Raw genomic sequence first — 72,089 nt, forward strand, 5'->3', positions numbered from 1 at the left:
CTGCCAGTCTCGCTAGCGGGATGAAAGCAGAGCTCACCATCTGCAGCATCGTCGACAGGACTGACTGTGGACCTTTGGTACAGAGCCGAGTGGAGGGTCTGAGTCAGAGGCTGAGACGGTTCTGCGACCGTGTGGGCTGCAGATTCCTCGACTTGCGCCATAGGGCAGTGGGGTTTCGGGTTCCGCTGGATAGGTCAGGAGTCGACTACACGCAACAAGCGGCTACACGGGTAGCAGGGGTTGTGTGGCGTGGGCTGGGCGGTTTTTTAGGTTAGATGGCCTTGGGCAAGTACAGAAAGGGCAACAGCCTCAACGGGTGCGGGGCAAAGTCAGGACATGCGGGGACCAAGCAGCAATCGGTATTGTAATTGTAAACTGACGAAGCTGCGTTGGTAAAGAACCGGAACTTCAAGCGCTGATAGAAAGCACCGAAGCTGAAATCGTTATAGGTACAGAAAGCTGGCTGAAGCCAGAGATAAATTCTGCCGAAATTTTTACAAAGGTACAGACGGTGTTTAGAAAGGATAGATTGCATGCAACCGGTGGTGGAGTGTTCGTCGCTGGCTCTCTGGCTCTGAGCACTATGGGACTTAACATCTGTGGTCATCAGTCCCCTAGAACTTAGAGCTACTTAAACCTAACTAACCTATGGACATCACACACATCCATGCCCGAGGCAGGATTCGAACCTGCGACCGTAGCAGTCGCGCGGTTCCGGACTGAGCGCCTAGAACCGCTAGACCACCGCGGCCGTGTTCGTCGCTGTTAGTAGTAGTTTATCCTGTAGTGAAGTAGAAGTGGATAGTTCCTGTGAATTATTATGGGTAGAGGTTACACTCAACAACCGAGCTAGGTTAATAATTGGCTCCTTTTACCGACCTCCCGACTCAGCAGCATTAGTGGCAGAACAACTGAGAGAAAATTTGGAATACATTTCACATAAATTTTCTCAGCATGTTATAGTCTTAGGTGGAGATTTCAATTTACCAGATATAGACTGGGACACTCAGATGTTTAGGACGAGTGGTAGGGACAGAGCACCGAGTGACATTATACTGAGTGCACTATCCGAAAATTACCTCGAGCAATTAAACAGAGAACCGACTCGTGGAGATAACATCTTGGACCTACTGATAACAAACAGACCCGAACTTTTCGACTCTGTATGTGCAGAACAGGGAATCAGTGATCATAAGGCCGTTGCAGCATCCCTGAATATGGAAGTTAACAGGAATATAAAAAAAGGGGGGAAGGTTTATCTGTTTAGCAAGAGTAATAGAAGGCAGATTTCAGACTACCTAACAGATCAAAACGAAAATTTCTGTTCCGACACAGACAATGTTGAGTGTTTATGGAAAAAGTTCAAGGCATTCGTAAAATGCGTTTTAGACAGGTACGTGCCGAGTAAAACTGTGAGGGACGGGAAAAACCCACCGTGGTACAACAACAAAGTTAGGAAACTACTACGAAAGCAAAGAGAGCTTCATTCCAAGTTTAAACGCAGCCAAAACCTCTCAGACAAACAGAAGCTAAACGATGTCAAAGTTAGCGTAAGGAGGGCTATGCGTGAAGCGTTCAGTGAATTGGAAAGTAAAATTCTATGTACCGACTTGACAGAAAATCCTAGGAAGTTCTGGTCTTATGTTAAATCAGTAAGTAGCTCGAAACAGCATATCCAGACACTCCGGGATGATGATGGCATTGAAACAGAAAATGACACGCGTAAAGCTGAAATACTAAACACCTTTTTCCAAAGCTGTTTCACAGAGGAAGACCGCACTGCAGTTCCTTCTCTAAATCCTCGCACAAACGAAAAAATGGCTGACATCGAAATAAGTGTCCAAGGAATAGAAAAGCAACTGGAATCACTCAACAGAGGAAAGTCCACTGGACCTGACGGGATACCAATTCGATTCTACACAGAGTACGCGAAAGAACTTGCCCCCCTTCTAACAGCCGTGTACCGCAAGTCTCTAGAGGAACGGAACGTTCCAAATGATTGGAAAAGAGCACAGGTAGTCCCAGTCTTCAAGAAAGGTCGTCGAGCAGATGCGCAAAACTATAGGCCTATATCTCTGCCGTCGATCTGTGGTAGAATTTTAGAACATGTTTTTTGCTCGCGTATCATGTCGTTTTTGGAAACCCAGAATCTACTATGTAGGAATCAACATGGATTCCGGAAACAGCGATCGTGTGAGACCCAACTCGCTTTATTTGTTCATGAGACCCAGAAAATATTAGATACAGGCTCCCAGGTAGATGCTATTTTCCTTGACTTCCGGAAGGCGTTCGATACAGTTCCGCACTGTCGCCTGATAAACAAAGTAAGAGCCTACGGAATATCAGACCAGCTGTGTGGCTGGATTGAAGAGTTTTTAGCAAACAGAACACAGCATGTTGTTGTCAATGGAGAGACGTCTACAGACGTTAAAGTAACCTCTGGCGTGCCACAAGGGAGTGTTGTGGGACCATTGCTTTTCACAATATATATAAATGACCTAGTAGATAGTGTCGGAAGTTCCATGCGGCTTTTCGCGGATGATGCTGTAGTATACAGAGAAGCTGCAGCATTTGAAAATTGTAGCGAAATGCAGGAAGATCTGCAGCGGATAGGCACTTGGTGCAGGGAGTAGCAACTGACCCTTAACGTAGACAAATGTAATGTATTGCGAATACATAGAAAGAAGGATCCTTTATTGTATGATTATATGATAGTGGAACAAACACTGGTAGCAGTTACTTCTGTAAAATATCTGGGAGAGTGCGTGCGGAACGATTTGAAGTGGAATGATCATATAAAATTAATTGTTGGTAAGGCGGGTACCAGGTTGAGATTCATTGGGAGAGTCCTTAGAAAATGTAGTCCATCAACAAAGGAGGTGGCTTACAAAACACTCGTTCGACCTATACTTGAGTATTGCTCATCAGTGTGGGATCCGTACCAGATCGGGTTGACGGAGGAGATAGAGAAGATCCAAAGAAGAGCGGCGCGTTTCGTCACAGGGTTATTTGGTAACCGTGATAGCGTTACGCAGATGTTTAACAAACTCAAGTGGCAGACTCTGCAAGAGAGGCGCTCTGCATCGCGGTGTAGCTTGCTGGCCAGGTTTCGAGAGGGTGCGTTTCTGGATGAGGTATCGAATATATTGCTTCCCCCTACTTATACCTCCCGAGGAGATCACGAATGTAAAATTAGAGAGATTAGAGCGCGCACGGAGGCTTTCAGACAGTCGTTCTTCCCGCGAAACATACGCGACTGGAACAGGAAAGGGAGGTAATGACAGTGGCACGTAAAGTGCCCTCCGCCACACACCGCTGGGTGGCTTGCGGAGTATAAATGTAGATGTAGATGTAGAAGTCACAGCTCCAGTTTGCTGGGTTCTGGTGACGAGCCTCTTCCAATTTTTTCTGTCCTTGTACAGCTCTTCCTCATGGAGCGTATTCTAAAGAAATCCGCTGTAGTCGATGCCTTTCTTAACCATGTAGACAAATATGCTGTTTGGACGTCCAACATGCCTTTTCCCATTTACAGTAATTTCAAGGAATTTCTTGGCTACCCTGGTTTCCTCCACCTGTTTCACATGACCATACTACCTTCATCTAGACTGGAAGAATTTTTACGGTGTACTTAGCTTCGCACCCGCATCCATACTGATCCTTTTATTCCTTGTCTCATCATTCTCAGTTCACCTCAGCGTAGAAGAAATAAATTTCACTTCAGCTGCTTGGATTTAGTTATTCTCTCTCTATCTCCCTGTGTGTGTGTGTGTGTGTGTGTGTGTGTGTGTGTCTGTGTGTCTGTCAGAGTACAGATCCCCAGTGAGTAGGTCACAATGGGAATATAATAGGTACTGAGGATGCTTAGTTTTACCTTCTGTGATAACTGTCCCAAAGGAAGCACCTTACATTATTGTAAAACTGTGCAAATTAAAGTGTGCGTAGCTGTAGCTCGGGCTGTCCTTGTCTCTGTTTCCTGCTCGAACACAGTTGACACATCTTGTGTAGAGAATCTTCACATCATCAGTCTGTTCTTAAGGCTCATTTGTTGTCTCTACGCATTCATAGCTTTTGGATACTGGTACACTGCCATGTCTACGAATGAGACGAACATAACTGACATTTTTATTCTAGGATAATAATTACACTCAAGTCACTACGACTCATGATGGTTCCATGGACACTACAAACGGCGGGACATGGTTTCCAATAGAGTTTGTGATCAGTGCGGGTGGCGATTTATGTTCTGTAACGTGTTTGCTTGCTGGGAACAAGTGTGGTAAGCAGTTCTTGTAGTTGGGCGTTCCGTTTCTCCACCAGCGCGGTTGACAATTGCTGCATGTGGACGTGCTACTGTGCCTCTCCCCATCGCATCCCACACACGCTAGATGGGATTTAAGTCGATGCAACGGGCAAACCAGTCCGTTCACCGTATATCTTCTCGTTTCAACAGCTACTCCACCTGCCCTTTTCGATGCGTTCACGCATTGCCATTCGTAAGAATGAAGTCAGGGCCAAATTGACCCCGGCAAAAGACGCACGTGGGGAAGGAGTACAGTGTCACAATAACGTGTTCAAAGTTTTGGAGCTCTGTACATCCATACTACATTATGCCTCCCAACACCTTAATATCTGGACCATCAAAAACGATCATGCTCGACAATTCTGGACGTGCCCTCACATGACGAGAGGAGGGAACACATAAGGCACCCAGGAATACTGTCGAACATGATGGTTATTTCCATCTGGATACACACCGAGTGAGGTGGTTGAGCGACTGAGACGATGAAGACACATTCGGGAGGAACGTTGTTCAAATCTACGTTTGGTCATTCAGATTAAGGTCATAAATGTCCTCTCTAGGATGAGGGCATTGCCCATTGAAATCTACATGGCTGATGTGCATTGCCATTTTTGTCCAGTTCAAGGTTTTGCGCCACCCCTCGTCGTCGACGGGGCGATATAATCTAATTTTCCTTCCATCCACCCAACTACTTTCTAGTAAACTAACCTACTAGTAAGTATTCCACTGCAAATCAGCATTAGCGTTGCACAGCTGCAAATTTCTCCAATTACTTCTCACTACTCAGTTTAAATATTCTATTTCTAAGCGGCTGTTTTGTTATACAGCTTGTTCGGAAATTCCCTTTACAAACTTTTAAGACTTGCTGAGGGAAGTAACTGCATAATTTTTTGAGTGGGAACACATTTCCAGAAACGACAGTTTCAATTCAGGTATTTGAATCATCCTCTTCTGCTTGAGGAATTGTGTTAGGCGTGACGCAGTAAAATTATTAGGTAACAATTCGAAAGGAAACATAACGAAATATCCATTTATCACGTAACCGCAGTTTTTTTGTATTAACACTTAAACATGACGTGTTTCCATTATTCCGAAACAAAAAAGAACCCAACATAGTGTATGTACAGAAGAGTACTGATACTTTACAACAGCAGCTCGATGTGGTGACCATCAACGGTGTTACAGACATTGTGCCTACCGAGCTTGTTCTAGTAAACACGCTCCGTCCCAGCTGGTGTCTCTTCAATTTCTAGTGCACCGACCAGGTCTTCCTCTGTCTCGCAGCATGGCAGACGTTATGTGACATCAGGTGATCGACTGACGTAGTACATGTCGCTCTGTCTGCCGTTTTGCATACCAGGACAACCAGTTGTGACAAGGAACCCCATGAGTGCGAGGTCGCAAAAGGCCAAATATGTTTACGGCATTCGGAGGCCCACATATTGTCTACTATGCAACCACAATATTGGTCCCATGGTAACTTACCACAAAGTTCCAAAATTTTCCAGCTCGCGCATTGCGGTTGACCCCTCATCCATGGACGAGTCGTAGGTCGCCTCGGGGCGCGGGAGGCTGCAAAAGACTTCACAGAGGCCGAACGTAAAGCTTCCCTGGTTAGTCTGACAAGCAGGTTCCTGGTGTTATCTGTGGCTGACAAAGTCCCTCAGCCAGATACAGTCGCTTGTCGCTACTCAGCTTTCAAGATCCGGGGAGTCCCAGAGGGTGTGATTAATGGTAGCTGGGAGTCCCAATGTTAGGCGCGTTATGGGGCCTTTTAGGGACATGGCTACCAAGGATGGGATTAAAGCCAGTGTGCGTTCTGTGTGCACACCGGGTGGAGACATTCCAGATGTGGAATGGGTCTTCCCCGAAGCCATGCACAGTACAGGGTGCAGCCAACTGCAGGCAGTGGCTCATGTTGATACCAATGATGTGAGCCTCTCGTTTCGAGCTGCTATCAGAAATGATAAGGCTGCCAGCCTTACTTGCGAGATGAAAGCAGAGCTCACCATTTGCAGCGTAGTCGACAGGACCGATTGTGGACCTCTGGTACAGAGCCGAGTGGAGGGTCTGAATCAGAGGCTCCGACGGTTCTGCGACCGTGCAGGCTGCACATTCATCGACTTGCGCCATAGGGTCGTTGGGTTTCGGGTTCCGCTGAGTCGTCAGGAGGCCCCTACACGCAGGAGGCAGCTACTCGGGTAGCGGCTGCTGTGTGGCGTGGACTGGGTGGTGTTTTAGGTTAGAGGATCTCTATACAATTGCTGAGAGGTTCAAAAAAAACCTGAGTCTAATTACAAACACCTACCTGATTCATATAATTACAGTTGGTGGTGACTTCAGTTTACCCTCGATATGTTGGCGAAAATACATATTGAAATCCAGAGGTACGCATTGAACATCATCCAAATTGTGCTGAACCCATTTTCTGAAAATTATTTCGAGGAATTATTTCATGAGCCCTCTCGTATAGTAAACAGTTGTGGTTCAAAAATAGTTGAAATGGCTCTGAGCACTATGGGACTCAACTTCTGAGGTCATTAGTCCCCTAGAACTTAGAACTAGTTAAACCGAACTAACCTAAGGACATCACACATATCCATGCCCGAGGCAGGATTCGAACCTGCGGCCGTAGCGGTCTCGCGGTTCCAGACTGTAGCGCCTAGAACCGCACGGCCACTTCGGCCGGCAGTAAACAGTTGTGAAAGACCGCCTGCTTAGCTGGGTGGTAACGTGCTTACCTCCCGTGCAGCGGGCCCGGGTTCGATTCCCGCCCGGATTAGAGATTTTCTCCGCTCGTGGACTGGGTGTTGTGTTGTCCTTCTCATCATTTCATCTTCATCACCGGCACGCACTTCGCCCAATGTGGCCTCAACTCAATAAGACTTGTTCGTGGCGGCCGAATTCCCCAGATGGGGCCTCCCGACGAACAATGCCATACTCTCATTTCCACTGCATTTCATTTCCATTTGTGAAAATACACTTGACCTCTTAGCAACATACACTCCTGGAAATGGAAAAAAGAACACATTGACACCGGTGTGTCAGACCCACCATACTTGCTCCGGACACTGCGAGAGGGCTGTACAAGCAATGATCACACGCACGGCACAGCGGACACACCAGGAACCGCGGTGTTGGCCGTCGAATGGCGCTAGCTACGCAGCATTTGTGCACCGCCGCCGTCAGTGTCAGCCAGTTTGCCGTGGCATACGGAGCTCCATCGCAGTCTTTAACACTGGTAGCATGCCGCGACAGCGTGGACGTGAACCGTATGTGCAGTTGACGGACTTTGAGCGAGGGCGTATAGTGGGCATGCGGCAGGCCGGGTGGACGTACTGCCGAATTGCTCAACACGTGGGGCGTGAGGTCTCCACAGTACATCGATGTTGTCGTCAGTGGTCGGCGGAAGGTGCACGTGCCCGTCATCCTGGGACCGGACCGCAGCGACGCACGGATGCACGCCAAGACCGTAGGATCCTACGCAGTGCCGTAGGGGACCGCACCGCCACTTCCCAGCAAATTAGGGACACTGTTGCTCCTGGGGTATCGGCGAGGACCATTCGCAACCGTCTCCATGAAGCTGGGCTACGGTCCCGCACACCGTTAGGCCGTCATCCGCTCACGCCCCAACATCGTGCAGCCCGCCTCCAGTGGTGTCGCGACAGGCGTGAATGGAGGGACGAATGGAGACGTGTCGTCTTCAGCGATGAGAGTCGCTTCTGCCTTGGTGCCAATGATGGTCGTATGCATGTTTGGCGCCGTGCAGGTGAGCACCACAATCAGGACTGCATACGACCGAGGCACACAGGGCCAACACCCGGCATCATGGTGTGGGGAGCGATCTCCTACACTGGCCGTACACCACTGGTGATCGTCGAGGGGACACTGAATAGTGCACGGTACATCCAAACCGTCATCGAACCCATCGTTCTACCATTCCTAGACCGGCAAGGGAACTTGCTGTTCCAACAGGACAATGCACGTCCGCATGTATCCCGTGCCACCCAACGTGCTCTAGAAGGTGTAAGTCAACTACCCTGGCCAGCAAGATCTCCGGATCTGTCCCCCATTGAGCATGTTTGGGACTGGATGAAGCGTCGTCTCACGCGGTCTGCACGTCCAGCACGAACGCTGGTCCAACTGAGGCGCCAGGTGGAAATGGCATGGCAAGCCGTTCCACAGAACTACATCCAGCATCTCTACGATCGTCTCCATGGGAGAATAGCAGCCTGCATTGCTGCGAAAGGTGGATATACACTGTACTAGTGCCGACATTGTGCATGCTCTGTTGCCTGTGTCTATGTGCCTGTGGTTCTGTCAGTGTGATCATGTGATGTATCTGACCCCAGGAATGTGTCAATAAAGTTTCCCCTTCCTGGGACAATGAATTCACGGTGTTCTTATTTCAATTTCCAGGAGTGTATAATCCTGACATAATAACGAGCATAAAAACGGATACATGGATTAGTGTACGCAGGATTGTCGTAGCTGAATTGAATATCGTAACTCCCAAATCCACCCAAAATAAACGAAAAACATGTTTATTAAAAAATCAAATACAAATTCCCTTGACGCCTTCCTGAGAGACAATCTCCATCCCCTTTCAAACTAACAACGTAAGTGGGGTTTGAATTCAGAGAAATAGTATCGACAGCAGTTGAGTGGGGCTGATCCTCCGTGGTACATAAAACAAGTGAGAACACTGTCGCAACAAGCATGCCAAATTTAAAGGAACGTAAAACACCCAAGACTGACGATCTATTACGGGAGCTCGAAATTGAGCGCGAACTTCAATGCGAGATGCTTACAGCAGTTTCCACAACGACACTTTATCTCGAAACCTGGCAGAAAATCCAAAGAGAAACCGGCCGTATGTAAAGTATCCTAGTGGCAAGACACAATAAATGCCTTAACTGCGCTGCAGCAGTGGAAGTACTATCGATGACAATGCTGCTAAAGCAGAGTTACTAAACACGTCCTTCCGAAATTCCTTCACCAAAGAAGACAAAGTAAATATTCCAGAATTCGAGCCAAGAACAGCTGCCAGCATGAGGAACTTAGAAGTAGATATCCTAGGAGTAGTGAAGCAACTTAAATCACTTAATAAAAGCAAGTCTTTCGATCCAGATTGTATACCAGTTAGGTTTCTTTCAGAGTATGCTGATGCAATAACTCTATACTTAACAATCATATGCAACCGTTCGCTCGACAGAAGATCCGTACCCGATGATTAGAAAGCTACACAGGCCACACCAATGTTCAAAAAAGGAAGTAGGAGTAATCCACTAAATTACAGGCCCATGTCATTAAGTCAATATGCAGCAGTATTTTGGAACATTTTCTATATTAGAACATTATAACTCCGAAGAGATCGGTCTGTTCACACATAGTCAATATGGATTTAGAAAACATTGTTCTTGTGAAACACAACTAACTCTTTACTCACAGGAAGTGCTGGGTGCTATCGACAAAGGATTTCAAATTGATTCCGTATTCCTAGATTTCCAGAAAGCTTTTGGCACCGTACCGCACGACCAGATTGCCATCAAAATGCGTGCTTATGAAATATCGTCTCAGTTATGCGACTGAATTCGTGGCTTCCTGACAGAGAGATCACAGTTCGTAGTAACTGATGGAAAGTCATCGAGTTAAACAGAAGTGATTTCTGGCGGTTCCCAAGGTAGTGTTATACACCTTCTGTTGTCCAAAAAAAAAAAAAAAAAAAAAAAAATGTTCAAATGTGTGTGAAATCTTACGGGACTTAACTGCTAAGGTCATCAGTCCCTAAGCTTACACACTACTTAACCTAAATTATCCTAATGACAAACACACACACCCATGCACGAGGGAGGACTCGAACCTCCGCCGGGACCAGCCGCACAGTCCATGACTGCAGCGCCTGAGACCTCTGTTGTCCCTTATCTATATAAATGATTTAGGAGACAACCTGAGCACCTGTCTTAGGTTGTTTGCAGATGATGCTTTCGTTTATTGTCTAGTAAAGTCATCAGAAAGATCAAAACCAACTGCAAAACGATTTAGATAAGATATCTGTATGGTGTGAGAATTGGATTGACCCTACACAATGAAACTTATGAAATTGCCCGCATGAAAACTAAATGGCTCTGAGCACTATGGGACTTAACATCTGTGGTCATCAGACCCCTAGAAGTAAGGACATCACACACATCCATGCCCGAGGCAGGATTCGAACCTGCGAGCGTAGCGGTCACGCGGTTCCAGACTGCAGCGCCTAGAACCGCATGACCACACCGGCCGGCGCATGAATACTAAAAGGAAAATGTTTAACTTCGGTTACAAGATAAATCAAGTCGTAAATTCATCTAAATACCTGGGAATCACAATTATGAACAACCTAAATTGGAAAGAACACTTAGAAAACTTTGTGGAGTAGACGAACCAAAGACTGTGCATTATTTTCACAACACTTAGAAGATGCAACAGATCTATTACAGAGACTACCTATACTACGCTTATCATCCTCATTTGGAGAACTACGGCGCAGTATGGGATCATTACGTGATAGGATTAACGGAGTACATCGAGAACGTTCAAAGGAGGGCAGCACGTTTTGTATTATCGAGGAATAGGGGAGAGAGTGTCACGGATATGATACAGGATTTGGGGTGGACATCATTAAAACAAAGGCGTTTCTCGTTGCGGTGGGATCTTCTAACGAAATCTCGATCGCCAACTTTCTCCTCCGAATGCGAAAATATTTTGTTGACGTCGACCTACATAGGGAGAAACGATCATCATAAAATAAGGAAAAGCAGAGCTCTCATGAAAAGATACAGAAGTTCGTTTTTTCCGTGTACTGTTCGAGAATGGAGTAACAGAATTATTGTGAAGTTGGTTCGATGAATCATCTGTCAGGCACTAAAGTGTGACTTGCACAGTAGCCATGGGGACGTAGGTGTACATGAATGTGTGGTGTCGTATACGCTCGACTGTGCGGACAGTGTACGTGAGGAGTACAGTGATGACGATACGTGCTTAACAAGTGAAAGTGATAATGAAATAGATGTCGAGACATATAGTTGATCATCCATGTCGGAAAGGGAACCAGAAATACCGTCTCAGTGAAACGTAGTAAAGGACACTTTTTGTCCAAGGAGCGGTTACTAAAAATAATTACTTGGAAGATCATCCACAACATAGAAAAAAATATCGAACAATTATGAACAGACTTCGAATAAGTCTGCGACAATAAGGCCGTGTAGTGCGTACGGAAAACTACGGATATTCAAGGAGGACAAGGCGCACTTCTTACAAAAACTGGTGTTCACGCGTTTCAAGGATGCTCGACACAATTTACAGGATGTGCATGATAGCTACCTACTACGATATGCACATCAGATAGCGCGCAAAATAGATTACAATGTTTTCAAGGGAAGCAGTGGATGGTTGCGTAACTTCAAACAGTGCTACAGAACTGGAAGACGTAGGATAACGAATTTTCAAATATAGAGTCAACTTGACGACGCACAGCAAACCACGGAAGCGGCACGAAAATGTATAGGTGAGATAAACAAACTGCCCCATCATTCAGCAAGGAATTTATTTCAGCTGCGACCAGTCGGGGTTTGAAGAAGAAATACATATGAAAGGAGCGCTGGAAATTAGACTTACCGAGAGAGTTGTATCACGATCAAGTGACATCAATGCCTTAACGCATCCGTATATAATAATGATGATTATTAATCTGGACGGTAAATTGGCTGGAAATTTATTTATTGTGCTGCGAGAAGTTGGATGTGCCATACCCCATACGATTCTTTCTCGTGTGTGTGATCTTGCAAGCGCAGTAGGGAATATTTACGCCACGTCAAGCAAGAGTGGAAAAATGGACGTAAGAGAACCACAACTATGGTATGAGCGCTGCTTTTGATCAATAACTGGTGAAAATAATTTGCTTTTGGTTGATAGCTGGTCGGGGTATAAAAATCATAGAGCAAACTATCTCTCCTGAAAAGTGTGAGGCATTGCAGTTCATACCACCTATAACCAATGGACAAATGTAGCCTCTGGATGTTTGTTTTTTCCGAGCCTATAAACCATATTATCGCTCTAACAGTAACTACGCCTTAAAGGATAATCAGCTTCACGTTAAGCCCCACGACCGAATGTTTCGCATTCGGCTGATTGCCATCAGATTCCACCAGTTCACATTGGCCCGTTGCATCAATATGATTCTATATGCTTTCTTGAAGAGTGTATACCTAGCGGGACGTCCTGCACGTTTTGCAATTGCCAATGAGTTCATCTTCGATCTTAACGCTGGGAACCTTTTTGATAACTCTGGCGCGCCATTTTTCATTCAGTGTTCTTGGTGCAAGTTAATAGTTTATTGTGAACATTTTTTTTAATGTCGACGATGTCTATTTTGTGAAGTGTAATAGCTACATCCCACACAAGGCTGATGTCTCCTCTTCCCGGACACTCATTTTCTGCCGCCCTCCTGAAGCGCGTGGTGAGTCATTAGCAGCTAATATATTTCCTGTCGTAACTGTTAAGACAACACTTCCAAATGAACCTTACTGAAGATTGAACTAGTGACCTCGTACTCAAGAGGTTCCTAGTTGAATTTTTCTCTTTCCCTCAGCAGACGTAGACACATTACACATCTGAATTAAAACCTTCGTAGAATGGGAACGGTATGTTTCCGGACATGGGTTCCTATTTAAAGTATTATATACTGTCTCCTCTTTACAAGTCCCAGAAGTTTGGGAATTTCCGAACACCCTTATTTTAGTGTTTGTCGCACAGATTTAGTCGAGAACATGTAGTCCTTTCCCAACAGCTGAACAAGTAAGCTAAACTGCTGAGGTTTGCAGTGGAATTGTGAAACGTTTGGCCAACTAATGCCACAAATAGATTCTGGGGATGTGATATCACAAATGCAGTTAATAATCTGCGACGGAAGTTTAACATAAGAACTGCTCAAAATTTGTAAACATGGGAAAGTAGCAAACGTGACTGTTAAGTATCTTATTGCCAACAAGATTTTAAAGCCTTCACATGTCGTAAGTACGTGTAAAAATTATTCGAAAGATTCCCTCTAAAATGTTGCTGCGGTCTTAAATAAGCGTACACCTTGCGAAGAGTAATCGTTGCTACAAAATGATGGTAACTGTTTACATTTGCCGTAATGTCAATTTTTTTCAGATTTTATCTCCACACAGCTCATTAGCACACGATTTGTCTATACATACCAAACGTGGGGCACAGGCAGCATTCGGCGGTTCTCATGGTGGCTTCCAGATACTTTTCATCTGCTCACGCCACCTCGATTCTCAAGTGGACTAACTTTTGCTTTATGAACATGGATTTAAGCAAGCATGTGTATTGTATGACCTGATTGTTGCATGTAGCCCAATGGGGAAAGAAAAGAAGAACAAAGTAATCCTCGCAAGCAATCGTCCCTCCTCTCTCTCGTTCCCTTATCTTGCAATGTCTAAACCTCTAAAACTGTACAAAAATATGAACGCAGTATTAAAAGAATTAGTGTTACTATCTTGGAATAGTAGATTGGACTAGATATTTGGTTTGGTTTTTCTCCTTATATATCTGCATTGTTCTTAACATTCTGTTTCTTTGTGTGCGGTATACATGGTTACATTTCTAAGCAATTAAAATGTTTTCTAGACATCACATTAATGTAATTGTTCGAGTGATCTACTTTATAACTGAACTTTGCTTAGAAGTTGTTCATTTATTATTCAAAGTTCAAATCAAAATGTCATACTGGGACAGCAATCGCCTACATTTCATTTTCTGTTCACAGCAGACGTAAAATGTGTAAGATAAATAGATATTGAACTGATTTTTCTGGCTGTTGGATAGATATCCCTTAAACTTCACTGCTGAGTTTTTGCTCACATTAGCCCCAAGTGCTAATACTGACGCCAGTTGAATTTATGCACACACTCCGTAATTAATTATTATGCGAAGCTGGTCAGGTTACTCTACACAGTACCCTTTGGATGAGTAGCATCAAAATTTTTACCTATCGCCATTTTAGCCTATGTGTCGTATATATGTGAAATATAATTTTAGAATCTTTTAGTGAAGTTCATTTTTGGATATCTGTTACTGACTCACAGGACTCACATTGTGGAGGAGTTGGGTTTGAAATCCCGTCCATCCTCCGGATGTAGGTTAATAGACAACTTTCTTAAATCACATGAGACAAATACTAGGATGGATACTGAAATACAGTCGAAAACAAATATCCTCGTCTCCTCTCTCCAGTTTTTATAGTGCTGCCAGGATAATTGAGTCGTCATCCGTTCTGGGGACCACAGCCTCGAACGGGATTCTTACATCCAGCACCGCAGCATAGTGATTCCTCCCAAACCAACGGAGCTGCAGATGGTGTTCTTGCAATTACCACCGCACGCCCCATGAACTGAATTCAGAATAGGTTTTGAAGATGGTGATGACGCAGGATACGAAACACTTGCTTCGAACCGAACAACTCACGTACATCCCGACTAATACATTTAACGACATGTATAATGTACAGTCTCAAAATATGAGTAGCTGTCATTAGCGAAGAGATAAATGCGTACACGTGGAGAATGAGCCGTAGTATCCTGTAGGAAGCTCATCAGCAAAACACAGTTTTTATGGGGAACCAATCGATTTTATGAAAGAATGAATGAGTTGGAACGAAAGCCTATTTGCCGTTGACTGAAGGTATCATGACCAATGGCCAATTTCCCACGCGAATTCAAGGAATTATCCCTTTAAACAGCAGCACAATACATAAAATAATTAATTAATTATCGCAAAAATAGCTGACATATTTCGTGATCTTCACTACATTCCTCCATTCGCTAGACGTGTGTCATATACCGAGTATGTAAGACACGCCTCCGTTTAAGTCGTAAGTGAATCAAGGCGGGTAATTTATTTCAGGGAACGGCTGTGTTTGCAAACATAAAAAGGCCAAGCAAAGCAGCTTATGATGCTATGGAAGTTGCGCTGCTACTGGGGAAGTCCTTAATCGTACACAATTCCCCAGAACCATCTTACAGTCACTTTCTTTTATTCTATTGAAATTCCATGTTGAGGCAGGGTTATACTTCTCAAATAACCGCAATGACCAATTTCTACGAATGGTGCATGATCAAGGACGCCATCCATTTGGAGGTTACGCTCCACCCCTAAAGACATCGACATCGACGAGACTTTAAATTCTAACGTTCTAATTTTCTTTTCTATGCACTTAACACGGTACAAATAATTAATTAAGATTATATTTAAGTACTGTTTCGTTACTACTCAATAGGAAACACCATATCTTAAATTTATATTTTTATTTTTTGTTTCATCTACTGATTTGACACATTTAAAAACAGCTATATATACGGGGTGCTACAAAGTCTTGGCATCAAACGTATATGAGTTACAGGTCATGTCATGGGGCACGGGTGACCACTTCTGTTAGAGACAAAATGTTTGTTAATGCTTCGCGGCTACACTAAGCGTCCTTTTATGTTCGCTGACGCTTAGACGACGAGATTTCACTGAACTAGCAGGGTCCACTAATTAGATTTACTGCGTGAGAGAGTGATTTCCAACAATAAGGTCTTAAGAACGAGTGTCTCTAAATGGAGAGAGATATTGTAGAAGCGAATGTGGAACTTGTATTTTGCTCAGCCTGACCCCTTTCATATGGAGCATATGACTAGATTATAGGCAACACGCAAGGTAAATGCAAGCTTCAGCGTGCCGTCTCTCAGGACCATGGCCAACTCAACAGGATACCTAGCTTCGCTAGGAAGCGTCAGCAAACATTTTGTCTCTAACGAATGTTTTGCCCCATGAAGTGATCTATCACCCGTAGACGTCTGAGTCAAAGACTTTTAAACACCCTGTATATCCTGGGTATCTCTCCTAAGCGTCATCAGGCGCATATTTTCTGGAGTTTCGGCAGATATTTTGAGTTCCGTTTTTGCAAGGTCTAGCTTTAATGAGCCGAAACGGATACTACTTATCATGTCATTCATACGACACCCGTTGTCGACGGGATGTGTTGGTTTGATTCCCGCTATAAACAAAATGATTTTTAAAGCAAAATTTTACGTATCCATTCGATAGTGCGGTCCTAATTCAGTATGTTGTGATATCTGTTTTGTTGATATGTATTAACAGTGACACTAAAACGTTACGAATAGCTAGTACTCCAGCAGCGACTCAACAGCGCTGTGTACGGCGGTAGTAGTCAGCGCGGACCAGGACAGTGATGTTAGTGCTGCAGTACTGGTTATTCTTCATGTTTTACTGTCTCTGTTATTACATATTGATAAAACGATTATCACAGTACAAATGTGGGACCGGGACCGCTCTATCAAATGGGCATGCAAAATCCCACTTTGATAGTAGTTTTGTTTGGGACAGGGAACAAACTGACGCTTTCCATCTATAACAGGCGTCACAGGAAAGACGCAATGAGCAGTATTTGCATGGGCTGACTCTAGCTACACAGTGTGAAAACGAAATTTCAAATCTCTGCCGGAACACAAGAGCAAATGCGTTTCACAGATCTACGCTGTCATCATCGGATCTTGTAACATTATTAGACCCGTATATGGTTTCCACAACACTGAAAGTCACATAGTGATATTCCGTCAAACTGTAATAAAAGCTGCCAGGGAACATCAGAATGTCACAAATAAAATACCACGCAATTAAAACATACAACATAATGTGCTAATGTCCCAGCATACACTAATTACATGATACCACAATGGCGACTTTGTGGTGTCAAACGATTAGTGTATGCTGGGATATCAACAGAACATATTATAAATTTTGATTGTGTGGTATTTCATTCGTGACATGTTAATGTTATCTGTCAGTTTTTATTAAAGTTTGATACAACATCACTGTGTGACTTTCAGTATAGTAAAAAAATCTATATCTAATAATATTATAAGATTCAACGATGACAGCGTAGATCAGTCGAAACCGGTAATAGTAATAAAAAGAATTACTAGCGATCTTGACAAACTTGATTCTTCAAGAATAATATCATAATTAATAGGCTAACACTCTACAAGGAGTTACACTAATCTTTCCAAGATTTCAACAATTTTTTTTATACTTAGTCACACTCTTCCTGATGAGTGCCATGTTATGACTCTCATTCGAGTACAGTGATATTTCGAATAGTTTCTTCCTTCCATCGATTGCGGTCTTATTTTCAGCTAACTATTAGTTCGCTCATATCAACTATTTGGAAAGTGGATTCGATGCCTAATTAGAACGTGTTGGTCCAATAGCATCAGCTATAATTTTTATTATGCTTCACACAAATCATACTGCGCATGTACTGTCGGCATGTACTTGTCGGCTACATCACCAATGTTATCCCCTCTATTCTACAGAAAATACTCTTTATGAATTTCAGCTATGATTCCATCTCCTTATGGGGTAAATGCATTTTGAGCAACCTTAGTGTTTGTGAAGCTCGGATATAAATGAAATTTCTAAGCCGAACCACAACGCAATCACATGAAAACATAATTTTTTTAAAGTGCGGAGCAACGACTTTTGCTGGTTATCTTCTCTCGTTACATGTCTTAATTTTTTTACTTCAGAGGCTGTAATAAATGTGTATATGAAAATTCTAAGTCCTATTTCCGCTTTCTGTTTCCATTTCTTCGACTAGAGGAGCACGAAACCCGTCGCTGACTTCGTCGTTCTGAAAGAGACATAAATATTTTCACTTAAGAAGCAGATGCATGAATATTACCATGAGTTAATATTTGTTCTACTTTCCCTAATACTCTTTTGAGAACTGTGTTATTAGAGACAAAACTTCACATTTGAAATTGTAACGATTAGTTGGCCTATTTGTAATCTGGGCTGGCATTTTTACACAAACAGTTCCTCCGTCCCGAAGCTTACGAGACATTCAAGAGATCTTCAGAAAACGCTTCCTCTGATCTGAACCCGGATCATCCTGAATAACAGCCAAGTGCTTTGCAATTTTACCGACGGTATCAATATATACTAAATGTGTGTAAACTAAGTTCACTTTTGCGCATAGGTTTGGGATGTGTAAGCAGAATAACATAAGGTGCCATGGCACTGAGACTTTTTTGGCCGATGTGCGAAACATACGGCTGCGATAAAAAGTTATACTGTTTTGTGTTGCAAATATAGCATTGCTCTCTTTCTAGACTCTTTGCTTCGTACTGCCACAGCGGTTAGAACAAATTAAATTATAGTCCGAAAAATGCAGTGTACGTTTCTTTCTTCTTTCTTGCTTCGAATTTGGTTAATATTTGATCTATTGATGTATTGTATATTACATGCGGATGCTAAAGTACTGATTACTAACATCGCTGTTCAATATATCGGAATACGAGTTCCAATGGGGCTTACGTTTAACGTTAGAGTGAGCATCAAGCCGGCTTTTACACGGATACTACATACGACGTTCGAGGCATTTGGCGTGACTGTGCAACATCTTTCCTGCCCCCTCCGAAGAACCGCCGGGGGCGGTAGCCGAGCGGTCTAGGGCGCCTTGTCACGGTCCGCGCGGCTCCCCCCGTCGGAGGTTCGAGTCCTCCCTCGGGCATGAGTGTGTGTGTTGTCCTTAGCGTAAGTTAGTTTAAGTTAGATTAACTAGCGTGTAAGCTTAGGGACCTCAGCAATTTGGTCCCATAAGACCTTAACACAAATTTCTAAATTGGACAGAATACGAAATGTAAAATGAGGATCAAGCAATACATGAGAAAGTCTGTGAACATGAATTTTAATTTGCTGCTCTATTATGCCGCAAGCACGTTTCACATTGCATTTTCGACTAATTAGTGAGTCAAATGCTAAGTAATAATAACATTATCGTTCACAATCATTGTCTCCAAATACCTCCGTTACAAATAACCTTAATTGTGCCGTTTTCGAAGCTGAGCGTGAGTCAGTAATTCAGTTAGTTCACTCTGAAACTACGTATTCTGAGACCCAGGAATTTTCTTCTGACGCACTCTGGCAATATTTCCGTGTGTGATACATAACAAATTTTCCTACTTAAAACAGACTGGGTGAGTGAGTTCTTGTTTCTTAGGAGGGAAAATAACATTCTATCTCCAATAGGAGCTTGACTAGTAAGGCAGTGTCATATTAAAAGCAATCGTTCCCTTCACTAAAGGTTTATTTTGTTCTTATGTTATCTATATTTGGAAGCTTGATAAACGAACAACAGAAACCAAAGAAGAGTACTCACGAAAATGTTACAAGGGATTGATTGGAATGCTGTAACCGTCTGAAGTGTCTTGGTGGAAATTCCATTTTCATCACAAGCCATTTTTTGAGAAATGAATGAAAAACTTCTAAAGACGACGTTCTACACTGAATCTATCAACTACTACTTAGCTAGCTGTAGGAAAAATAGTTCACAAAGTTGCAACATTTGCACAATGACAATATCGTATTTTATGTAAATATATGATTTATTTTGCAAATTTTCCATTCACGGATGGACCGTCAGAAAACAGACTGCTTGTGTGTTCCTGTGCGAATTTTTTGCAGTCTTATTTTATTTTCATGCTCTCTTCGGAAAAAAAATATGTTGAAAGGATCCAGGTGATGTGCATAGATAGATTCTGTTTTCTTGACCAGTTCTTAGAGTTTTCGAAATAAGTTTTCACGCTGTACGAGTATTAAATTTCTTTCTTCAAGCGCCTGAACTTCCAGAATTTTGAAGCGCTTCTGGGAGCCAAAGATGCTACACGATCTATAGCTCTGTTAATCTAACATTGTATGGATTTCACACACCTAAGTAGGTGCTACAATGTATAGCCTATAAAGCCAGTTTTCTCCTTTGCGTAGTGAGTAAGCTATATTGTGTAACTAAGTCTACATTGTAACATTAAGTAAGCAATTCAAATCAAAAAACGTAAACTGAACAGTATTTGAATTTGTTTCACTGACTTTTAATTTTTAAGTATTTTGGCTATACCTCTTTGGTTCATTTCACTACCTACATACCAAAACAATGACGTTGTATATTAACACAGTATTTTATGTCACTTGATTGAAAATGGTAACACTTACAGTGAACTGAAAAAAACTATTTTCGTGGAGCCAAGCTAACGCTGATAACCGAATTACTGAAGCCAAATACTGCTATCTGCCGTCTAACCAATAAACAAGTAAAAATATGACCTTATTATCACAGACTCAGTTTTTTGCTATTATGTGGTTCCGGTTGGTAGACGAAAATATTAGAACAGAAACTCATGTGCAGAAGGAAATAATAAAGCCACTGCCAGTATACACTACTTTCCTTTGAAAAAAAAAAAAAAAAAAAAAAAAAGGAAAAGCTCTGTTGTATTACCTAAGGGAAAGTAAACTCTGCACGAGCAGTAAAAAGCTGTCAGGCAGGATAAAGATTCGTCTCAAGGTTTGTCGAGTGCCTCCAAATTTCGTTTGGTAACTACAGCGCCGCTGGCAGCGCGGGATGCAGTGGTAACAGCTTTAATATCTCGACAACCAATTCGTACCCATCTGTTAGTCTTCCGTTTCCCCGCGCCTGTGGATCATTCCAGCAATATGAAACGAACATCCATTATTCATCTATCGCGTCGTTGCATACAGCACCGATAACGAGGGAAAGATGAGGACGAAACCCTTTTCAGACTTTTGTTTGATCTTTTTTCATTCCTTTTTAGTCTGGGTCTCCACCACCATACGTGAGAGATATTCCGACAACGCTCTCGAGAGAATCTAACGAGAAAAAGGACTAATCGAGGCCTAAGAGTAACAATGATCACAAAATTTTAATAGCGCGTGTCTCCTTTAGCCAGATAATCGTCGCAATAAACATATTACGGTTACCGAAGAGGTACAAATAAATAACAGTAACTAAAGGCTGAGGAGCGCGCTGGAGAGATCATATAAATCCGGGCCGTTATAATAAGAGAGGCCGTCGTTTTATTTGAGGAGGTGTGGCTGCGGCTGCAGCCGCGGCCGCGCTGTGTGTGGTCCGCAGAGAGAGACAGAGCGAGTCCACAAGCCGCAGCCCGGAGCACGGCTCCACCGCCTTCTTTTTGCGTCCGCGCCTCGCCTGGCGGCCGCGATAAAAATCGCGGAAATCCTCTGCGAAAGGCGTGCACCGCCGCCCGTAGCTTATTCCCGGCCTCGCAGCTGGCTTTTTTCGCTCCCGCCCCAATACCGGGCGGGAGCTTTACAACAGGGTGTACCTTTCATAACGCGCTCGCCTTATAGAATTTCGCTACGTCGCGGGCAAGATCTCCACTTAATCGTTGACAGCGCGCGCCACAAAGACACCCACGACTGTCACCTCCGCTCTGCTCTCAGTAAATCACCTATCTGATAACGTGAGTCCACCGCCCGTCGACACAACTGTATTTATACGAAGACCTTCCCAGTGAGAATACATTTCAGATCAGGGGATGCGCATCTTCCGTTTCTGGTTCAACATGTACTTCGGCACTTACACTCGATCATTTAAAATACGCTACTGGCCATTAAAATTGCTACACCAAGAAGAAATGCTGATGATAAACGGGTATTCATTGGACAAATATATTATACTAGAACTGACACATGATTACATTTTCACGCAATTTGGGTGCATAGATCCTGAGAAATCAGTACCCAGAACGACCACCTCTGGCCATAATAACGGCCTTGATTCGTCTGAGCATTGAGTAAAACAGAGCTTGGATGGTGTGTACAGGTACAGCTGCCCATGTAGCTTCAACACAATACCACAGTTCATGAAGAGTAGTGACTGACGTATTGTGAGGAGCCAGTTGCTCGGTCACCATTGAGCAGACGTTTTCTATTCGCGAGAGATCTGGAGAATGTGTTGGCCAGGGCAGCAGTCGAACATTTTCTGTATCCAGAAAGGCCCGTACAGGACCTGCAACACGTGGCCGTGCATTATCCTGCTGAAATGTAGGGTTTCGCTGGGATCGAATGAAGGGTAGAGCCACGGGTCGTAACACATCTGAAATGTAACGTCCACTGTTCAAAGTGCCGTCAATGCGGACAAGAGGTGACCTAGGCGTGTAACCAATGGCACCCCATACCATCACGTCGGCTGATACACCAGTATGGCGATCACGAATACACGCTTCCAATGTGCGTTCACCGCGATGTCGCCAAACACGGATGCGACCATGATGATACTGTAAACAGAACCTGGATTCATCCGACGTTTAGCCATTCGTGCACCCAGGTTCGTCGTTGAGTACACCATCGCAGGTGCTCCTGTCTGTGACGCAGCGTGAAGGGTAACCGCAGCCACGGTCTCCGAGCTGATAGTTCATGCTGCTGCAAACGTCGTCGAACTGCACGTGCAGATGGTTGTTGTCTTGCAAACGAGCTGATAGTCCATGTTGTCTTGCAAACGTCCCCATCTGTTGACTCAGGGATCGAGACTTGGCTGCACGATCTGTTACAGCCATGCGGATAAGAGGCCTGTCGTCTCGACAGCCGGTGGGATCCGGCACGGAGTTCCATATTACCCTCCTGAACACACCGATTCCATATTCTGCTAACAGTCATTGGATCTCGAAAAACGCGAGCAGCAATGTCGCGATACGATAAACAGCAATCGCGATAGGCTACAATCCGACCTTTATCAAAGTTGAAAACGTGATAGTACGCATTTCTCTCTTTACACGAGGCATCACAACAACGTTTCACCAGGCAACGCCGGTCAACTGGTGTTTGTGTATGAGAAATCGGCTGGAAACTTTCCTCATGTCAGCACGTTGTATGTGTCGCCACCGGCGCCACCCTTGTGTGAATGCTGTGAAAAGCTAATCATTTGCATATCACAGTATCTTCTTCCTGTCGGTTAAATTTCGCATCTGTAGCACGTCATCTTCGTGGTGTAGCAATTTTAATGGCAAGTAGTGTACTACAGCCGTGGATTTCCCAGCGACGTAACGAGCGAGACAATGGACTTCGATAAAAGTGCGTTTTGGAGAACAAATGTTCAAATTCCCTTATGTTAATCGAAATTTGTGTTTTCCGTGAATTTGCTGAATCACTTCAGGTTAATGCTGGGAATGTTCCTTCATCAAAGTCATGGCGATTTCTCCTTCGGTAGCGTTCTAACTGAGGCAACGCATTGTCTGTAATGACCTCGACGTCAGCCAGACTGTGATCTTACTGCCCAAAGATGTACATGTTACCGAAGACAATGTATTTCAAACATTTATTCGCTTTTATTAATTCATTTATTAATTTTTTAGGATCGGCTTAAGGATCCGTGAGAACGTCCTGATCACAGTACTATGTGCAAAATATTTCTGGTCCTTGACAAATGGTTTCCTTAATTTCATTGAGACTGAAATTATCTATTAAAAATGTCGAATGACTACAGAAATCACCTTCCTTCAGAAGATTTATCAAACACTGATTGGTCTGACCATATATTACAGAAACAAGCGGATCTTGAAAAATGTTGCTACATTGGAAATAGGGTGTTGACAATGTCTGCTGAGATTATCTCCTGAAGCCCGAATGGGTAAAAAGATAATATATTTCGGTGCAAACATTTTCCTGAAGGCGAACTAATGAGATAATAGCTCTTAATTTACCTACAGCATAAGAAATTCCCTTCTGAATGCAAGTGAGAGGAAAGAAACGATTGGTGCCAAAAGAGACAGGGAACGATAAAGTTGGTTAAAGAACAACAAAGGCAGAAAAAAGAAAACTAATTGTCATCCGCATCCAAAAAGGGAGCGTTCGATCGTTGCCCGTTGCCCCAGCCTTGCCCCCCTGATGGTCTCCAGTGAACTCGACGTTAATTAGTTACGCTATCTACGGCTCATTTCTGTGCTATATCGTGAAGACGTGACGAGAGTTAGTTTACAAAATGTTTAACTTGATTAAAAGTAAGATTCGACCGTGCTAACAACGTACAGGTGTGTTTGCAGAACAATAAAAATGTTTGTTTGCTAACAGGTACAGTATGTATGTACATTTCATAGAATTTTTGAAGATTTTGTTTTTATGTCTGTCAGGCATTTTATACTAACGGCGTCCAATTCTTTTAACAGCATCATTTACCACATTCTGATTACAGTTACTGTTAATTACAAGGAGTGAGGCAATTATTTTACAATTTTTGTTAGTGTGGACACAGGAATCCCTTCTGCTAACCAATTTCAAATTCCATGAAAGAATATACATACACTGCCGGAAAAAAATTTAACACTGTCAGGGAGTAGGTCATTTTACTGACAAGTATGGTCATAAGTAGTTCATCATTGTAAGAGTATATGCGCATAACAAATTCGGACCGAATGAAACACACATGTCTCAGTACAGGATGCCCAAACAGTCGCATCAATACACAGTGTACCTCTTTCTGGAGGGAACACAGGCTTGTATTCTCTCATGGAAACGTTTATAAAGGTGTCAAAGGATATCCTGCGATAGGATGTCCCAAGCATCTTGCGCCTTTGGTTGCAATGTCGCAGTGGTTCTTGCAGGCCTGGGAGAATGGGTAAGTTCCTGCTGCATCATGTCCCATACATGTTCAGTTGGTGAGAACTCTGATGATCTTGGTAGCAAGGAAAGTTTCTCACCACAAAGAGCACTTTGCGTTGCAGCCGAATGTGGACGCGCATTGTCCTGCTGAAAAGGTGCATCCCCTTCCCGTCCAAGAAATTAAAGTAGAGCGGGGATAATAGCCTGTGCATTTTAACAGTGCGCCTTAGTTTGTCCAGCAGGTACACCAAATGTGCCATGAGTTGTAATTGATTGCCCCCCACACCATAAAGCCTATGATGGGACATGTGTGCCACAGACGAATGCACTCCGGAATAGGCAGCTCACTAGGTCTATATTCATCGCTAGCATACAGGCAGAACCTATTCTCATCAATGAAGACAACAGAGCGCTATTCCATTCTCCAGCCAACTCTTCCACAACATTAGGGTCGCCATGCTTGGCGGAGTCATGGTGTCAGTGGCAGCCTGCCAGAGGCACTCGATCGTAATTGTACTGCAGTTAGACGGTTCTCAATGTTACCTGAGACACAGAAAATGCAACATATGCCCGTATTTCGTTCCTGGATGATGTTTGGTCGGCTTGCGCTGTTCGCACAATTCGTCGAATCTTGACTTGCCGCTGTACTAAGCGGATGTCCAGAACCTGGTCTACAGATGTGTCAATATTCCACAGACTACTGCTGCAAGCAGCGATTCACCGACGACATATTGTGCCCAACATGTGGAGCAATCGACACATCCCGCCAGCTTCCCGCAGGCTCACAATGTGACCGCAATTAAATGACTGAAGCTGTTGAATAGGAGTACGTACTCGTTGGTGGGGCATGGTTGTACTCTAAACTGAATGTTGCAAACACTATTCACCTCTAATTCAGAACAGTTACTGCTTGTTAAGTCAAAGCAGAGGGTGCACAGAAAAGCCTCCTGAGCACCATACGATCGCCGATGACTGTGGCAAATATCACTAAAACTAGAACCCCTGATTATACGCATATTTTTCCCTGGTACCGCTGAACATAGCCCTTGAGGTGTTGTATTTTTTTCCTGGAGGTGTAACTTGTAACTGTGGTTAAAATACCAAACTCATGAAAGAAGTATTTAGAAGATATCGCTGCTGAGTACCACATAATACTTTACCGCATGTTATCGCTTACAGAAAATTTGTTTATGTAGTAATCTTCAATTCAGAGCCTATATCTTTCTTTAAATGTTACATGTACCATCTAAATGAAATGAGACATGCAGATACTTTCTGTCTGTCGTTACTAGCACCTTCTTCTATCTATTTAGTTTGGGTGAAGAATATTTAATCGTAATGGAAGAGGAGTTATATTTAAGTCATGCCAGTTGCCTGCTGTAATAAGACTGCCCTTGGTCATATGCACAATGGAAGTAACAAAGGCAAAGAAAAAAGAAAATCGTGTCGCTCTGTTCCAGTAGCAAATGGGTGCTACACGTTTGCCAGCGAGGAGTTGTAACGTTAGGCGTATATGTGCGAGAAATTTGGCCTCCTGGATTTGGTTGGTTAGTTGGCTGATTTGGGGGAGCGGTCCAAATAGCAAGATCATCGGTCCCCTGGCTTTGGTATAAGGGGAAGTGAATATGTACGTGCGGCTGAGGACTAGCTGTGAGGCCCCAGCACCGAGGGCGCTTCGCGGATGGTCCGGCTAGGTGAGCCAGGTACAAAGACCAGCAGCGTGGCCGGATGTGGGTGAATCCCAGTACGGGGACTTCTGAGGGCTTTGTTCAGGAGATGCACCAAACATGACAGAGTATGATATAAGCTGAAAGATGGCTAAATTACAACTCTTATATATGTTGTTGTTGTGGTCTTCAGTCCTGAGACTGGTTTGATGCAGCTCTCCATGCTAATCTATCCTGTGCAAGCTCCTTCATCTGCCAGTACCTACTGCAACCTACATCCTTCTGAATCTGCTTAGTGTATTCATCTCTTGGTCTCCCTCTACGATTTTTACCCTCCACGCTACCCTCCAATGCTAAATTTGTGATCCCTTGATGCCTCAGGACATGTCCTACCAACCGATCCCTTCTTCTAGTCAAGTTGTGCCACAAACTTCTCTTCTCCCCAATCCTATTCAATACCTCCTCATTAGTTACGTGATCTACCCATCCAATCTTCAGCATTCTTCTGTAGCACCACATTTCGAAAGGTTCTATTCTCTTTTTGTCCAAACTATTTATCGTCCATGTTTCACTTCCATACATGGCTACACTCCATACAAATACTTTCAGAAACGACTTCTTGACACTTAAATCTATACTGGATGTTAACAAATTTCTCTTCTTCAGAAACGCTTTCCTTGCCATTTCCAGCCTACATTTTATATCCTCTCTACTTCGACCATCATTAGTTATTTTGCTCCCCAAATAGCAAAACTCCTTTACTACTTTAAGTGTCTCATTTCCTAATCTAATTCCCTCAGCATCACCCGACTTAATTCGACTACATTCCATTATCCTCGTTTTGCTTTTGTTGATGTTCATCTTATATCCTCCTTTCAAGACACTATCCATTCCGTTCAACTGCTCTTCCAAGTCCTTTACTGTCTCTGACAGAATCACAATGTCATCGGCGAACCTCAAAGTTTTTATTTCTTCTCCATGGACTTTAATACCTACTCCGAATTTTTCTTTTGTTTCCTTTACTGCTTGCTCAACATACAGATTGAATAACATCGGGGATAGGCTACAACCCTGCCTCACTCCCTTCCCAACCACTGCTTCCCTTTCATGCCCCTCGACTCTTATAACTGCCATCTGGTTTCTGTACAAATTGTAAATAGCCTTTCGCTCCCTGTATTTTACCCCTGCCACCTTTAGAATTTGAAAGAGAGTATTCCAGTCAACATTGTCAAAAGCTTTCTCTAAGTCTACAAATGCTAGAAATGTAGGTTTGCCTTTCCTTAATCTATTTTCTAAGATAAGTCGTAGGGTCAGTATTGCCTCACGTGTTCCAATATTTCTACGGAATCCAAACTGATCTTCGCCGAGGTCGGCTTCTACCAGTTTTTCCATTCGTCTGTGAAGAATTCGCGTTAATATTTTGCAGCTGTGACTTATTAAACTGATAGTTCGGTAATTTTCACATCTGTCAACACCTGCTTTCTTTGGGATTGGAATTATTATATTCTCTTAGATAATCTATAATAATTCTCATTCAAGTATCAAAGCAAATCCGAATACATCGGCGATCTCAGGTAAATAAGGCGCATCCAGTGATACAACAATATTTCAATATCTTTAAAATTACAGAAGTTAATATTTTACGGTTTTTCAACATATACACAATGAACCTTTGAATTAACAACTTTTAAACGCTTCATGTGATTTTCACAAACGATGTCTCAGATGATAACACTGTGCTACAGCTATCATTCCTGAAAGCTACATATATGTATCTGTTTTATTTATCGATTTACAACAGTTTTTATATCTTTTTCATTATGAAAATCTTTTTCAGAACATTATATTCCCCACAGTAACACAGAAAATGATTGTAGCAAGAATACCTCACATTTTGTCATACTTGTTTATTTATTTAATGAACAGTTACTGCCCGCATCTCGTGGTCGTGCGGTAGCGTTCTCGCTTCCCACGCCCGGCTTCCCGGGTTCGATTCCCGGCGGGATCAGGGATTTTCTGTGCCTCGTGATGGCTGGGTGTTGTGTGCTGTCTTTAGGTTAGTTAGGTTTAAGTCGTTCTAAGTTCTAGGGGACTTATGACCACAGCAGTTGAGTCCCATAGTGCTCAGAGCCATTTGAACCATTTTTGAACAGTTACTATTTTGCCAGTAACTTCATTTAAATGTTGTTTGAAAGTACTACTAAAAAACCATGGTGGCCGGATGTGGGTAAATCACAGTACGGGGAGTCTGTAGAACGTAAGATCGATGTAATTTTGATGCCGACAGCCTTCAATCAATGGAAGAGCAGACAGTACTGGAATGTGGTCAGCCACCTGTGTTAGCTGACAGTACTATTGCTAAGAATGCCAAAAGACGCTTTCGTCAGACAGGCATAAATAATTGTTTAAACACTTTTTAGTGACAGCCTATTGTTAGTTGATGTAAACACACTTGCACAACAATGCTGGCTCATTTATTTATGAACAAATCATTATTTACATTCATTGTAGATGTTCTAAGTGTGACTGAATTATTATAACATTTCTTTATTTAAATATTGTTATAATACATTAGTTTAGTCTGGGAAGTGGTGAAGTTGCTTTAGATCATGTCTGTAGAACTTAAGAACAATGTAATTTTGATGCCGACAGCCTTCAATCAGTGGAAGTGCAGACAGTATTGGAACACTACGTTAGTCAAATGGCGACTGAAATTCTTCGAGTGAATAGCTCAAGGATGCTGGACACTTTATATTGAGTTCTTGAAAAGCAGACCTACCAGTTCTAAATTGAGCTTCTGGTCGTGTAAGTGACTGACTGCGGTGGTGAATGGCCGTTTCCATGCTTTAACTTCTGAAGGGATTTTATATTTCGAGAAGTCTGAATGTGCTCCAGTATAGAACTGTAACTTATTCCACTTGTATTACAGAACAATAAACAGATGGAGTATGAGTTACTATTCTTTGTATTGCGTATGTTTTGTAAATCGTAATGCTTAACTCTTGAGTTATCTGTGCTGGTGATGGTTTCGTGTATTGTAACCACGAAATGGACTTAGTTTTCGCATATCTGCGATGTTTATTTAGTTTGGGGATTTTGCTACGATTCTCGCAATGCTCTCAACTTAACATTACAGCATTTGATAACGGTATTTTCTGTTTGTATTATACATAATTATCCTCCGACAAATTTCCGTTTATTTGAGCTTCACTTCATTAAATAAAAGTTGTTCAACATGAATCTCTGCCGTCTACACCAATTACAGACGTTGGAGAAGAGAAACCTTCTTACTAAATTATTGATTTATCTTTTATTTTACGTTTCTGTGTATTATATTTCATTAATTTACAATTCTAGCCAATGCATAGACTGTTTGACTGCAGGGTCAAAGCTACAGATCATAATTCGCAGCGAGTTAGATACAGGGCATGAAAGCAGGTGTGCGCGGCTCGACCCTAACACTACAGCGAGCTATTCTTTTTAAATAGAACCGCGCATAGCCCAACTACCTAGGGTGGGAGCAGCATAAGGCAAAGTCAAAACTAGTATGTTCGTATGGAATGCTGTTTAGAAGAGTAACTACGCGGCAAAAAACCGTTAGATACCACCACAGAGTTAAACCAGATGTAAAACTCGTGATCTGGTGTAGGGAGAAAGCGGATGTGAATGTGAATAAGATCCAGTTTTCTACAGCCATTATTTGTTTGCCAGACTGATTCTCTGCATATGCTTCAACTGTTTTCAAAAACAGCTCAACTGTGCCATAAAAAAATTCATACTATGTTTAGGGGCGAAACGGTTAGTACAGTGTAGACACTATTGGCAAGTGACCTACACCACTCTTTCAGTCAAAAATTATAGGAGAAAAATGAGCGAACTATTGTACTATACTATGTTCTGTTCATGAAAATAGATATCTTTACAAAGTTTATTATAGAACGAATTTTACCTTTGGCTCTTTTTAACTTTCTGGTCTGTTTCCATTAATGAGATAATTTTATTCAAATTGTTTTTGTTTGTCCCATACGTTCTCTAACAGAAGAGTATAAGAACTACTGAAATCATTCCTGAATTACCAGTACTTCGCTGACATATCGTTAATTTATTTTGTGCATTGCCCTACCAATGCCAGAGCATTGACTTTGAAGAGTTAGTACAAGATTTTTAAACATTTATTTGACAATAGGGGATCTAGTGCATTGTTATAGGTATATTGTTTCTTTCGATTGTTCTGTTAGTAATCGTCATTGACTGTGATCACAACTAATATGATATCGAATAGGTAACTACTTTAATTGGTACAGACAAACTGTTCCTTTTACGGATCGATTAGGACACCTCTAATGACGGTGATCATAATTCATTATGTAGCTTCATGAAACTTGTTCCCTGTGCGAAAGGCAGGACAGATCATTACACAGAACAAAAATGGCTCTGAGCACTATGGAACTTAACATCTGAGGTCATCAGTCTCCTAGAACTTAGAACTACTTAAACCTAACTAACCTAAGGACATCACACACATCCATGCCCGAGGCAGGATTCGAACCTGCGACCGTAGCGGTCTCGCGGTTCCAGACTGAAGCGCCTACAACCGCTCGGCCACATTGGCAGGCTACACAGAACAACTAGACCTGCCCAGTCTGCCTAAAATATCAACTGTGATACGTAATAAAATGCGTTGGAAAACTGATAATAGAATACAAATACAGAGAGGTAATAATAGTGTCACATCGATCGATATTTGCCGCTAAGGTAAGGTGTGTGTACATCACGTCCCCTTATAAATGGTGAAATGACATACAGACGACTGCTTTAAATTATCGACGCCGGTAAGATTTTATTACCAATAGCAATTCCGTCATGTCTTGCTTTAGGGAAATACGTTTCCCTCGTTTCAGCAACATCTTCTAGAGTCACCCAGGACTTGTTATCAGTAATCTCAAATTTCCCCCTTATCTCAGATCACAGAATTCTTTTTTTTTTTTTTTTTTGAAATTTGTGACTAGGTCATGTGGGACCAAACTGCTGAGGCCATCGGTTCCTACGCTTACACTCTACTACTTAATCTCACTTAAACTAACTTACGCTAAGGACAACACACACACCAATGGCCGAGGGAGGACTCAGTTCACACTTCATATTCTAAGCGCTTGTGTTCATTTAGCGGTGGCGGCAGCAATTAAGACAGAAGGAAATTAACAAACCATGACCATAGGAGCCGCGTAGATAAAGCAAAACTACTACCTACCACTGCCGTCCTGCATCTGCTTAGTCATTCTAAAAACGGCTCTGCGAGCAGGAATTCCAGAAAGCCTGGGGCACATCTACAGAACAGCATATCAGTGGAAAAAACGACAAAATGTAGGCAACTAACCGTCGGGTGTAGACTCGATGTATATACCAATGCCACAACAAACGACGACTGCGATGGGAACCTAACCCGTACTTTTTTTTATTTTCTATTCTTTCTATTCTCTTACTATATTTTGGTTTAATTTTTTCAACTTTCCACAAGGTTTAAATCTTTTAAACTAAGTAGTGGTAAGATGTATAAACTAACATTAGAACTCCAGAATGAGATTTTCACTCTGCAGCGGAGTGTGTGTGCTGATATGACACTTCCTGGCAGATTAAAACTGTGTGCCGGACCGAGACTTGAACTCGGCCTTTCGCGGGCAAGTGCTCTACCAAATTTTTTTAAAAATTTCATTTTGTCCGTTTTCGTTCGTTGTATCTGCTCTGGGCGGACGTCGAGAGACACCCGATTTAGTTCGTTGGTGATCCATTAACTCAGTTTTTTTTTATTTTTTTATTTTTTATTACAGAGGGCAGCTAGCCCTCCGACCGAACACGCTGAGCTACCGTGCCGGCATACCAACTGAGCTACCCAAGCACGACTCACGCCCCGTCCTCACAGGAGAGCTTCTGTAAAGTTTGGAAGGTAGGAGACGAGGTACTGGCAGAAGTAAAGCTGTGAGGACGGGGCGTGAATCGTGCTTGGGTAGCTCAGTTGGTAGAGTACTTGCCCGCGAAAGGCAAAGGTCCCGAGTTCGAGTCTCGGTCTGGCACACAGTTTTAATCTGCCAGGAAGTTTCAACATTAGAACTGTTATTCTTCAAATATTATTGTATTTTCAAACCGCGTTGTAGATACGAATGCGACCTATTGACATGTATCACGGGTTCAGAAAGTATTGTTGTTGCGAAACACAACTAGCTCTTTATTCACACGCAGTAATGTGTGCTATCGACAGGGGATCTTAAACTGATTCCATATTTCTAGATTTCCAGAAGGCTTTTGACATGTTCCTCACAATCTACTTCCAATAAAGTTACATGTCTTTGGAGTATAGTCTGAGTTGTCCCATTGAATTCGTGATTCCCTGTCAGTATGGGCCCAGTTCGTAGTAACTGGCAGAAAGTCCTTAAGTAAAACAGACGTGATATTCGACTTTCCCAAAGAGTGTGTTATAGGCCCTGTCTTATTCTTACTCTGTATAAACATTTAAGAGACAATCTGAGCAGCCCTCTTAGATTTTTTGCAGATGTACTGAAAGGAATCCGTTAAATTTCGGTTACACGATAAATCACACAATTGTTCAAAAATGTGTGTGAATTCCTAAGGGGCCAAACTGCTGAGGTCATCGGTCCCTAGACTTACACACTACTTAAACTAACTTATGCTAAGAACAACACACGCACCCATGCCTGAGGGAGGACTCAACCTCCGGCGGGAGGGGCAGCGCAGTCCGTGACAAGGCGCCTCAAACCGCACGGCCACTCCGCGCGGCTATCACACAAATCTAAAGGCTGCTAGTTCAACTAAATACCTATGATCTACAATTACGGACACTTTAAACTGGAACTATCTCATTTACGTTGTGCGGGAGGTGACCAAAAACTGCGTTTTACTAGCAGACCACTTGGAATACGTAAAAGGGGTATTAAAGAGACTGCCTACACTACACTTTTCCGTCGTCGTCTGAAGTACTGCTGTGCATTATGGGATTCTTACCAGATAGGACTGACGGAGAACATTGAAAAATCTCAAAGAAGGGTAGTACGTTTTGTATTGCAGCGAAATAGGGACAGTTTGCACCAAATAAATAAATACCTGAACTTTCACCGGAATCTTCATCACACCCAGTCACATAAAAAATCAGAAATTCTGTGATGTCCCCATGCTAACAGCTTGTTATAAACGTATGTGTCTAATTGAAACGATTATTCACAGTTTAATAGTTGTGTTGAGACGAGACTGCTAGAAGAAAGTAATAACTAACAGGCTCATTTACGAGATACCTAGTCCATCAAAAGGAATGCCTTACGTTAAGTATGTTGACAACACACGGAACCCAGTAACACATTCGTAACAAGAAGACATCTTCAGAAGCGAAAGTGGCGTCTTGCTGTGTTTCGGAAGCTCGTTACTGTTCATTAGATATACAAACCATCTGACAAATGTAGTTTTGTAGTTCTCTGAGGGCGTACACAGATGACCCAGAGGCACAGAGGGAAGAAGGGCCACATCGATAAATAATGTTATAAAACTGAAGAATATCGGAAGATGAACAGCGCTTTGTGAAAAGACTTGCAGGTGATATGTTAGTGTAATCATCGCTGGAGTGTTAGAGGAACTCTTAACAATGTCCATTGAGAGACGCCACAGGACAGAAATTTCGAGAGTCCACATCTCATTTCTACAGTTTATATCTCGTGTAGTGGCCACGAGGGCAATTTAAATTCGGGGTTATGTAGAGTGATATCGAAAATCTTCTTTACACTCACCATCCTTGAATGAAATAGTAAGGAGAAAAATAATTCTGATACACCGAGTACCCTACACTACACACCTTTCGGTACTACGCTGAGTTCAGCTGTAGATGTAGCGACAGTCTAAAGAATTCTTATATAATTTAAGCAAGGCTAAAGATGTGCTGAACAGACGCTTTTCGAAAGAAATCTCTGTGTGTATGTTAGCTGTTTAGGGGGTGCCATTTGTAACACCTCCGATTTATATCCCGACCTGATCTGATCGAATAGCAGCCCAATATTTATTATTAACATGACCGTGAACCTAATGGGGCTGGTAATAGGAATTGACTGCTACGGAAGTTGTTACTTTCCAGTTCGTTCTGTTCAATACTATAATACTGAATGTCTGGTAATGAGGAACACCAACACAGTTTTACTAATTACGAACTTATGTTGTTGTTGTTGTTGTGGTCTTCAGTCCTGAGATTGGTTTGATGCAGCTCTCCATGCTAATCTATCCTGTGCAAGCTTTTTCATCTCCCAGTACCTACTGCAACCTACATCCTTCTGAATCTGCTTAGTGTATTCATCTCTTGGTCTCCCTCTACGATTTTTACCCTCCACGCTGCCCTCCAATGCTAAATTGGTGATCCCTTGATGCCTCAGTACATGTCCTACCAACCGATCCCTTCTTCTGGTCAAGTTGTGCCACAAACTTCTCTTCTCCCCAATCCTATTCAATACTTCCTCATTAGTTATGTGATCTACCCATCTAATCTTCAGCATTCTTCTGTAGCACCACATTTCGAAAGCTTCTATTCTCTTCTTGACCAAACTATTTATCGTCCATGTTTCACTTCCATACATGGCTACACTCCATACGAATACTTTCAGAAATGACTTCCTGACACTTAAATCTATACTGGATGTTAACAAATTTCTCTTCTTCAGAAACGCTTTCCTTGCCATTGCCAGCCTACATTTTATATCCTCTCTACTTCGACCATCATCAGTTATTTTGCTCCCCAAATAGCAAAACTCCTTTACTACTTTAAGTGCCTCATTTCCTAATCTAATTCCCTCAGCATCACCCGACTTAATTCGACTACATTCCATTATCCTTGTTTTGCTTTTGTTGATGTTCATCTTATATCCTCCTTTCAAGACACTATCCATTCCATTCAACTGCTCTTCCAAGTCCTTTGCTGTCTCTGACAGAATTACAATGTCATCGGCGAACCTCAAAGTTTTTATTTCTTCTCCATACCTACTCCGAATTTTTCTTTTGTTTCCTTTACTGCTTGCTCAATATACAGATTGAACAACATCGGGGAGAAGCTACAATCCTGTCTTACTCCCTTCCCAACCACTGCTTCCCTTTCATGTCCCTCGACTCTTATAACTGCCATCTGGTTTCTGTACAAATTGTAAATAGCCTTTCGCTCCCTGTATTTTACCCCTGCCACCTTTAGAATTTGAAAGAGAGTATTCCAGTCAACATTGTCAAAAGCTTTCTCTAAGTCTACAAATGCTAGAAACGTAGGTTTGCCTTTCCTTAATCTTTCTTCTAAGATAAGTCGTAAGGTCAGTATTGCCTCACGTGTTCCAGTGTTTCTACGGAATCCAAACTGATCTTCCCCGAGGTTGGCTTCTACTAGTTTTTCCATTCGTCTGTAAAGAATTCGTGTTAGTATTTTGCAGCTGTGACTTATTAAGCTGATAGTTCGGTAATTTTCACATCTGTCAACACCTGCTTTCTTTGGGATTGGAATTATTATATTCTTCTTGAAGTCTGAGGGTATTTCGCCTGTTTCATACATCTTGCTCACCAGATGGTAGAGTTTTGTCAGGATTGGCTCTCCCACGGCCGTCAGTAGTTCCAATAGAATATTGTCTACTCCGGGGGCCTTGTTTCGACTCAGGTCTTTCAGTGCTCTGTCAAACTCTTCACGCAGTATCATATCTCCCATTTCATCTTCATCTACATTCTCTTCCATTTCCATAATATTGTCCTCAAGTACATCGCCCTTGTATAGACCCTCTATATACTCCTTCCACCTTTCTGCTTTCCCTTCTTTGCTTAGAACTGGGTTTCCATCTGAGGTCTTGATATTCATACAAGTCGTTCTCTTATCTCCAAAGGTCTCTTTAATTTTCCTGTAGGCGGTATCTATCTTACCCCTAGTGAGATAGGCCTCTACATCCTTACATTTGTCCTCTAGCCATCCCTGCTTAGCCATTTTGCACTTCCTATCGATCTCATTTTTGAGACGTTTGTATTCCTTTTTGCCTGTTTCACTTACTGCATTTTTATATTTTCTCCTTTCATCAATTAAATTCAATATTTCTTCTGTTACCCAAGGATTTCTACTAGCCCTCGTCTTTTTACCTACTTGATCCTCTGCTGCCTTCACTACTTCATCCCTCAAAGCTACCCATTCTTCTTCTACTGTATTTATTTCCCCCATTCCTGTCAATTGCTCCCTTATGCTCTCCCTGAATCTCTGTACAACCTCTGGTTCTTTTAGTTTATCCAGGTCCCATCTCCTTAAATTCCCACCTTTTTGCAGTTTCTTCAATTTTAATCTACAGGTCATAACCAATAGATTGTGGTCAGAGTCCACATCTGCCCCTGGAAATGTCTTACAATTTAAAACCTGGTTCCTAAATCTCTGTCTTACCATTATATAATCTATCTGATACCTTTTAGTATCTCCAGGGTTCTTCCATGTATACAACCTTCTTTCATGATTCTTAAACCAAGTGTTAGTTATGATTATGTTGTGCTCTGTGCAAAATTCGACCAGGCGGCTTCCTCTTTCATTTCTGTCCCCCAATTCATATTCACCTACTATGTTTCCTTCTCTCCCTTTTCCTACACTCGAATTCCAGTCACCCATGACTATTAAATTTTCGTCTCCCTTCACAATCTGAATAATTTCTTTTATTTCATCATACATTTCTTCAATTTCTTCGTCATCTGCAGAGCTAGTTGGCATATAAACTTGTACTACTCTAGTAGGCGTGGGCTTCGTATCTATCTTGGCCACAATAATGCGTTCACTATGCTGTTTGTAGTAGCTTACCCTCATTCCTATTTTCCTATTCATTATTAAACCTACTCCTGCATTACCCCTGTTTGATTTTGTGTTTATAACCCTGTAGTCACCTGACCAGAAGTCTTGTTCCTCCTGCCACCGAACTTCACTAATTCCCACTATATCTAACTTCAACCTATCCATTTCCCTTTTTAAATTTTCTAACCTACCTGCCCGATTAAGGGATCTGACATTCCACGCTCCGATCCGTAGAACGCCAGTTTTCTTTCTCCTGATAACGACATCCTCTTGAGTAGTCCCCGCCCGGAGATCCGAATGGGGGACTATTTTACCTCCGGAATATTTTACCCAAGAGGACGCCATCATCATGTAATCATACAGTAAAGCTGCATGCCCTCGGGAAAAATTACGGCTGTAGTTTCCCCTTGCTTTCAGCCGTTCGCAGTACCAGCACAGAAAGGCCGTTTTGGTTGTTGTTACAAGGCCAGATCAGTCAATCATCCAGACTGTTGCCCTTGCAACTACTGAAAAGGCTGCTGCCCCTCTTCAGCAACCACACGTTTGTCTGGCCTCTCAACAGATACCCCTCCGTTGTGGTTGCACCTACGGTACGGCTATCTGTATCGCTGAGGCACGCAAGCCTCCCCACCAACGGCAAGGTCCATGGTTCATGGGGGGGGGGGGGGGTACGAACTTATATTCTTCTCAAAACACAAAAAGGAGACAGCCACTGCCTTCGTCATACATACCTAATTACGGCTAATCTCAGCAAAAGATTTCTTCATTTTCCATTATCGTCACACGCCAATTCATCACTGCATCCAACACTGCAAACCAAGGTTAGGCCGGCGCGGTAGACGCGAAACCAAATATCGGCACTAGTAACGTCACTGATCACTTTCATAGTGATACTTCTTCACTTTCCCGTATTAATCTATTACTTAGGGTTCTAACCACGGCGATGGTGACACCCTTCTCGGTTAAAGACCCTGTGTTTCAACAATGGCCTTCACACATATATACCCGCCAACCACACTGGCGCATCTCGACACTCGCTCTCTCAACACTTCACAATCGATTGTTCGCCCTATCGACCTGTGCTAAGTGCAAAGTTATAGTAAGGGCCTATGGACCCCTTACATCTTACGAAAATTGGTAGAAACGAATCTGGTTAAAGCGATGATAATGTGATGAATGAAGCAAGAGGCGCTCTGACATAAAATTGCACTCACACTCTCTCGATCTCACCCACGGTCACCCCACAATCACACTGTTTCACATCCCCTAAGACCGCGTTAAAGTGGTCAGGGGTTCTAAAACTGTCAACCAAAACGTAAGTAAGACAAGAGGTAAAATACAATAATTGCACAAGGATTTGTTACTGATCATCTACAAAATACGTGGTTGAACCAGTCACGCCGATAACCATTGAAAATTTCTCCCTAAGATTTTAGGGGAAAAGTTGGGCGCTCCACAGACTCTTAAAATAGATAAATTAGAGGGCAAATCTGTAGGTAAATTATCTGGTGCCCTATTGTCTAAATATAAAACACAGACAACTAATATGTGGTGCATTTTGAGCTGTACGCCACAAGCACCACGCATTGGAGTGTCCTCCCACTGGAGCAAAAAATCATGCGCCATAGGGTTGTGTCCTCTGCGAAGACGAGCGAGAAGGACCTCATCCCATCTTCATGGGTCGAATGAAGCACACCACGCTAAACTGTTAACTTTACCGGATGCAGCTTATTGTCTGTCATCTCCAGTCACTCTTTTTACCATCTATGTATAGCTCTCCACCACGACAGTGAGATGATAGCACGTTGGGGGATAACACAATGATCTCTCTGATATCGCAACTGTCCTTCGTTACTAAATCTTCCATTTCGTTTATCTTAATACCCATGTGCCCTGCACTCAGCAGAAAGGCATCTCCTTCTCCAGCCTTGATAGGTGGAGAAGGGCGTCCTGGATATTCTGGACTACTTTATTGGCTGGGTACAAGTGTTGTAGAGAGTTAATGGCACTTCGGGAGTCGGAACAGACGAGGAATTTAGAAGTCACAGTACATCTCATCTGTTACAGTACCCTCAATATCGAGTATAATTCAGCATCGAACAGAGTAAAGTCTTAAAGTAGCCGAATCTTGAGTACTCGATCAGGGAAAACAACAGAGCAGCCAAGGGAGTTCCCCCTGTTTCAATCCACCCGTATCAGAAGAACTGATAGTATCACGCAGATAGATTCATGTACATTATTGTTACGTCTTTCTACAGGTCGCTAAGAAAATGTACCTTCAACAGAGCGACTTCCTAATGACCCTTGAATGACCGTTAGAAATGTCTACACAATTATTAGAGCTGACAATAATTACTCAAAACATTATATCTTTGACGTCTTAAAAAGAACAGAGTCCCATAATAACTCAGAATCTTTGTTGAAATTAGTATCCTAGTGTCAGCAGCTGCTTGTAGACAGCTTATGTGATAAAGGAAAGACTGTAAGGTAACGGGGGATAATATGGCCATACATCAGCTTTGCTGGCAATGGAAATATCTGCTATGGAAAAATGGATGGGATGTGAAAGGCACAAACACAAGTCAATTCATTTACAGACTCATCTTTCCTTGATAAAGAGAAGGCAGCATTCAGCAGTTTCAGATGGTTTAAATTACTTGGTTATATAATTGCATATAATTATTGTGCATGAATTTGCACTAAAGTAAATAATGTAGGGTTCGCTTCTAATGAGAGTCCTTGGATTTGCTGGGTACCTAATCATTGAAATAGAAGTCATGCGGAAACGAGCTCTTCCAAGTAATTCGTAATTTAAATTTAAAGCACAGCAGCAGAAATAATATGTTGGGCTGCTGTACTTTAATCAAAACGTTTCATAGTAGAATTAAGTTATAAATATGTTTAGAACAACTGCAAAATAAGTCATTTATTATGAAGACACCATTCAGTTTCGATCTTTGTAGTGCCAAACAAGTATTTGTATGCCTCATATTTCGTGCAAAGACGTCATTAAATGAAGGGAGAAGGGTGAAACTGTGCCAAAACATTGAGTTATTCCTAATTATGTAAATCTGACAGCATGTCATAAATTAGTACTGACTTTAATTTTCCGTGCTTAAGAATAAAATTATGTATTAAATACAAAGTTAAAATGGTGTAATGCAAAATGAACATGAAAATACTTGTTTTGTATTTTGATAAGCGTTCGTAGTTCCGTTGCATAGTGTTTTGTTCTTTTTGATTGCAACGAATTATAAACTTATGTGGTGATAAATGTGTGTAAAATTATATAATGTATTTAGGTTTAAGTATTTAAATCTTGTAAAATTGTAAACGAATTATGGCCATGTTTAGGAATTATTTTGATTAATGTAGTGTCACGTGACCCGACTCAGGACTGGGGATATGAGCGTAAAATTGTGGCTTTTGGTCGTTGTCCGTTGTGGTCGTAAGCTCGGAGCTGCAAAGTGCCGCAAGTGTAAGCATGGACGCCAGTGTATGCGAATAAATTGTGAAGGAACAACGTGAAAGTGTGTAGGTGCGAGACAATAAACCATGTGTACGAATTTCACGGATTATCATTTATGCAGATCGGATTTATTTGTGACCTTTAATATGGCTCTGAGCACTATGCGACTTAACTTCTGAGGTTCTCTGTCGCCTAGAACCTAGAACTAATTAAACCTAACTAACCTAAGGACATCACACACATCCATGCCCGAGGCAGGATTCGAACCTGCGACCGCTAGACTGCAGCGCATAGAACCGCACGGTCACTCCGGCCGGCGACCTTTAATATGCATGGTCGCAAAGTTAGAAGTGTTTTTTTTTTTTTTTTAAATAAATAAATTTCAATCTAAACTTGTATACTACACCTCATTTTGCGCAAGGTTGTGGTATAGACAATGGTGTATTCAATTCACTGCTGTTCAAAGGCTAGCCAATATATGACTCAGTATTAGGGGCGCAAGTGCAACCGTTCAATACCAACCCCCTTTGCAGATCAGCCACGTGAAAAATAGGTAGTGAATGAGACCGAGTACCGTTGCAAGACGACTAGTGTGCTCATCAAAGGATGCCACTTTGAAGTCAGTTCACTACTAGCATCATGTCGGATCAACATGAGCAACAGTGGCTGTCACTACAACATTGGAATGTACTAGTTGTGAAGGACTGAAATTACTTCTACGAAGAAATTTCATAGCATTCAAAACATTTATTCCCCAATAATTACGTGGACTACTAAAGAAATTGCTGTAGTCAATAGTAATTACAGTGTTGAAGATAAATATTTCTTGTGGCCGTTAGAGTGGCAAACTTCAAGCTTAAGTGCATGAAAAAGACGTATCAAAAAACTCGATACTGAAAAATGTGAACGTATTTTAGATGAAACAAGGCGGATAATCGGATCTCAATTTAATAATTCTTGATTATTTTGAACTTCTGGAAGATAGTATATTTACAAGCCATCACTAAGAACAACCCACGATATTTTTTGTAGGACACGTTATAAATTACACAGGGTGTCCGGAAACTCCCGTCGCAGACTTCTAGGGCTTGTAGAGGGAAGTGAGCAAATAATATTTTGAATAGGAACCCATGTCCAGAAACATACAATTTCCGTTCTACGACGGTTTCAATTCGGATGCGTAACGCGTTCACGTCTGCTGAGGGAAAGAGAAAAGTCTCAGAGATGCTTGTCCTGGTATGTAATAGAGTTGACAGGATAATGTGTACAAGGACAGACAGTCACCTGACATGACTGAATGTCTGCTTTGCTGAGAGATGGTGCACCACCTCACTTGTCACGTGAAGTTCGGAGACATCTCAACTGATGATTTGGTGAAAAATGAATAGGCCGATATGGTCCAACCACGTGGCCGCCGCGATCAACGGATTTAATTCCTGTGGACTACTTCTTGTGGGGTCGCATGCAAAGTTTAATTTATGAGACTCCTGTAGAGAGAGAAGAAGATATGCCGGCACGAACTATGGCTGCTGTACCAGAAAATGAAGGGACTCCAGGTGGGATGGAGAGTGTGTACCAGAACATGCTTCGTAGCAACGTTGGTAGTCGCCACATAGAGCCGCTATTGTAATGAATCAATACTGCTCTGTACGGACAGTATACTGGGTTCTTTTTTCTTTTGGGATAATGTAAACACGCAATGTTTAAGTGTTAATACAAAAAATGTGTTTAAGTGATAAATGGATGTTTCATTATGTTTCCTTTCGAATTGTTACCTAAGCGTTGTACGGCGTCACGCCTAATTCAATTCCTCAAGCAGAAGTGGATGAGTTAAACATCTGAACTGAACCCGTCATATAACAGAAACAGTACGTGGGTTCCTATTCAAAGTATTATGTACTAACTCTCCTCTACAAGTCCTAGATGTTTGTAACGGGAATTACTGAACACCCAGTAAATCGAAAATCAGCCGATACTTGAATACTACTTACAGTAGCACTACGAACTTCTTTAAAATATATAGCAGACATAAAAAATTATCGAAAAATATAAAGATATTTCAGTAAAGTTGTTTATTTTCGAGGAGGAAATATTTCTGACTGCTGACATTTTGCAGTGCATAGTTTCGGTATGCATCGGTCAAGAGTTGTTCGCCGAAATCTCGTGGATTTACTGCTTACGAAATGTGCTACATGTGCAGATTGCTACAGTTCCATGTTATACGCAATCAGTAAGCTGGCGTTCCACCAACAGAACAGTTGTAAATATTATTTACGGATATTGGTTTGTCATATCTGTACGTTGTGTGACATAATAAAGAAAAACAATGCCGAAAAATATTTAAATACAAATTTAATTTAGCAAAAAAGTTCACTGAATAGCGTTTGTTTTCTTTGCAACGTAGTATTTCCCTGTTATTAAACATTCTTGAATCCATAACATAGATAACTAAACCAGATTTACATTTTTTTCCTTAGTCTATGAAGCAGAATGACTGAAAATTAAAATTTCGTAAAAAGTACTTCGCTGACAACAAAATCTCTTCTTACTTTCGTGCAAATGAAATTTATTTTCGCCCAGAAAGTATGGCAAAACGAGACAGTATTTGGTAATCAGTCATAAAAATATGATTAATTTACTTGGATTCTTTTTTGATCGAAAGTGGATATTTGTCTAACACTTTAATAGTGTAAACAGGTAAGAAGTATTTTTCATGCAACCGTCTTATACATAAGAACCTGTATTTATTTAGCGAACGTTTCCAACATATTGAAATGAGTGACATAGGCCCTATATTCAGACGAAAATTAAACGAATAAAAGGAAGAATTTGGTTTAACGTCCCTTTCACGATTGTATGATTAGAGATGGTGCTCAAGGTTGTGTGGAAGAAGGATAGGAAAGGTACTTGGCCGCATTCTGATCACAGGAGCGATCTTGTCATTCCTGAGAAGTGAGTTAAGGAAACCAAAAAAACCTAAATGGAAACAGTCAGACGAGAATCCGAATTTTGTTTCCCCCGAATGCGAGTTGAGTGCCTAAACTACGCCGCCCTCTAGCTTGGTAGATCAGGTGAAGCTTCACATTTTCCATTGTAGACCTCAAGATCCCGCAGGTATGATTTTTATTTTCTTACGCCGAGACAAATCTCTTACCTTGCTGTTGAAGGAGAAGCAACGATTTTGCAGGTTCCACTCAACGCATTTCAACTGTTTTTCTTTCAACTCTACATCAACAGGCCAAAATATATTATAATCTACTAATACCTGAAGCATAGCGTGTTTGCTATTTCCATGACGCAAATTGTCAACTTTATTAATTTCAGCGTTTGTACTACACACCAGTCGTATAGACAATTACGTTTATAACTTGTAAAAATGTCTAAATATAAAAATTGAAATTTACATCATGCTTGATAGTTGAATGTAAATTTTAAGATTCGGATAATCATGTCTTTCATCTGTTTAACTTTCGAAACGTAAGGTTCGATCTCGTATCTCCACTGGAATCAGTCAGGGAATTAAAGCTTTAAATATTGTTAGTATATTCTTCTTCAATGTTACATTTAAATTTTCCCCCGATCATGCTTTCGAGATCATTCTGATCATAAAACATTCAAATCTAGTTTCTTGGATACAAATAGAAACAAGTATATTAAGATGTTCTTTTGTGTGAAACACCAGAACATGACAATTACAGAAAAGAGATTCTTTGACAGTTTTATCCGGATTATGCTAAATGTGGATTGTCTCAATATGCATGAATGCTTCTCACGAACTACAATTAATCGTCAGCATCGTGTTTTGGAAAATTATGTATGGAATTAGCGAAACATTGACTTGAAAGAACTGCAGTACATTTGCCTAATGGACGCCAAAGCCATTGCTGTTTACATATTCGGTTTCAAATTCCCTTGATACAGGGACTGAATTCTCACTGCCTTTATCTCCAGCTTTCTACGCCAGAGGATAGTTGAGGAGTTATTTTTATAACTGGGTCTAATAAACTACATTCAACGCAGGGTGTTTAAATAAACAGATGGAATCCTAAATGAGCATGATCGAACTAGACTTCCAAGAACGATAATTTTAGAAGAAAAGTATTTTCCTAGTAGTTATCTGTCGTAAAAAAAGATGTTTTTTCGAGTTTTGATAACCTGTAGACCACGGAGGCCTTTGTCAACGCTTAATTTTTACTATTTCCTTTTGTTTTGATATTTATTTTCACAAAGCACAGTATTTTCTGCAGATGTAGATGTTACTCTTGGCGTACTTATTCACAGATGTAGTCGGAAATAGTCCAACAGGACAGTCATATTTTGACCAGTTTCTTACCAGGCCTGAAGATTAACAGTTATCTTTAAATGTAAGAAATACATGTAGAGCTGTTGATTACTAAACATATAAACGTAGTTATCTTTCCCTTTCACGGAATTCAATGTCAGTCTGTAATGTCATGGAAATACCCGCTACTACTAACTACTGAATGGAACAATTCAGTATGTAAAATAACGTGGCAGATTTCGTTTTATTCAGATTGTATAGGAAATAGGCAGTTCTATTAAGGGGGAATTTACTTATCAGTTACATTTATTATATATACCGGAGTACGGCTCGAATGTGTAGGATTCATATAAGTTACTAGAAACCTTCAGAGACGGATAATATGTAAGGCTACATATCTATCTGGCGTTCGGGACTATGATAGAAATGTTCATATATCAAAACGAACTTGTCTAAATAACCTTTTGCTGATTATGACATGCATATTTGAAGAAGACAACCAGCCAATTGTCTTGAAAGATGGATCGATTACGATACGGGACTGTTCGCTAGGGACTTATTTTTCAAGTTTCGTTTTTTCGCTGTGGTACCGCCTCGTTTGATTCAATTGCACGCAAAAATGAGTCACGTGTAATTTGGTCTCTATAGGGATAAGAGAAGTAGTATCCCTATGTGCATACTCATGAAATGAAAAAAAACGGATAAAAATTTCATTTACTTTTTATCTCTGAAATATTTCAAAGAAGTGGCTGATTAATTAATTTTAACTTAATTAGGAAATTCGTTGTATTAACTGTAATAATTCAGTCTATAACATTAGTCTATAAAGTACTATGATTGTGAGCCTAAAATGAGAAAATCACATTTTCTTTTACAGATACTTATCTTTGATCAAGTCTTTTTTTGTGCCCTTTAAACCCACAGCAATAATTGGATACAACCTGAAGCACGTACTGCCCCTATTTCTCGATTCTTATAAACAACTTATTATTATTATTCTTAGTGATTCTTCGCCTCTTCGAAAATTACAACTTTCACTTTACTGACTAGGTGTAGAGCGCTGATGAAATCTCCATTGTCACGTCACCGCAAAAAATCTTTCTGGGGAATTTGTCTCTCAAGTTAACCCTGGTAAAAATAGTCTTTGGTAACAAACTGTTCGATACCATGATTGACGATTTCCGGGATTTTTTCGATTCATACTTGAACTCTTAATATTTTCTACTTATGGACCTTAGGATCAAGGACTGTAAAGGCAACAGACTCAGGAAACAAGTACGATACACGATTTTTCAGTTTTTTTTAGATGCATACGAGAGATACCATAAACGGCAACTTGATATTTAGAAAGCTTCGAAAGAAATCTGAAATTCGCAAACGAAGCTATGGCTGCAAAAGGGGGAGAGAACCACACTTCGATATACACTCTAAGAAAAAAAAAGCGACGCACCACGAAGGAATTATCCGAATGAAACCGAAATTGGTAAGCACGAAAACAAGCAGTGGAACCTCTCACGGTGTGCGGGCGGGCATTATCTTGCTGAAATGTAAGCCAAGGATGTCTTGCCATGAAAGGCAAGAAAATTGAGTCCAACATCTCCCGTAAACGAACCGAAGACGAAGAAACGCTACTGCGGTGTTCTGAGTTTGTCGAAAGGGAACGGCTCGAGTCAGGCTGCTCTCTCTCTTTCTCTACCTCTCTGGGGCCGCTGTACGGTCACATTAACCAATCAATGTGATCTAGGAAATGAGAACGCATTCAGATAAGAAAACGAGATAAAGAAACTGCTTGAATTGGGAAATGAATGAATTTTTCATGCAGAAGTAATATTTTGTGAAGATGATGGTCTTATTTTTATGGATCTCGGATTTTGAAGGCCCAGGGGCACCTCTTCTCCTTATCCTACGAAATCCAAATAATTTTACGCAGCTTATTGCTATATGGAATGGCAATAAATTCTGTATGTGTGTGTGTGTGTGGTGGGGGGGGGGGGGGGAGAAGCAAAAGAAAAATTATAAAAAAATTAAAAGGGCCAAAAAATAGCCACCCCACAGAAGGACACTTTATCTTCTATCCATTTTAGCTTTGCAGTCAACTTTAAGAAGTAAATTACACGTTATTACGGCACACTAAGGAACTTTTATTGACTGCTCCACTATACTTCCGTCCAACACAAATATATGAGATCATTTCCCAAAACAAACACCAAGTCTCTCTAAACAGCGGTCGAATGTTCTACCAACTGTTCAATTTGTCTACGATAGAAATCCGCTGTTTGGTCACGGACCCATTCGGAATCAGCTTTGTAGATATCCTTATCGTTGAAAAATCTGTGATTGCTGCGAATCAGTTCTTCGACCTAACTGCAGTAAACAATCATAAAAATACATTTTTATTGCTTTGTATCGTTTGTATGGAACTTTACAGTTTGTCTGGAGGAGAGTACAATTACGCAAATGGAAAAGTTTTCTGCTCTATGTGGTATTTCCAGCATACCCAAGATCTGAACGTAATTCCTACTGTTCTTCAGTATTTATCATCCCAAGAAGTGACATAACTAAAGAATCTGGCAATTTCTTAGTGTTTGTCATTAGAACTTACACTATGGCCAAGATTAGAAAATGGTTACACGTAAAAATTATGTGGCAGTAATTAATTGCACACAGCGAGGAGAAAATTAAACTGTTAAAAAGGTGAGAGCTGGATAAGAGACGTTGGACAGAACAAAATTAACCACAGAACAATAGGTTGGATGTGTATCGATGTGGAGTTACAGATGTAAGAGGACAACCAATAAGCCACGAGCCTATGGAAGTGCGAGCATTTCAACCAACTTGTACCAGTTAATACCTGTTATGCTGAAGAGCTCAATTACAAATTAAATTAGATCAAGATAATGATTTTAACTGAAAATTCAAACTTGAGAAATCCTACCATTCGTATCTACTGCTGGTTACTTAGACACAAATGTTCTGTGAAGCTTACTGGGTAAAGCTTGATTATTAAATCAGTTGCACTAAAAGTACCGTAATGCCATTAATTCGTTAAGATAGTAAGCTGTACTGTAGAAACGCCATTGCAGTATGATATTCGACATGTGACACTGTAAGGTGCAATGTAACGAGTGATGAAATCTAAAGGACACATGTTTAATTTATGGTAATGCACAAAGAGCACGAATGAACTTTTGTGCTATTATAAATTATAGTAGAACATTAATTGTGAACTAAGACGGGGGTGACAAGACAAACAGAAATTAAATTTTAAAAATTATTTTATTCACATGTCACCTTCTTTACAGCAAATGTTCGAAATACCTACTTCCAACATCGCTACAGAATTGACATCGTCGGAGAGATTATTGGCGCACGGTCTCGAAAATTGTTGTCTTGTTGTGAACATTATTCGCTGCGTCAAAACACTTTCATTTACGGAAGAAATTCTCCGCGCGATTATCGCTGTTTAGCTGTCTTTTCATGACCGTAGCTCCTGAAAATGGCATTTGCGACGTAAGATTATTTAGTAAATTTTGCTCTGATTTTGTTATCGGGTTGTTTTTTACCAAGCTGTATGTAAGCTGATTGTTCGTATTGGTAACACAATAAAAAATAGTGTACTTTGAAACTCGACGCCACATTACTATGCACCCACGTACTACCCCCACTCCACTACGCTCATTTTGCTACCTTGATTTTGTAGAAGTAAGTTAAATAAGTGAGAGACAAGAGGAGTCATGTGGTTCGACATTAACGCGTGTACGAGGTCTGTTAAAAAAAATTCCGGAACATTGGTAATTTTGCGCCAATAGTGTGATGGAACGAAATGTGGTTGGCATCCCTGCAGAAGTTTGTGTTTACTGTGTAAGTGCCGGAAGTTTCATTGTTGTATGTCTGTTAGTTATTGTTCATTGCTGCATTGAGTAGAGCGTTGTGTCACATATTTTGCAAGTTTCGAGATGGCAGAGTTGAGGAGCAACGCGTCTGCATTAAATTTTACGTGACACTCAAGAAAACTTTTACAGAGACACACCAAATGTTGCAGAAAGCCAACGGTGATGACTGCTTAAATCATACTCGGTGTTACGATTGGTTCACACGGTTTAAAATCGGCCGGACGGAAGATAATGATGACCTTCGACTTCTACCGACGACGCTCATGTCAGGAATGTTGATGAAATTGAGCGTACCAATCGAAGACCGACTGACCAAGAGATTGAAGAAGAATGTAATATTTCAGTTGGATTATGTCATGTAATCCTGACACAGCATCTTGTAAAGAGTCGTCCCACGGCTCATGAGTCAAGACCAGAAAGATTTTCGTCTGTAAAATCACTGTGCTGCCTTCAACTCCGTACTCTCCATACCTGGCCCCTGCTAACTTTTTTATTTCCAAAGTTGAGAACCCAGTTGAAATGATGAAGATTTGCAATGACAGACGAGATAAAAGGAAATTCACAGTCGGCGCTTCGCGCGATACAGCAAGCTCCTAGAAGTGGAAACGGCGTTGGGAACGGTGTATCAGTTGTGGAGGAGAGTATTTCGAAGGAGAACATGCATAATAAGTTAAAGGTAAGCGCAGAAAATTATTTTGAACAAAGTTCCCGAATTTTTTGAACTGACCTCTGCTGATGATCACGTTGTGCACAAAGGACGGGTACGGAGTTTTGAGGGAGAGGTGATTCGCAAGCGAGGCGAGCCAGCTTACTCGTGTAACGATCGCACGGCCGGCGCAATCGATGGGCACCGCCCTCCAGTCTACCCGCGTGGCGAGTCTAATCAGCACCCCCCGCGTGACGACTCTTCCCTTACAAGTAATTCTGTCTCCTCGCTCATGCAGGAACAACTAAGAGAGTATTTCCAAAAGCTCGCCCTATTTCTTTAGAGCGATTTTCTTTTTTTTGTGAATAATGATGACATTCGAATCAAAGTAGTAGTAGTTACGTCATGTCTCTCTTTTGATACCTTCCATAATTGCGGTTGCGAAAGGGCCTCATTTACGCGCAGTCTACGGGCCCGCACCACAAGGAGTATCATACTACTCCATTTTCCTGGACTTACCCATATCTTCACGTTTTAGGCGTATTATTCTTCATTTGGCAGTGTTAGTGGTAGTGGGTGAGCAACGGCCTTTCCGCAGTGGATACACCGGTTCCCGTGAGATCACCGAAGTTACGCGCTGTCGGGCGTGGTCGGCATTTGGATGGGTAACCATCCAGGCCGCTATGCGCTGTTGCCTTTTTTCGGGCTGCACTCAGGCTCGTGATGCCAATTGAGGAGCTACTCGACCGAACAGTACCGGTTTCGGTCAAGAATAACATCATAACGACCGGGAGAGCGGTGTGCTGACCCCACGCCCCTCCTATTCGCATCCTCAACACGGCGGTCGGATGGTCGCGGTAGGCCACTCGTGGCCTGACGATGGAGTGAATTTTTAGTGGTAGTGGGTGGACATATCCTTCCTGTCCCCATCCGTTCCGCTCCGAGACGGAATTCGTATAACTCATCTGTGTCTAGCGTTATCCCATGTGAAAGGGTGAGAACGCATACTCGAAATGTTTACGAATTCTGTAACGTAGGTATCAGCCCGGTATTCACCAAGTCAGATCTGCTAAACCACCTGGAAACCACACCCAGGTTGGTCGGCACACCGGCTCTCATCGTCAATCCTCCGAGTGGATTCGTTTAGGGGTCGGCCACATCCCCGAATACCGGAAGCGGCGTCCTAACACGTGCAGCTACCCGAGAGGATCAAAAGGGATCGTATTCGAGAAGACGATGGTCCAAATCCGCGTTCGGCCATCTACATTCATCTTTTTGAAGATTTCTCTAAATCACTCCAGACAAATGAGGCAATGTCTGAATGGATTATTCGAATGGGCAAGGGCTGATTTCCATCTCCCTCCTTGGATAATTCTGAGATTGTGTTCCGTCCCTAATGACTCTGATGACCTAGTTGTTGACAGGACGTTAAACCCTAATTTTCCAACATTCTTTTAAAATAATGGTTAGCAGACTTCTGGCAGCTTCAAGTGACGTCGATTTCTTGGAAAGGTGATTCTCTCCGTACCTCATTTTATCTGAATCTGGACGCATCATGTACTGAGGGTATGTCGCCTAAGAGTCGTCAGGCGCATTATCTCTGATTTTTTGGCAGATATTTGTAATTTCGTTGTTACAACGTGTAGCTGGAGTCAGCCCAAACACATACTGCTCATCACGTCTTTCGTGCAACGCCCAGTGTCGACGGAAAGCGTCAGTTTGTTTCGCGTTGGAAACAAAATGATTTTCGAATTGAAATTTTATGTGCCCATTCGACAGAGCAGTGCCAGTTAGTCTAGTGCGATAATCGTTTTATCGACATGTATTAACAGGAATAGTAAAACACGCGAAATAACTAGGCTCTAATACTCCGGCAGCAACAGCACAGCCCTGGCTCCCGCTGACTGCTGCTGCCATGCAGACGTGCTGCTCAGTCGCTGGTGGAGTACCGATTGTTCTTCGCATTTTACTGTTCCTGTTAATGCATTTCGATAAACCTAGAGCACTAGACTATTTCGGGACTGCTCTCTCGAATGGGCGGTAAAACTCCGATTTAAACATCATTTTGTTTATAATGAGAAATAAACCGACTCTTTCCGTCGACTCGGGGGTTCGGAAGATAAACGTGGTGATTATTATTTGTTTAGGCTGATTCCAGCTACACGTTTCAGAAACAAAACTGCTGAAATCTGCCGAAATACCAGAGAAAATGCACCCGACGACCCATAGAGGTCAAAAACGCTCTGTAAAGCTTGTAACGGTGTTGCAGGGTTGGTTGTGCTTAGAAATAATTGTTAAGAAAAGAATTCGATATGTCGTGCCGTTTCCGTGTCAATCAGCATTACCGTTAGCCAGTCAGACCTTTGCGCGCGAAAGTTCAAGCGGCCCATCGGAGACAGTGTCACCAAATATGTTCTTCGTTTGGTTTCCTAAACTCAGACAAGAGGGCGATACAACAATTGGACGAAGGACGTTAGTAATGATCGTACCCCACCCGAGGGCTGAGCAGTCACATGCCATATCCTATAGCCTACGAGAAAAATTGACACTAATTGTATCTGGCGGGACGCTTGAATTTGCGTGCCCAGCTGTCTGTCTGGCTAATTTCAATGCTAATTATCTCGGAAATGACGCAACGGATCGGATTTTTTCCTGAACAGATATTTCTCAGTACATCCTACCTTTCAAGCTTTTCACTCTGAAGATGACTGAACGTTATACAACCGAAATATTAGAAGAAGTAGGAGAATTCTTGCGGCTGCACACCCGAAAATTAATGGAACATATTTGCTTTTGCTTACAACTGAAATACTGATTTCTGTATGGAGATGCATCTCATCTTAAACAATAGTGATGTTAGTAAACCATTCTGAAGACCTTAAGATATTAAAAAATGATAGTAAATGGAATCATTAACTTCATTACACCATAAATTATACGGAAATTCCAAAATTAAATAATACATAGGTCTTTAACGCGACGTTATACAAGGGCATGCTGAAAAGTAATTGCTCCAAATTTTTTATTCTCCTCTCAATATCGGTTATTACATGTCATGCATACTACTCGGTCGACTTTTCCGCTTCATTGCCACAAGTTGTATCTCTGTGCGGCTAGAGGGCTACGAATTGTGTGTGATATGTCGTTGTGTCACGTAACTGCTCGTATGTTAGTGCATGAGAAACAGCGGGTTACTAACCACAGAAAACTGAAAACATGAATTCTAAGAGTTCGTCCAGACATGGAGCACCCTATGTTTCAGCATGACAATCTACAGGGTGACGATTATTGAACTATATGAAAAAAACGTAAATTAGTTACAAACTACGGCGCGCAAACACATTATTCCATATGTAAATGTTACTACGGATATTCGGGTTAGGTTATGACACGTTCGATATGACTGCTATCATCGGCGATGATGTGGCGCATACGAATAGCGAAATTCTGCATGACCCACCGAAGTGTCGGAACACTGATGCTGTCGATGACCTCCTTTATCGCTTTCCCAGTTCAGCAATGGTTTTGGGTTTATTTCTGTACACCTTGCCTTTAATATAGCCCCACAAAAAGGAGTCGGATGTCTTCAGATCCGGAGAAATGGCGGCCAATCGAGGCCCATGCCAGTAGCCTCTAGGTACCTTAGAGCCAGAATGCGGTCTCCAAAATGCTCGTCCAGGGCATAAAAAACTCTCCTGCTTCCACGGATCGAGCCCTGTCTTGTATGAACAACATCGTGTCGAAATCAGGGTCACTTTGGATAAAGGGGATGAAATCATCTTCCAAAACCTTCGCGTACCTTTCGGTGGTCTCCGTGCCATAAAGGAATATCGTACCGATTATTCCGTTACTGGATATTGAACACCACACAGCCACTCTTTGAGGGTGAAGAGACTTCTTGATCGTGAAATTCGGATTCTCAGTCCCCCAAATGCGCCAATATTGCTTATTGACGAACCCATCGAAATGAAAGTTGGCTTCGTCGGTAAACCAAACCATACTAATTTCCATCATGCACCGCGACGAACCGTGCAGTTTGAACGTCCTAACACAAACCGTTTAGAAGTGATGACGATTTTATTTCATATAGTTCAATAATTGTCACTCTGTAAGACTACACTCGAGCACTGCGATATCCGCAACAATCCATAACCTCTGGTTCACTCACATCGATCATTCCCCATACAATCCCGATTTTGCCCCAGCCGACTTTCGTCTGTTTCCGTAACTTAAATAACAACTTCGATAGTGATGAAGCGGTGCAAGGTATTCTGAGGTTGTCTCTCTGTCAACAAAGTCAAACAATCTACTGTGCCGGCATCAACAAGTCTCTCGCTGGGAAGACTGTTTCGTCACCAGGGTGACAATGTTGAGAAATAAATATGTAGATATGAAGAATAAAGATGTAGGATGTTAATAAAGTTTGTTTTAGTCAAAAATCTTGAAGAATTTTCACATAAGAAATTCGGAGGCATTACTTTTCAGCACGCGATCGTAGGTTTTTAATTCGAAAATTTCTTTAGAATGCTATTTCCGCCGGTTAGTTAATTTAATTTTTCTAGTCAAGAACTGCACCGTAGTTTCAGCCTACGGGTCTACAGATCCAAAATGCGGCACAGAATGATGAATAACTAATGAATATAGATCAGACTTATGAACATTTTGCTGCAGGTTTCCGGTAGTTCTGGAATGATATCCGCTTCTTTCTCTGCCATTCTGTCTCGGTCTCACTTGTCAGTACATTAAATTAGGAACAGTTTTTCTGGACTGCCTTTATAGAGTTTGTAAACGTTAATGTGTAATAAAACACATTATTTACCCGCACAAATGTTATGTACATAAACGTAACAGTGTTTTTCTAGATCGCAGGGAAAGAGTCAGATTTTTGGTTTTCTCAGTTGAGTTGCACAGCTGTATAGAACTGTAGAATACACGTAGACGAAAAATTTACTGATTACTGCAAAAGCCCAAGATTCGTGATTTAACAGAGCACTATGCTTCCTATATTACATTTCACAGGCAGACAGCAAGTGAAGTGTTTTATTTACACAGTAGTGTGTAACATTAAATGAAACAACGCGTTTACTGTTACCAGTCACTGTTTATTTATCTCCACGACGCTTTTAAAAGGTTTAAGCCTCCATCATCAGGTGAATTTACATTTGTTAATATGACATTTGTGTGTTTGTTGTGTTACGATTTTTTGCAGGAACTTGTGGCACTGTCTAGTGGAGAAACAAAACACTATTTCAGAACATGGTTTTGGGTTTCTTTTGACAAAAACTTAAATGTGTATCTAACGGTAAACGTAAAATAAGTAAAATGAAGTACCTCCACTGGTTACAGGTTACTTTCACAGTTGTTACACATCACATGTATACTGTCATATTTTGTAAACAAATATGGCGTTGAAATCTAATGGGGGCATGGATCGTGTAGCAGAAGAGAAAACATTGTCACAAAGTCCAAAGAATATACGTTCTAACAACATTATTACAGAATAAATTTTTTAAAGAATTTGGAGGCGTTGATTGAGGTGTTGAATACATTCGTTGGAATAAATACTTCAAACAGGTGAAGTGTTACAAACTTTTAGCGCTTTTACCACAGTAGCCAATATGATTATTGTACTTAAAGTTTGTAACACTGCACCTGATTGTAAAAATGAGTATGAAGTTTCAGCTATTTTAACTTGTCAAAATCGGATTTATATACCACCTGTAGTATTTATTCCAACGAATGTATTCAACACCTCAAACAACGCCTCCAAATACTTTAAAAATTTATTCTGTAATCATGTTATTACAACGTACATTCTTTGGACATTGTGATAATGTTTTCTTTTCTGCTATACGATCCATGCACCCAATAGATTCAGACGTCATATTTGTTTACAAAATATGACAGTATATGGCTCAAATGGCTCTGAGCACTATGCGACTTAACTTATGAGGTCATCAGTCGCCTAGAACTTAGAACTAATTAAACCTAACCAACCTTAGGACATCACACACATCCATGCCCGAGGCAGGATTCGAACCTGTAGACCGTAGCGGTCGCTCGGCTCCAGACTGAAGCGCCTAGAACCGCACGGCCACTCCGGCCAGCTATGACAGTATACATGTGATGTGTAACGACTGTGAAAGGAACCTGTAACCAGTAGAGGTACTTCATTTTACTTATTTTATGTTTACCGTTAGATACACATTTACGTTTTTGTCAAAAGAAACCCAAAACTATGTTCTGAAACAATGTTTTGTTTCTCCACATGACAGTGCCACAAGTTCCTCCAAAAAATCGGAACACAACATACACACAAATTTCATGTTAACAAATGTAAATCCACCTGATGATTGAAGTTTAAACCTTTGAAAATCATCGTGGAGAGAAATAAACAGTCACTGGTAACAGTATAGTCATTGTTTCACTTAATGTCAATAACACTTACGGTAAAGCCTAACCTAAAATGTTCGCATTTAAAGTGTGTAACATATAAATTCGCTTCAGAATAAAGTTCTAGTATTCTTCTTATTGTAATCAACTTTTTTGATTTAGACAAACTTGTACCACAGAAACCATATACTGATGTAGATTAAACGTTAATTGTAAAACGTTTATTAGTTGAGTCACAACTGACAACTCACTTTATTCACTGTGGTAACACTCAATTTTTTTAAGGAGATTAAAAACGCAGTCTATGGAATGACGACCACTGAGCTATACAGCGTCTGTCTTGTACTCAACAATAGCAACTCCAGAAACGAGCTGCATTCATTTCTAATATATTCATATATTTCAGCGAATAATGGCTGTGGCACGCTAACAGATTTTCGTCATTTAAAATAAGTAGATTAATAGTCTTTCCATTGTTTCCACAGCTGAAGCTCAAGTTATACCGATCACCTCAAAGTAAGTGCTGGTGCCACGTTTCTCCTTATACTCCCCCATTTCCTAAGCAGTCAGGCTCATTTTCGACGCTTCTCTGCCATTCTGTTTTCTTATGTGTTTCCCTAAATGTTTGACACTCTTCTTAAGAGTAAGTTTTTGGTTTACGGTACTGAAAAATGCCAAAATTGTCCAGAGGGCAGTGACTAAAGCTTTTATTGCCATAACTAATTGCTTTGGGTGTCATGGTTTGTTGCATGCACGTCTATTAATTTTACTACCAAGAAAATAAAACTCCTGTTCACAATCTAATGTAAATTCTCATTTCTGATATTTACCTTATTATACTGATACTACATATGTTATCATCTGACGCACTGTGTAGTTTAATATAACTTCTAAACTTACTTTGCTTCTAGACAAAATGACAGATTGTGTAACGCAGCTCTGAGACTGGTATCATCCTTAGTAATGCTCTTTCTGATTCCGAACTTCTAGTTTCCTTCCTCTATTGGCTATAAGAGCTATGCTTAGTGAGTATTCTTCGGACCCCTTTCAGATCCGCTTACCTTCATTCACTGTCTATTGTTATTTTTTGGAAACTCGATGTTTGAATATTTCAGTAATAACTATTCTCCCATATATTTAATGAGTTTATTTCACTTGTGTTACCAAACGCAAAATTAGAAAGAGTATCCCTCATTTTTTCCTAAGCTTCGATTTTTTTGAACTTCGAACTAAACTTTCTTCTCTAGTACGAAAATTTTTTTATAGACATAGGCCTATAGTTTTTGTCAGTTAACAGTAATTAAAATCTAGTTTTCTTTCACGTGCAGACAACTCTACATATGAAAGACAATACATTGGATAACAAACTGACTGCTCATTAATTCTCAAAGTTCTTTGCTAAGTTCTAAGAAGAGTGTAGACAGTTGTTTACTGGAAATCTAATGGCATAACTACAGTTCTGATGCGAGTTCCCAGTATTTTATACTGGATTTCACCGGTCTTAAAAAATACCTGGTACAGTTATGTACCCCCATGCACTTGTTTGAGCCGAAAATGTAAATCTCTATTCCACAGAGTCACTGTATGGAAATTCTGTAGCATATACTGGTAACGCTTTATGTCAGACTGTTCGGACTAGTTTCGGTCGAAATTCTTTAATCTATTAGGTCACTTTGGTACAGTATGTTTGACTTGCTGTTAAATGTTTAGCGTGGAAACGCTTGCGAGTATTGTTACGTGGATCAGATGGGTCGCTGTAGCTGCTGCTGCCTCTTCTGGAGTTGTGCTGATTGTGTTTTAATGGGTGAACGCCCAGATATGAGGGTACAAAAAAAAATGCTGCATAGCTTTACACAAATTTGACTTAGATGTAAACGAATTCCTTTCATTATTTACAGTAACAACAATAATGTAAAGTTCGCGTGTGTTACAATGAAAATTGAAAATTATTGTTTGTAAATCGATAGATACCAGTAAATAATGTGAAATAAACTTATAAGAATAAAGACAATTTCTAGATTTGACTACAAACACATTGCCTACATTCTTCATAGTTAAAATTAAGAGAAATAACGAGTAACTGTTTAAATGGGGAGACCCACGATTGTAGCAATATGCGAGCAACGTTAATTACATTTAGAACCACCGAGGAAAATGTTATGCATACACAACACTGAAAAACGTGCCCAAAAAATTACAAAAAGTTAAAGTTGTGAAACTGTCACTGCTAGGTCTGAAACGTGCGTGGCAATCTCTGTTAAAATGTTCTAAATACTCATTTAAGGGGCACAGTTAGAAGAGATGAGAGCAATGTGGCATACCGATGTGAGGTCTCATACCTGTGTAACATTCAAAAAGCATGAAATTATTGCAAAAGTGCGAAATCAGTAAAACGGTAATAAATTAGATTACTTTTGAGCAATTGTCATTGCAACGACAATCAACGACCCGTTGGACACAGAAATGCACGTGCGTGTTAGACACCCAAATTGTTCTACACACACGTAGTGCTATTGGGCTCCTTTCAGACTGCTCCACCAAAATGTTATTCTCCCACCATTTTTACTTATGACGTGTGGATCTCAACTGGTTATGGGAGAGACGGGAATGAGGACGTGGCACTGGCATCCAAAAGGAAATGGAGGGAGATATGACGTTGAGATTTTCCAAAAGGGAACGAAACAGGGCACTATAAATCTTGCCATGCGTTTTACCATTGGTGGGGGGCGTGAACCGACTGAAAATGATTTAATCATTGGAAAAGTTTTCAGTGTTAATATAGCTGCGACAAAAAAGTCTACACCCAACTACTGACGATGATGTATACAGAGTGTCCCATTTTAATCTATACCGGCCGATATCTCTGGAGCGGCACAATTCTGCAAAAAATGTCTCTAGTAAATATTGTAAGGTTTGAAGGGGGTCATGGAGTGGTCACCTCGAAATGATCTTGAACCCTGTTTTCAAAGTCAAACCGAGATCCAGTTCATTATTGCAAATGGTAACCCCTATTTTTTATTCCATATTCGTATTCTACGTGAATAAATACGCATTGTTTGTAGGGAACATTTTTTTCGAAATACTAATGGTTTGTCGCCAGGAGGCACTTCATTGTAACTTTCCCAGGTTAGCAGTATCTAGAGAAGGAAGCGAGATCGGGAAAAATTTTCAGTGAAAATCTTGTATGGTTTCTGAACTCTGTCCACTGGTGAAATTTTCGTGAACTTGAAAGTCTTAAGTAGGGATTAACCTGAAAGCATATACCGTCGACATTAGTGGAACCCAATGTGCACCACGTGGAGGTTGCCCAGCGGATTTCGCACATCGTTAGCCCCGAAAAGGGCTCATGAACATGGTCCTCATTGGAAATTTAGGATCTCAGATGCACAATCAACTGCCCGTTTTGCCTAATGCACATTTGCACTCTCTGTCGGAAAATGGTCTCGACATCATTCAATGTCGGATGGGTGATTGCCTGGAAAGCCGCCATAGTCCTTTCTCTCGTATCTTCTGGCGTCGTCAGGTGAGTGCAGTACCCCTTTTGCTTCACAGCTCCCCATAAGAAGTAGTTCAGTGGTGTTAAGTCTGTCGATCCTGGCGGGAATTCACGAATTGCACTACCGATACCAATCCATCGATTCTGGTAAGCTGGATTAAGGTACCTTCCGACAGGTAAGGCCTGATGTGTAGGGGCGCCGTCATGTTGAAACCAAACACGTGTTCGTATGTCTAGGGGGATATTTTCTAGTAAAGAAGCACCAGATTCTGGAGAATATGAAGGTAGCGCAACGTTTCGCCATAAAAAACAGGGCCCATCACGTAATGTCCAACTGTGCCCGCCCAGACATTGATTGACCACCGCCTCTGTGTTTGGTGATCTCGTTGCCAGCGAGGATTTGCTTCCGCTCAGTAGTGTGCGTTGTGAAGATTGACTCCTCCCATGTTGTCGAAGTTTGCCTCTTCTGTAAAAAGAGTGAGTGCGAAGAAAAAGGAATCACGACGTATTTTGCGTATCGGCCCATCAACAAAATGCCAGGTGTCTCTCAGGATCCCTAGGCTCAATAGCTTGGGTGATATGTGAGCGATATGGGTGGAATTTAAAGTATCTTAAAACACGAGATACCGTTGATCGAGGTACGATATGCCCTCGCTGAATCTGACGAGTCGACAGGTGTGGATCTTCAGCGACGATAGCACGAACTCCTAGCGCAATCGCCTCTCTCAGGCCCGTCTTTCGCCTCTGCCTTTTCAAGGTCCCTCTTTCAGCTCGTCTTGCCAGAGACCTCATTGTAACCTCCATGGGATGACGGGTATCGGGATACCTTTTGGCATACAATCTTTGCGCGGCTGCATAATTATCGCGACACTAGCAAACAATTTTGATCATTGTCACTATTTCTTTTTCGGAGAGATTAATGTCAAAAAATAAATTCTAGTGATCACTTTTATTACATTTGGTTTCTTAGGTTTTTCCTTCAACGAAACATCCGGCAAGCATGATGCAGGCCAAATGACTTTTTACACTGTACGCGACCCGTCTGTTTACACGTGCTCGCTGTTGTTTACGCCACAACATGAAGCCAAAACATACAGTCCTGAAGTGCGCTCTCTCAGAAAATTACTTAGGTGTCTAACAGATGTGTGTCTTTCAAGAGGGCGTCTTTACACATCTCGATATTAACGTAAATAATAAAATAATGAAATACCCCATGGTGATCCGTCCTTTTCAAATACGGAGAGAAGGCAGAAACGAAAGACGGGCACGAGAAATTCGATTGCGAGACAAGGTGACTCAGATAAATTTTTCTCTTATGGGCTCCAAACATTCTTGTTAAGAATAATTTTGCTTGTACGGATTTGGAAGAATTTCACTTCGCGGGAACTCATTAGAGTCTCGCGAGACAAGATTGTTCTGAGTCCCACGAGGCGAAATTCATCAGAGAGTTCGACGAGGTGGAATTTTTCTAAATCCCTTTACACACATTTTTTCTAAGTCCATAAGAGAAAAATTTATGAGAGTCACGCCAGTCAAGAATCATTCTAAGTGAGGAGAGCCCAGAAATTTTTAGAGTCTCTAAAGGTAAAATTTCTCAGAACGCCCAGTCATGATTTCAAATTCCCCGACAATGAGACTCAAAGCTCCACTTTTCTCTTCTTTGATTGTGCCAGCACAAGCACAATGCTTGTCTCTGATTCGGCACCCTCCAAGTGGTGCACATTGGGTTCTGCCAATGCTGACGGTATTTGCTTTCAGGTTAATCTCTAATGATGAATTTCAAGGCCATTTCAAGTTCACGAAAATTTCAACAGTGAACAGAGTTCAGAAACTGTACAAGGTTTTCATGGAAAATTTTTCCCGATTTCGCTTCGTTCTCGAGATACTGGTAACCTGGGAAAGTTACAATGAAGTACCCCCTGGCGGCAAACCATTGGTTTTCGAAAAAAATGTTCCCTACAAACAATGCGTTTTTTCATGTACAACAGAAAATAGAATAAAAATAGAGGTTACGACCTTGAAAACAGGGTTCAAGGTCATTTCGAGGTATACATTCCATGACCCCCTTCAAGAACTACAACTTTTACAAGACTTTTTTTGCTCAATTGTGCCGCTCCAGAGACATCAGTCAGTATAGATTAAATAGCGACACCCTGTATAATACAGTAAACTTGGCCGTACGTAGATTAGTCATAAACATATAAATGTCAAACTAAGATAAAAAACAATGACCACACGACATTTTTTGTTTTAGTTGAGTATTCCAGAGACATTTCATTTGTGATCTGCATAGTACACTATTGGCCATTAAAATTGCTACACCACGAAGATGACGTGCTACAGACGCGAAATTTAACCGCCAGGAAGAAGATGCTGTGATATGCAAATGATTAGCTTTTCAGAGCATTCACACAAGGGTGGCACCGGTGGCGACACCTACAACGTGCTGACATGAGAAAAGTTTCCAACCGATTTCTCATACACAAACAGCAGTTGACCGACGTTGCCTGGTGAAACGTTGTTGTGATGCCTCGTGTAAGGAGGACAAATGCGTACCATCACGTTTCCGACTTTGATAAAGGTCGGATTGTAGCCTATCGCGATTACTGTTTATCGCATCGCGACATTGCTCCTCGCGTTGGTCGAGATCCAATGAATGTTAGCAGAATATGGAATCGGTGGGTTCGGGAGGGTAATACGGAACGCCGTGCTGGATCCCAACGGCCTCGTATCACTAGCAGTCGAGATGACAGGCATCTTATCCGCATGGCTGTAACGGATCGTCCAGCCACGTCTCGATCCCTGAGTCAACAGATGGGGACGTTTGCAAGACAACAACCATCTGCAGGAACAGTTCGACGACGTTTGCAGCAGCATGGACTATCAGCTCGGAGACCATGGCTGCGGTTACCCTTCACGCTGCATCACAGACAGGAGCGCCTGCGATGGTGTACTCAACGACGAACCAGGGTGTGCGAATGGCAAAACGTCATTTTTTCGGATGATCCAGGTTATGTTTACAGCATCATGATGGTCGCATCCGTGTTTGGCGACATCGCGGTGAACACACATTGGAAGCGTGTATTCGTCATCGCCATACTGGCGTATCATCCGGCGTGATGGTATGGGGTGCCATTCGTTACACGTCTCGGTCACCTCTTGTTCGCATTGACGGCACTTTGAACAATGGACGTAACATTTCAGACGTGTTACAACCCGTGGCTCCACCCTTCATTCGATCCCTACGAAACCCTACATTTCAGCAGGATAATGCACGACCACATGTTGCAGGTCCTGTACAGGCCTTTGTGGGTACAGAAAATGTTCGATTGCTGCCGTAGCCAGCACATTCTCCAGATCTCTCACCAATTGAAAACGTCTGGTCAATGGTGGCCGAGCAACTGGCTCGTCACAATGCGCCAGTCACTACTCGCGATGAACTGTAGTATCGTGTTGAAGCTGCATGGGCAGCTGTACCTGTACACGCCATCCAAGCTCTGTTTGACTCAGTGCCCAGGCATATCAAGACCGTTATTACGGCCAGAGTTGGTTGTTCTGGGTATGATTTCTCAGGATCTATGCACCCAAACTGTGTGAAAATGTAATCATATATCCTTTCTAGTATAATATATTTGTCCAACGAATACCCGTTTATCGTCTGCATTTCTTCTTGGTGTAGTAATTTTAATGGCCAGTAGTGTAAGATTTCCTCTAACAATTCGCCTCAGGCACTATCACATGACAAGAATAAGAGGTACCCTATCGTAAGAATATGTGGTTCATTGGCATCAGTTAGTTCGGTTTAAGTAGTTCTAAGCGCTAGGGGACTGATAACCTCAGATAGTAAGTCCCATAGTGCTCAGAGCCATTTGAACCATTGTCATCAGCTGAATGTGTCTCGAGCAAGGTGAGAAATAACGCTGAAAATGAAAGCAAGTGCTCGACGTATCTCAGGTTGTTCGTGTTTTATAATTATGTCGTTTTCCCAATGTTAAAATTGCTTTAAAATGCTTATTTTTATTTCTTGCACTTGATAATGATATTAGTTATTATAGTCTTTGTGTGGAAGCACGTGGAAACTGAAGTTTGTTGGGCCTAATGGCCCCACTTTGTTGAGTTACAATAAGACGTTGTAACGAGGATCCCTGCAGCCGCAGTACACAGGCGGCGGCAGCGCAAAGCCAGACAGGCAGGCGTGCACTCGCAAAAGTAATGAGAATTGATTCTCCCACTGTATGCAAATAGAAACGCAACTGGCGCACGCTGGAATAGAATTCGTGCGTCTAAATCTCGTATTTCAACCAAGCAGGAGGGGACGGCTGATTAAGTAGCGAGCAGCAGTTAGCGAATGTGGCCCTGACGTCTGCATTCAGCGATCCACCACGTGCTCACGCTTCCTGCCGCCAGTTACAGCGCTGCTCCCAGTAACTTCTGGAACCATTGTACAGAGTTATGTTTCATGTTTCAGACAACATCCAATTCCTGTAAGATAATGTGGATTATTAGGTGCACTTCAACGCCACTGTTTCACTGAAATGGAGTCACGGTTCCCGGGAGTTTTCATTACAGTCGAAATCTCACACAACTCTTACATTACGTCTCATAGGTTGGTGTGCTTTGTTATATAAAATTTATAAATATCTAAATATTTGCTGCATTGTGAAAACGTCGATGTGTGCTCCTAAGGTTGCCTACAAAACATCCTAGAGTAACGTAAGGCACTGGTTTACCAAGTCCACCCATGCAAATTAAAATTTTCCGCGGTTTTCCCAAATCACTTACAGTAAACTCCTTCCTTATAGTTCCCCAACACAAGCTTGTGTTCCGCTTCTAAGGACCTGATTGTCGATGGGACGTTAAACATTAATGTACCTTTCGTCCCAGAGCATTGATATATACTTCTGCCCATGTCAACATGTCAAAAATAACAATTTGGAGCGGATTTTATCAATTTCAGAAGTGTATGAGGGTCCGAAAAACGGTACTGTTAATCAATATCGTAGATGCATCTTGAAAGAAAAAGATCAACAGAGAAACTTTTGGGAAGAAGAGAGGAGAGGGAGGAGGGGAGGAGGGAGGAGAGAAGTTTGTTGGTGGACTGAACTAAATAACCATATAGCACCAGCAAATAAAAGATTTATTTAAATTTCCCAGCGGACATCTAGTAGCATGATGTGTCTGCCATTCACCATTTCATTTAATATTCAAAACGGAAAACCTCTTTTAGTTAACATTCTGCTGCGGAAATAATTCGGTACCCCAGATGCAAAGATATAGTAAGAACATTAAACTTTGAAATAATAATTACATCAGAATGGCTTAAAATTGGAAATTTGTGGTAAGATCTTATGGACCAAACTGCTGCGGTCATCGGTCCCTAAGCTTACACACGACTTAATTCTAACTTGAACTAACTTACGCTAAGGACAACACACACACCCATGCCCGAGGGAGGACTCGAACCTCCGACGGGGGGAGCCGCGCGAACCGTAACAGGGCGCCCTAGAACACGTTGATACCCTGCGCAGCAGAATGGCTTAAGAACTGTGCGTGTTATGACAACGTTTACCTCGAAAATATATTTCAACTTCCCCAATAGGAAAAATGGTTCAAATGGCTCTGAGCACTATGGGACTCAACTGCTGTAGTCATAAGTCCCCTAGAACTTAGAACTACTCAAACCTAACTAACCTAAGGACAGCACACAACACCCAGCCATCACGAGGCAGAGAAAATCCCTCACCGCGCCGGGAATCGAACCCGGGAACCCGGGCGTGGGAAGCGAGAACGCTACCGCACGACCACGAGACGCGGGCCCCAATAGGAAAATAATCTACTGAGTCCAGATGGGCTGAACGTGCTGCTCAGCCTGAACACACTATTCCTGTGATGCAGGGAGAGTATTCGTTCACGGCCGGTTGTAGAATTCCCGTGTTAGGAGTCCAACAAACATAATACTGATATATGCTTTTCCACGTCTATAGTGGATTGTCCTCTAACAAAGACAGAGGACACTTTAGGAAGGTATTAACGGTATAGGTACCATACTAGTGGCTATTCTCAGCGGAGCTATGATTATATTTCATGAATTATTTGCACTAGAAGTGTACATAGAACTACAGTGGGATTAGAATAATTTCTAACAGCAGTTTCTTTTCAGAAATAATCCTAGTAGTATATAATAAATGGATTTGTGGTATTTTTAATTTATTTTGCATTTTTGTTGGAATCACTATACAGATAAACATTGTGAACCCCTGTACATACTTTCATTCTCTGAAAACAGCTCGCCAGTTAAACTTCTTCTTTCATTAATATTCGTTGTAATAGTTTCCCGAAGTAACGCATTAAGTTACCGCTCCCTTTCTGCTACCCATAGTTCTACCACTGCGTATTGGTCAGTAACCTAAATATAATCGCGGAGAACAACGCAGAACTAAAAAATAATTAATGTACAATAATGAAATTTCGGGAATACATTTGTCTACGTAACATATTTAAGTGATTAACATTGCAAGATCAGTTATTGTAAGCGCGCGGTACACCATTGCCAATAACCGGTGTATCCGCCAGAATGTATAATGTCAACATGCAAACGCGTATGCGTTGTGTTATGCAGGTGCCGTATATCAGTTTGTGGCGCGCAGCTCGATGCCTGTTGCACGTAGTCAGTCAGTACATGGACGGTTAATGTTATTTGAGGAGTCTCGTCCGATGATGTCCCATACGTGCTCGATTGGAGACGTATTTGGTGATCGAGCAGGCCAAGGCAACATGGTAATACTCTGAAGAGCACATGGAGTTGCAGCGGTATGTGAACGAGCGTTATCCTGTTGGAAAGCTCCCCATGGAATGGCAGCACAACAGGTCGAATTACCAGACTGCCGTACAATTTTGAAGTCAGGGTGCGTGGGATAACCTGATACATATGAAATCGCACTCCGGACCATAACTCTGTATGTAGGTCCAGTGAGTCTAGCACGCAGACAGGTTGGTTGCAGGCTCTCAACCGGTATCCTCCAAAGCTACAAACGGGCATCACTGGCACGAGGCACAACCAGCTTTTATCAGAAAACATAACTTACGTCGACCTTGTCCTCCAATGAGTTCTCGCTTGACACCGATGAAGTCGCAAATGCTGATGGTTTGAATTCAGTGGAACACACACACCAGGACTTCTGGCTCGGAGCTGTCTTGACGAAACAGATCTGTAACAGTTCGTTGTGTCACAGTGGTGCCAACGCTGCCAGCTATCATGTACAGTGGCCACATTTCTGTCTAGTCTTTCTGCAGTACCGCCGGAGGAACATCCAATTTCTCGTAGCCCTATTTCACGACCTTGTTCAAAAAACGAAAAAAAGGGTTCAAATGGCTCTGAGAACTATGGGACTTAACTCCTCGTTCAAACTCAGTTAGGTATTGATAATGGCTTCTTTGTCTTCTTAGAGGCATTCTTGAATAATACCAACTCACCACGTCCAGTCTCAAAAGTACACTACTGGCCATTAAAGTTGCTACACCAAGAAGAAATGCAGATAATAAACGGGTACTCATTGGACATATATATTATACTAGAACTGACATGTGATTAAGTTTTCATGCAATTTGGGTGCATAGATCCTGAGAAATCAGTACCCAGAATAACCACCTCTGGCCGTAATGACGGCCTTAATAAGCCTGGGCATTAAGTCAAGCAGAGCTTGGATGGCGTGTACAGGTACAGTTGCCCATGCAGCTTCAACACGATACCACAGTTCATCAAGAGTAGTGACTGGCGTATTGTGACGAGCCAGTTGCTCGGCCACCATTGACAAGACGTTTTCAATTGGTGAGAGATTTGGGGAATGTGCTGGTCAGGGCAACAGTTCTAACATTTTTCGTATCCAGAAAGGCCTGTACAGGACCTGCAACATATGGTCGTGCATTATCCTGCTGAAATGTAAGGTTTCGCAGGGATCGAATGAAGGGAAGAGCGACGGGTCGTAACACATCTGAAACGTAACGTCCACTGTTCAAAGTGCCGTCAATGTGAACAAGAGGTGACCCAGACGTGGAACCAGTGGCACCCCATACCATCACGCCGGCTGATACGCCAGTATGGCGATGAAGAATACACGCTTCCAATGTGTGTTCACCGCGATGTCGCCAAACACGGATGCGACCATCATGATGCTGTAAACAGAACCTGGATTCATCCGATAAAATGACGTTTTGCCATTCGTGCACCCTGATTCGTCGTTGAGTACACCATCGCTGGCGCTCCTGCCTGTGATGCAGTGTCAAGGATAACCGCAGCCATGGTCTCCGAGCTGATAGTCCATGCTGCTGCATACGTCGTCGAACTGTTCGTGCAGATGGTTGTTGTCTTGCAAACGTCCCCATCTGTTGACTCAGGGATCGAGACGTGACTGCACGATCCGTTACAGCCATTCAGATAAGATTCCTGTAATCTCGACTGCTAGTGATACGAGGCCGTTGGGATCCAGCACGGCGTTCCGTATTACCCCTCTGAACCCACCGATTCCATATTCTGCTAACAGTCATTGGATCTCGACCAACGCGAGCAGCAATGTCGCGATACGATTAACCGCAATCGCGATAGGCTACAATCCGATCTTTATCAAAGTCGGAAACGTGATGGTACGCATTTCTCCTCCTTACACGAAGCATCACAACAACATTTCACCAGGCAACGCCGGTCAACTGCTGTTTGTGTATGAGAAATCGGCTGGAAACTTTCCTCATGTCAGCACGTTGTAGCAGTCACCACCGGCGCCACCTGGTGTGAATGCTCTGAAAAGCGTATCATCTGCATATCACAGCATCTTCTTCCTGTCGGTTAAATTTCGCGTCTGTAGCATGTCATCATCGTGGTGTAGCAATTTTAATGGCCAGTAGTGTAACTAACGCTCACGACCATTACTGCGTGTTTTTAAAGCAAACCTGATTGGCATTCTCATAGCGGCGCTACTAGCGGCAGTCTTATGCGGACAGTCACGAAAACTGAATCGACATCATCTATCAGATGGACAAACACACCTACCAACTTTTGTTATGTCACACAACTCCTTGGTGTTGCGATTTTTTCTGTCAGTGTATATCTTCACATAGGCCTCTCTCTTCAGCATATAATATGTCACAACCGCCACATAAATCTAGTTATAAAAGGAATGGTAGAAATTAAAACGGATAACTAATGGGTGACAATTAACCGAAACTTTATTTTGTGAGCGGAAAATTTAATACTAGTATTCATCGTACTAACAAAGTTATTTATTTATTTTTTGACTAAAGTTCAGTCTTGATCCCACCATTTATGTTTCAATGACATATGTAACCGGTTTCGGTTATTTTTACATAACCATCATCAGACCCATGGCTCCCTTAGGATGGTAGGCGGAGCTCCGCCTACCATCCTAAGGGAGCCATGGGTCTGATGATGGTTATGTAAAAATAACCGAAACCGGTTACATATGTCATTGAAGCATAAATGGTGTGATCAAGACTGAACTTTAGTCAAAATATAATAATCTATTGATCACTGTATTCCAAAAATGTTTACCAAAATTGTACAAAGTTATTTATATCTGCACACTATGTACTTGAGACTCACCTTGATCGCCGAATCTGTAAGACAAGGTTTGATGGGCAATTAGAAACGTATTCTTTCCCAGTCGGGAGGGATACCATGGATTCCAGAACTCATCTTCTGTTCTGTTGTTTAATTCATGCTACTATAAAACAGAGGTACTGGCACACTGAGCCGATCTCCGTAGCCTAGTAGTCAGCGCGACTTACTGCTATGCGGAGGGTTCTGATTCGATTCCCAGTACTGCCACAGATTTTTAGTTGGTGTGGGGGACTATTACAGGGTATACTCAGCCTCGTGGGGTTAGCTGAGGAACTACTCGACCGATCAGTAGCGGTTGCAATGTCAAGAACAACGACGATGACCGGGAGAGTGATGTGCTGACAACATGCCCCTCGAGACCGCATTCGATGGCGCCATCGGCAGAGTATGATATGGCTGTCGGTCGAGCTCGACTGGCCCACCTAGAGGTAGAACGCTGAACGTTACCTCCCTACCACACTGCAGCGTGCGAATGTCAGAGGTCCGCATTCGAGCCGTCGTCCGGCAGGAGGTTGCAAACTGACAGACGCGTGTCGGGTACCAGAAAATTATCTTTTTAGGCATATGAATAAAAAGAGATTATTGATCAACTGTAGTATGCTCCTTAAAGTGTTAGAGTTTGAAACTCTATTAAAAAGCGGCGCTGTTCACATAATAGTCTGCTGGCTGGGGTGGCCGAGCGGTTCTAGGCGTTACAGTTTGGAAACGCGTGACCGCTACGGTCGCAGGTTCGAATCCTGACTCGGGCATGGATATGTGTGATGTCCTTAGGTTAGTTAGGTTTAAGTAGTTCTAAGTTCTAGGGGACTGATGACCTCAGAAGTTAAGTCCCATAGTGCTTAGAGCCATTTGAACCATTTTGAACATAATTGTCTGTTCCAAGAGAGGGTTGGCCGTTGTGATCGAGCTGTTCTAGGCGCTTCAGTCCGGAGCCGCGCTGCTGCTACGGTCGCAGGTTAGAATCCTGCCTCGGGCATGGATGTGTGTGATGTCCTTAGGTTAGTTAGGTTTAAGTAGTTCTAAGTTCTAGGGGACAGATGACTTCAGAAGATAAGTCCCATAGTGCTTAGAGCCATTTGAACCATTTTGAACATAATTGTCTGTTCCAAGAGAGGGTCGGCCGCTGTGACCGAGCGGTTATAGGCGCTTCAGTCCGGAGCCGTGTTGGTGCTACGGTCGCAGGTTCGAATCCTGCCTCGGGCATGGATGTGTGTGATGTCCTTAGGTTAGTTAGGTTTAAGTACTTCTAAGTCTAGGGAACTGATGACCTCAGATGTTAAGTCCCATAGTGCTTAGAGCCATTTGAACTATTTTCCAAGAGAAGGCTAAGAGCAAAACTGATAAAAGTGAGATCTTTGGGTGGAACCCGACCATTTATGGAAATGACTGATTATGTGACACTGTTAGCAACACTGATTAGCCAAAAATTACGACTACCTGCTTAATAGTGCGTGGTGGACCACTGGGACGCAGTAATGTATGTGGCAAATGATGTCTACACGTACATCACGCCATCTCCATAAATTATAAGCCAGTGACTTGTGGGCACTAAGCTGGCACTCCATTGTGTCCCAGACGTGTTCCATCCTACTCAGATCAGGCGAATTTGGTGGCCAAGATACACTCCTGGAAGATTCTATCGCTGTCAGGAAAGTCATCAAACGTGAAGGAATGCAGATGATCCGCAATAACGTTCACGTGGTCCACGGCCATCATATGTCTTAGATCACTACCACAGGTCTCATTGACGGCGAAACAAATGTACCTATAGTACAACACTGCCTCACCGTCCTACGTCCGTGGAACTGTGCATGTGTCGAACAGCAGTTCGCCTATGTGACTGCACATCCGAAGCGACCATTGACCTAATGTAACAAGAAACGTGTTTGCAATCTCGATGATCCAGTGTCCACTCCAATCGTAATCGACAATTCTTTGGGTCAAAATGGGAACATACAGGAATCGGCTGCTGTGGAACTCCATGTTCAACAATGCACTCGGAACAGTATAGTCCGAAATACTTCTGCCTGTACCAGCGTTGTACTGTGACTTCTGATCTGCCACTAATCGCCACCTATCATGGTTTACAGAGCGAGAAAACCTCCCAACTGCACGTTTTGTGATCAGGCGTACACAACCAATACATTGTCGTTTATTTGTGATTTCAGCGTTCTACAACCACTTTCTACAATAGCAGCTGAGCAGCTTCGTAGTTTTCAAGAAGCTCGTTCCCAGACAGCGGGCTTTGAAAATTTGTCAGATCATTTTTATCAGAGGATGTCCTCATTTGCGGCCCGTATCGGCTTTAGAATGATTCCTTATTCCTCTTTTCTCCGCTTTCATACTTTCCTTACCGCGTCGCGTACCAGCTATACCACGAGGCGGCATTCAGTCAGTCGGCCGGAGTGGCCGTGCGGTTCTAGGCGCTTCAGTCCGGAACCGCGCTGCTGCTACGGTCACAGTTTCGAATCCTGCCTCGGGCATGGATGTGTGTGATGTCCTTAGGTTAGATAGGTTTAACTAGTACTAAGTCTAGGGGACTGATGACCTCAGATGTTAAGTCCCATAGTGCTTAGAGCCATTTGAACCATTTAAGCATTCAGTCTCGCGGTGGTCAGTTGTCATAATGTTTCAGCTCATGAATGTACCAGCAGTGATATTCAACTTGTGCGCCGTGGCCCCCTGGTGCACCATGAATGACAGTTTTGTGTGCCGTGGATCTGTTTCGGTGTTAGTGGGGAAGAAGACAGTTGTGGCAAATTTTGTTTCTGGTGTCAAAGTGTGTGGTCTCGAAGGAATTCTACTTAAGATGTTAGCCACCCTGCGTAAGCAGTCATAACCTCGAAGCTGAACTTGCACGCGTCACTCTTAGCACTAGCAATATTTGTTGTGTTTTCAACCAGTTTCTGTTATATTGTGACTTTGTTATAAAGATAACTATGGCAAATCTTTGAAATTTGC

Source organism: Schistocerca piceifrons, chromosome X (assembly GCF_021461385.2).
Source record: "Schistocerca piceifrons isolate TAMUIC-IGC-003096 chromosome X, iqSchPice1.1, whole genome shotgun sequence".
Lineage (NCBI taxonomy): Eukaryota > Metazoa > Arthropoda > Insecta > Orthoptera > Acrididae > Schistocerca > Schistocerca piceifrons.